Source organism: Paramisgurnus dabryanus, chromosome 20 (assembly GCF_030506205.2).
Source record: "Paramisgurnus dabryanus chromosome 20, PD_genome_1.1, whole genome shotgun sequence".
In the NCBI taxonomy this organism is placed as follows: Eukaryota; Metazoa; Chordata; class Actinopteri; order Cypriniformes; family Cobitidae; genus Paramisgurnus; species Paramisgurnus dabryanus.
The window spans coordinates 16,244,654-16,305,601 of record NC_133356.1 but is presented as its reverse complement, the minus strand read 5'-3'; the positions used below and the strand labels follow the sequence as shown (position 1 = coordinate 16,305,601).

Genomic DNA, 60,948 nt, shown 5'->3' with positions numbered 1-60,948 from the left:
CCGGCTGCACAGCTCAGCGTCGTGCAGCTCAGCGTCGCGCAGCGCCAAACAAAAAAAAAACTCTTAACACATTGCTTTCTATGAGTATACGCACACCAGTGCCGACTGGTGGCCCAGCTACGACTCAGGAAGTTGCTCAAATCCCTGTCGCGCCACACAGCGCCACTCACATAGTTTAACATTAAATAACATCATATTTGTCCCAAATCATTAACGATTAACATTTGCTGCTAACGTATATTTTGCATTTTGAAGTAGACGCTATCTGACGAAGCTCACGCTTTTAAAAGTGCACTTCCAGTTTACGATACCTCCGAGTTATCCTAGACGCAACTCAGCGCAAATGCTGAGCTGCGCGGCCGGTGTGCAACCCCCTTAAGTTGTTCTTACGTTTTTGCAATCATTTAGAAGAAATTTTAGTATGAAGTTTTTGTTGATTCATGATTTGTTAGTTAAAATGTCAAACGCACATTTCACGAAGAAATTTGTGTATGCATGCTAAGTGAATGAGACCCATTTTTATTTTTGACAGAGGAGCATTTAGCGGCTTTTGCTTCTAGGCTCTTCACATGTTTTTATGAATCACTATTTTTGGGGGGTGGGTGTAATTGCTATGCCCCTACTGAAGGGACACAACAAAGCAGAGAGCAAACAGATGTTTTACATAAAGAAGACTTTATTGTTTTTTACAGACATCTCTTAGTATAATATTTATAGATTCAATAATACCAGTACGTCAAAAATAATAATTATAGTTATATATAAAAAACTAAGCCTTAAACTATTCTTTATTTTTTAAAAACATAAAGGTTTTATATATTAATATCTGTTCTGTTTTATAATCTGTCAACAAAAATAAAAAAGATCACAGGTTAATGAGTTTATCAAGTAGCATTTGCTGTATTAAATACTGACGGTATACAAGAGACTTGATGTGTGTGATGGCGGCTGAGCAAAACTCTCCTTAAAGTAAATGCAAAAATACTGAGAACAAAAGTGTTTATGGTTTGCACTGTCAGCCAGAGGAGGTTCTGTGAAATACCTGCTAATAAGAGAGGCATGATGCTGCAAATTGTCCAGAGGAACAGTGGGATATGCACAAGTCTGATTTTGCCTCTCAATTATGCTGGTCCATGGTCCACAAACAGATGGAGAACAAAATCTCATTTTAATGTTGACCGATGAAATGGGGTTTGGCAATTTCACAAAGCATTTAAATGATCAGGATTTGTGGAGCTTATATTAAGCTTCGTGATCGGGCCGCTTGATTTCGGCAGCAGTGAGGGCAGAAACACCAGACGCAGAGGGACTCGACACAAGAGAAGCCTACAGCGTCTGGCTACACAAGTCTTGGATGCAGCAGCAGATTTCTATGTGCTTCTTTCACACAAACACAACACTGCGCCTACAGAAAGATTATAGGACATTCGGAGACAGTTGGGACTTTGGTGGACCTTTCTGCTCCGATGGAGATTTCTCAGTATAGACATCTTGAACGTCAAATTACCATACTCTACAAATGGCCATAAGTCAACGCAGTACATTAAAGGTCATCACACAATGAAAGCCAGGCAGTGACTGATATCATTTTCATAATCGTTTAAAATTGTAAAATTCAAAATGTCCAATTGAACTTCAGTATAGCTTAAGAAATGCTGTCTTTGTTCTTAGGCTTTGTTCACACAGCATATACAGTAAATCCCACTTGGGTTTTAAATGCGATCTTCTACATCGGTTGCTATGGAAATGATATTAGCGTCAGCACGATGCCAAAGGGACTTTCTTGTACAACAAGAGCAGCTGTGGAAAAGAGAGGACAGAAAACTTGTCTCGGCGACCGTGTCTTAAATGATGAAACACTACTTGATATCTAACTGTCACAAAATTTCATTTTAAATGCGTTTTGGAATAAGTTTATAAATATGTCAGATTTTCTGTGCTTTTTGGCTGAACAAACTACACAAATCTAAACAGATAAATGTCAGATACATAAAGTATCAGATTTTTTCTGCCTGTCTGAACAAAGCCTAAGGTGCATGAGACCAATCTGATAATAAATGTTTGCCTGTATGTGCAAAAGTGTCATTTGATTGTTTGTGTTTTTGTGGCAACTGTAAACAAAATGGGCACTAGCCTCTCAGTACCGTTTCATCTGTTTTCGTATAAAGGAGGTAGGTCTATTTTGTTGGCAAAAGAACGATCTTAATATCGATTTGAGAAATCCTTTTGGCAATCTTATTTTCAGCTGTTTGACTCCTAAGAAATATCTCCTTCAGGCTTTTGTTGTGCAGGGTTGTAAGTTGTATTAGAAGACCAGAACCAGCACGATGGGTGGGTAATGCCGGCTACTGCAGTTTTCCTTTTCCAACTTTTTGTCAGTGCAGGTGATATGAAATCACAATGACCATCTCTCATGGCCTGGTTTCCACAACTGGATCCAGTCAAGGCAATGGTCAAGAAGCATCAAAACTGGAATGAAATGAACAAGTGATTAGGATGGATGAAACCTCTTCCTGTACTACAATAGATAACCTTCTGTTTAAAATATGAATAGTAACAAAAAGTTTGTAAACAGGTTTTGCACTAAACCTTCAGATTCAAGCTATTAGAGAAAGCTTATAGAGAAACATATTGTTTGTGTATGCATGCATGTTTATGTGTGATTGTTAAAACAGGTGCACACTCAGCAAAATAAAGAGAGAAAATCATCCAGCAGGTTAAATTATTCTTCCATTAGCTTCACCATTAAAAAATAACTTTTCCCTAGATTCTTCTAGATGAAGTGCAATGCCAGTTAACCCCACAAACCTTCTAGAGGACAGACAATAAAACTGCCACATACTTAAATAATACATTAAACCAGTGGTTCTCAAACTGGGGGCCGCAAGATGGTGCCAGGTGGGCCCCAGTTTTATGACATTTTATAAAATACATTATCATGAATTCTGTGTAATTAAACCTAAAAAAATTAGGCTACTAACCAACAGCACTACTTTGCATAATTGAATTTGTTTTGTCTAATTAAAATGTTATGTTTTAGAACAAATTTGTCATAAATTTTCTTTGGGGGGGTGTGAAGGAATGTACCGTACACAAGGGGTGACACACTCTGAAAGAGTTTAAGAACCACTGCATTAAACCACTCCTACTCTATATCAGCACACTAGTGAAGGAAACTACTATACTCGGGGTTCCCACACCTTAGTTAACTTCAAATTCAAGGACCTTTCAAGGATTTTCCAGGTCCAATACCCTCAAATTCAAGGACTAAATGTGGGGACACACATTTCAAGTGAGAGCAAGGTTACATTGTGTTACCTTTTAAGATACATTGTTACAGTTCCCGTTCGAGGGAACTCGTACTGCGTCACTGCGGTTACACTTTGGGGACGCCTCCAGGGTAAAGTGCATCTGAATGTGTATATCAAATTCAACCAATGGTGAGGCTGAACGACAAAGACAGGGTGACTCGAGAGCCAGGAAGTATATCGCTATCTGAAATATTGCCGAAGATGGTGTTACAGGGACGCAGGAAGTATGGCAAGGGAGACGCAGCGTCTCGTTCCCTTCTCAGGAAACAACAGTTACATACGTAACCCGAGACGTTTTCATGTGTCAAACACAACTATGCAAAAAAGCATTTTGGTATGAATCAACATTCGCATACAGAAGATATAAACATTTAAAGCGAACATTTTAGCAAGTCTAGAGCTTTTATGATATTATCCTACATTACACAGGGAATAATATGGATTTTTTCCCAGAAAACTTCTTGCATAAAATATACTAGTCAACATTTGAAGTGGATCAAAAAAGTTTATCAAAGTTGTCCTGAGAAAAGAATGGGTATTAGGGATTGGTTTTATGTCAACTTTTTTGAATGGTTTTGATCCACTTCGAATGTTGACTAGTGTAGATTCAAGCACTTTCAATGACCTGTATCTATGTATGTATATTTTCAAAAACTTCCCAGGGCCTTGAATTTTTCCCCCAGATTCACAAACTTTCAAGGATTTCAAGAACCTGTGGGAACCCGGCATACTTAAAAAATTTACCTTTCCAAGCTCTATGTTAGTCATATTAAAAAAATAGTTAAAGAAATACTTCAGCCAAACTAGAATACATGCTTATTTGTCTTGAGCTAAGCAACAACTTCAATTGGTAAATTGGTTGTACAATGCTCCTTGTAGAGCATTGCGTTAGTGGTAGAGCATTGCGTAAGTAAAATTAGTCAGTACTCTTATTTACACCCCAGCACACACATACATGTAATAATCTCCCTGTGTGAATATATTATTCATCTTTTCACCGTAATAATCACTTCACTTTGCACAGCAGGTCTATAATATAATATGAGTTTGAGCTTCACCTGTCCCAAAGCTTGACACTTCTGCAGGAGCCGGTGCAACAGCCAGCCGATATCAGAGCTGCAAAGGAGAGAATGCAATACATTTAATATTGATGATATTAATAAAATAACAGCTTACTTAACAAATAAGGATGCCAATAAAAAGCATTGCAGTGTTTCACTGCAAAGCAGAGATTATGATCATTATTCAGTTATTTACAGTACAGAGCAGCTTTTTACTGCCTGCTCATTGTAAATGGTGTAAGACAACCTACAATTTTCAAATATATGTGTTGTTTCCTTCTCTTTGCTTAAATAGGCATTGCTAGGACATTTATTGTACAAGAGGAAATACAAATGCATTGCTTCAGATGTGACAAACTATGGAAACAGAGAGAGGCCACGTACTATTATTATTTCTGCTTGCTTGTTTTCTCAGGTTCACAACTTCATTTCAATCTTTGACATTACCTTTCTCAGTCAATATAAATAAAGTTATCAGGATTATATTTTAATGATTTATAGTAAATCACAAAAAAATTATACATATATCACCATCAATACAGGTGCTTGTGCGAGGGAGTATAATGTTAAAATTAACAGGTAAAATAAGGGTGTTTGACCTTGTTCATACACTGATTTTTACAAGCACACATGTGCACACAAAGGAAAAGCGAGAGAGAAGAAAAAGAGAGAAATGGATTGAGAGAAAGAGAGAAAAGCTTGTTGCGTACAGTGTGATTGCACCAGCAGGAGGTGTGACCCTCAGTGTCTGCTGATGATAAGTACCTTCTGTCTGAATCAAGTGTCACTCCTGCACCCTCTCAAACGTGGCAGGACTCTCTCTTTCTCTTAAGTGCACATTCACACATAGACATATCTGAAACATCCTATCTGAACTATATTTACATACACAAAGAAATAGGTTAAGAGCTATTTCTGAGCCAAAGCAAAAAGCAATTTGTTTCTGTATTGATTTACTTCGCTTAAGGCTTATTACAGTAATACTTCACTCAAGCCCTGGAGACTAGTGTACAGGGAGATAACTGCACGCACAACACGCACAACCTCTTCAAGCTATCTCAGACACGACCAAAGAACCTATTTTGCATATCCTGACCTGTAAAGGGGACATATCATAAAAATTTGACAATTTTTTCATGTTTAAATGCTGTAATTGGGTCCCCGGTGCTTTAAGAAACCTAGAAAATGTTAAAAAGATCAACCAAGTAACTTTGGTAAACCATTCTCTGCAAGCATGTAAAAAATTGGTCATTTTGGCTCCCCTTGTGATGTCAGAAGGGGATAGTACCCTTAATCTGCACTGTCCAACCAAGGCACTGCCATTTAGTGCAGAGATCAGCTCATTTGCATTTTAAAGGACACACCCAAAACAGCACATTTTGCTCACACCTACAAAGTGGCAATTTTAAAATGCTATAATAAATTATCTATATGATATTGTGAGCTAAATTTTCACATACGTACTCTGGGGACTTTCACATCTCATCCAAGAGAATTAGGAATACAGTGGTGTGTGTTTTGTATAAAAAGATCTAGTCTTACAGAGCATGCAAACAGAAGTGCTAAATATGTCCTTGCGTCTGTCCTTGAGCAGCTTTGCCATTTGAAGGAACTGAAGGAATGCACTTCAATGTTTTGACATCACAATGAATTGTGATGAACTGAATAAATGGGCGGCGTAACATCTGACCACAAGAAAAATGGAAAGCAGATGGGGTGTTCTGCCTTTATTCTAATGTTCTTTTGAAAAATAGCTGCATTTCTCTCTGCTATGCACAACCACTTTCATATGGTTTCATACTGTGAGTTTTTCATATTGTTTTGCTGGGTAGATATATCCATGAATATTATTTCACTTTGCAAATCCTGCAGTATCTCTACCTATAACCAAATCAAGTAGTAATTGTTTAAAAAAAACAACTTCTATTCAATAAAATGTTGCATACCTTGAAAATAAAGAAGGGCTATTTTAAGTACAGTCCACTTTTGAAACATTATGAATGGCAAATGGCCAAAATAAGGTGGTGTTTGTGATTAAAAAAAGATTATTATTTTACCTTATTTTAAAACATTACTGTTATTATGTTTCCATAGGTCTGTCTTCACATAAAGAGTGTACTGTCTGCTGGACAAAATCTCTCATTTGGTGAAAATACCTGATCTATTTAAAGCCTAACGGTTTGCTGAGCTCCATCAGGGTAAGGTAATATCATTATAATAGTGCACTGGTGAGGAAGAGAACAGTAAAGCAGCTAACAGAGATGAATGAAGGTGCTTAAACCTCTGACCCGGCTCTGTACGTGTTGCATTTGTCAATATCTGAAATAAAACACAGCTGAGTTCAACCTGCCCCTGCCCTATGCAACTTCAAATGATTACTGAATAATTCTACTCTCGCAGACAAACCAGCTGCCACATGTAGAAATACTGGTGCTACACAAAAGGAAATGCTTTATAGTGCACATTACCTAAATGTAAAACATTACATTTATATTAAGAACAGTGACATGGTACTAGACCTCACGAACCAAAATAAGTCCATGGAGTTCAAACTTTCCGTTTAGCTTTTTGTGACTTTAGTTTCTGCATGGTAAGATGTAAACAGAAAGATGCATGAACCATCTCTCATAATTGCACATTTAAATACATTTGTGTTTTGCTTTAAAGGGATAGTTCACTTTAAAATGAAAATTCTGTCATCATTTACTCATCCTCATGTTGTTTTAAACCTGTATGAATTTCTTTTTTCTGATGAACACAAAAGAAGATATTTTGATAAATGATGGTAAACACACAGCAGTAAGTGACCATAGGCTTCCATAGTAGGAATAAAAAAATATGATGGAATTTAATGGAACCCGTCAACTGTGTGCATACCATCATTTATCAAAATATTTTCTTAGTCATTTATCACAATACTTCCAAAATATTTTTTCCTACTATGGAAGTCTATGGTCACTTACTGCTGTGTGTTTACCATCATTCCTTAAAATTCATACAGGTTTAGAACAACATGAGGATGAGTAAATGATGACAGAATTTTAATTTTAAAGCGAACTATCCCTTTAAGAAAGAAAGAGAAAGGGCAGGCTGTAGGTTCTGTGCACATAAATTACCACTAGATAAGTCCTTGTGGTCAGGGGCGCTGCTAAGGATTTTGGGCCCCATGAAAAGAATCTTGAAAGGGCCCCCAACACAGCTGAGACTTTTTTCATATTAATGTACATAAAACCATGTGCTTTTGGTATTTTGACTACCAATGGGGTGATAAAATTTTACTTGAATTAAGTGCCCATTGGCAGATCATTTTGCTTGTTTTAAGGACAATTTCACTTAAATTGTATATTAATTTGTCTTAAAACTAGACTCATTTTCTTAGGTCATTTTGCTCATCAAGAAAAAGCATTTTACTTTTAGAATTTTTAGATATTTCTACTGAAAACAAGACAAAAATACTAAGTAAGAAAGTAAATTTTTGCAGTGTTGAACGTTTAACTAAAACTGTATTGTTATTTTTCCAGCATTTTCTTGACCTAACATGGGGAGAAAATTGAGTTCCCTTATCATGCACTTTTAACACCAGTAGCCATTTTAACCGCAACATTTAAACTTATGCATTGCAAAAAATTATTTTCAAGAAAAAAATTCTTAATATTTTTTTATTTTTTCAGTAAAAATATCTAAAAATTCTTAAATTAAGATGCTTTTTCTTGATGATTTTTTGCTTGTTTTATGCATAAAATCCCTTAAATGTAATATTTTTGGTCTAAAAACTAGACTTATTTTCTTGGGTCGTTTGGCTCATCATGAAAAAGCATCTTTATTTAAGAAATTTTTGATATTTTTACTGAAAACAAGACAAAAATAGTAAGAATTTTTTCTTGAAAATATTTTTTTGCCGTGTGGTAATTATCTTTAACACTAAAACGAACAAGGCAACATTTTGACCGTTTTGAAATTTGCATAGTCTAAATAAATCATAAAGCCTCCCTGACTTCTTAAAACTACATGAATTTTCATTAAAAGAAGCCTGCACATAAGCACAGAAAAGTGCCGTATGCTACGATTATTTTCACGGGCGGGTGTCCACTAACAATTTAGGCCTACTTAGAAAACCCACCTTTTCTTGTGAAAAATTGGGTAACATAATGTCGACCCTTTGCCTCTTTCACTTCTTATTTTTTTCTCTTTCCATTTTTGACTTCCAGATTTTTGAGGCATTTTCACTTCCTTGTCAGTCAAGTTGATATTCTGCCGGCGCTATAAGTGAAGTCAAGCTGTGTTGCCTGGATTATACAATTTAGGCGGACTGAACCATTTTATGATAATTGAGAGGGGGGAAAGGGGCCCACGGACGTTTGCGTTTCCTAAACAAATAAATTTTTTGATAGCAGGACACAGCAAATAGAATAATTTAAAATAAAAAAAATAAAAAATTTTAGCACCACAATTTTGGGGGCTTCTCTGGGCCCCCTCTTACTTGTGGGCCCCGAGAATTGTCATTGTTTACCCCCCCTTTACAGCACCCCTGCTTGTGGTAGAGCCAGTTTTCCTCATTTTTTTTCTACAAAATGGAAAAAAATAAAACCCTTGAGGAAGAGATTCCAGTCAAATGAGTAGCCAAAGACACTGTCAGAAGAAATGATCGAAAAATGGTCCCAAGCTGTCACTGGTAAAGCAGTTCCCTTTTTAAAGGTCCTAAAATGTACTATTTATGTACAGATAAGTATATATTTTGTACCAATATGTACCTCTGAGGTACTAATATGAACTCTTTAGATGCAATGGTGTACTTTTTGAAAGGGTACCATCCCAGTGACAGCTAGGGACCATTTTTACCATTTCTTCTGGTGTAGCCATATGGGTGCATCATATAGTTCTCATCTGGTCCATATACTAATGGAGTCTGACTGTATAGATGAATAAGATTTTTAGCTTCTTTTTGATAAAGATATTACACATAATAAGGAGAGAACTGTGAGTTTGTGTTGTTGAATTGAGAAACAGCCCTTCTTTCTACTCTGCTGTGTCATTCAAATTGCTGTATGATCTGTAGAAAACATGCACTTCTATGTTTGGTAATGATGACTGTGGGTTATCTTGTGTCCTTTGATGTCCTCCCAGCAGCAGCACTATTCTGTCGTTCAAAGACAGTCGTGTCTCTTTTTGCATCTGTTTTATCATCCCTCTTTTATAACCATTGACAAACAGGCCATAGGGCCAGTGGCCGGTTCAAAACAGGCTGTTTATGCATATTGAGTCATCAAGATTCATTATTCTTTCTGATGCTCCCTACTCTGCCTTTATATACTGTAATAAACTGAAAGGTTTTGGCTGTTCTGTAGGAGCAGGAATGGCTACATTACGGCCCTTCATTCAAAACCAGAAGCAATTATCTGATGCTTCATGAATTTCACGTCTTACACCTCAGCAAGCTTTATTGGTTATTGTCTTGTCTTGCCTTAGTGGTTATGCTTTGTTATTTTGCTTCTCAAAGGAATATTTATTTTGTGTAATTTTGAGCTAAAAGTCCAGACAGCAGTGCAGACTTACGCAGATGATATGAGAGTTTGAAAGATGGGTGATAGGTTTGTTTAATGAGAGTTCCAGTAGTTGACCTTGTGAAGGGCAAGAGGGAAGTCCTGTACTGACTGAATACAGCAGAGAGAGAAAAAAATTAGAGGAAGAAAGTACGAGAGAGCATGGACAAAAGTTTAGTTTTTCAGAAAACGTCATTTTAAAAGATAATGTTTTAGACAGAGAAATATTTTTGCTGTGGTCAATAACTTACAAGTACGGTCTTTCAATACCAGGTGAAATTTTTAACAAAATTTAATGTAAAACGACTTATAAGTATTTCACTTTGAACATAAATAGTCAATTGTTAGCCTACTTTTGACCCCGTCAGCAGGGACGAAAGTAACACACAAGGTGGGTAAGAAGTAACACAACAAAACAAAAAAAGATTTTTGTGTTACACTTGTTTTTAGTAAAATACATTACTATGACTATGTTTGACAGTGTAACTGCAAACATATTTTGTTATTTATCTTTGCAAAAAATAATGAAATTACGTTAAGTTATATTAAATCTTTCAAAAGACAGTATAAACTTGAAGTGTTGAAAATAAAACATTTTTAACAGTTTAAACACCATAACATTTAATTAAATCAAATTAGAATAATATACATTTTCAACATATTGCAACAGTATTAGCAGCAGGACAAAAGTAACAAGTGTTAAAAAAAACAATTTACTTTTATTTTGAAAAACTCTGGGAACACTTCAGGATGTGTTAGGTCACAAAATAACCTGTATATTGATCAGTATTGTAACACATGAAACAAGAAACACAACATGTTATAAGAAGAACATGGCCACTTTAGGAATTTACTCGCATGGTTAAACAGCTTTCCGGACCTAGACATGCAAAACGGTGAGCAAATAATGTGATATTTGTCAGCCTTGTCAAGGGTTGCGAGCTAAAGATGCTGTCATAGTTTGGAATGCAAATGTTATCAGGGCTCGGAGAAAATCGCTTTGTTACTTTCGTCCCGCGTTACTTTCTCCCCTTGCAATGCTGAGTCAGTCTTATCTTCTAATTAGTTTGAATGAATAGTTTAATAGTTTAGCCAACCTTCATGTCACTACAATAGAATTACGAAGTCATTTCATACAATAACCAATGTAATGTGAAAGTTACAATTTAATTTTTAAGTGAATTATTCGTGTAACGGGTACACATATGCACACATACCACAGAATATAATAAAGAAAACAGATAGGCCACGCAAAAAGAGAAAAACAATTTTACCTACGTAAAAAATAACTGCAAGGAGTCTTTATCAAGATTAACTTGCCTAAAATGAATTAAATAGGGTCATTCAAATGTCAGCCACGGTGAAAACTGCAATTAGATCAGAATAAGATTTGAGGTGCACATAAATATTCATGTTTTAAATGTTTTAAACAAAACATAATGGGGGAATTGACTTCAATGTGGAAGCTAATGAGAAGAAAGAATAGCTTGCTGGTCTATTTAACATGATGTTCTGGATTGAAAAAAAGATTGCTATCATAACAACAGTAGTGTTGTTTATAACATCTGCTTATATGTTCAACATCTCCAATCCTATTGGACAAGGTCAGCACACACTAACCTCTTTGCAAATTCAGCATTTAGAAAGTATTCAGATCCCCTAAAAATATCTCAGCAACGATAAAGTAAAATGGACGGCACCTAAGCTAAATTTCAAATGTTGATGTAAAGACTCTCAATATATGTTTGTTATTTTCATGAATTTACAGACATTTCTAAAAATCAGATTTTACATTGAAATTATTGGGTGCTGAGTGTAGATTAATGAGCATAAAATTAATTTTTGAATGTGGTGTATGTAAAATTCAGACCTCACTGACCTTATTAATTAATTTTCAACAAAAGGAGAAAAAAAATCATTGCACTATTAAAAATTTCTGCAGAAATTACAGCATTACTGGCAGCTGTTTGCCAGTAACTTACTGTAGATTTAAATGCTTGTTATTTACTGGCAACAGTTTGTTTAAAGTTAAATGAACATGAAACATTAACAAGTCTTTATCTTTACCATCGGTGTATGAATGTGTGAGTGAATGGGTGAATGTGAGGCTAATTGTAAAGCGCTTTGGATGGCCATAGGTCTGTTAAAAGTGTTATATAAATGCAGTCCATTTACCATTTACAGAATAAAACTAAAATAACACCCTAATGCAAAGCATTATGTAAAGACAAGACTTGTTAATGTTTAATGTGGATTTAACTTTTAACAAACTGTTACTAATAGGAAATAACATCAATTTAAATCTACAGTACAGTAAGTTACTGGCAAACAGCTACATAACAATCAAATTCCTCCATATCCGCATAAAACAATGGTAACCCATCAGCAATATCAGGTTGGTTGATTAAAATGGCATTTTTTTTAAATGGGGAGATATACAGTGTACCATTCCTCTAGGTGAATTATACAATAATGACTATCAGTGAAAATGTTGCAGAGTGTTTCTGTACCACATAAAGACGCTCTCTTAACAAGCGTGGGAAACATATTTCTTCCCTAAAGAGAATCGTTACTCAGAGGTACACTCGCTACAGTAATTTTGTGATTGATTTTAGTCGTAACTTTGCCTTACAGATGGTTATTGCACGAGATGCTATAGTATGGAAATTATATTACAGGGCTTTTCACTCTGTGTGTACCAATGGTACAGTATACAGAGTGAAATGATAAATGGATGGAATGAGTTAGCAGAAAACAGCCAATCATAAACCAAACAGTGCTTACATCATTAAATATTCATCTGTACATACTTACTTGTGTTTAGTTTCAGCATCGGATCTAAAAGTAAGGGTGTGTAGTATTTTTTTTTTTTGCAAGTATAAGGATATGTGTGGCGATATATGAAAACAGAATTATACATTTCCCCTTACATATACTGATTGAGGATGTGCTGCTCCACTGATCCAGCTTCTAAAACTAATTAGCATAAAATACCAGTGTTGATCCCAAATCACAGCAGTGATTCAGAGTTTCCATTAATGACCTGTCTGCTCCCAAAACGGCTTAAGTTGGATTTTCTCACCCCAAATACTGTACATACAAAGTATGAAATATCCTTTATATGATTAAAACATGGGATAAAGGTTGCTTAAAAAAAAACGATTTCACTTTTTTCAATTCTGTTAAGCAAACAATGCATTGAGATACAGTATAGGGTGGAGAGGAGATAAGTCATAGTGTGAATCAGCTTGTGTTGTCACACTGAATGTTCGGACATGCCTATTATAAACTGAAGGATCCCAAGGTTGCTGTATGACTAACACCATGGTCTAGCAATGACGTTTGCATGAGGTGGAGCTTTTACACACATGGCTATAAGCCCTATAAATAACCACAAACACCCTGATTCTCCAGCCTCCAAGAAATTAGTTATTCTTCAAATGTCACTACAACAGGAGATTGGAACGAGCAGAAAAAATATTAAAGCAGTGTAGTTTGTAGCTCAGACCATATTTCCCTTCTATATTTTTCACACTGGGCTGTTTTGTATGTATATCTCCATCCATCCATCTATTCATGTGGATTTGAAGATTGTAATTCCTTCGTATGAAATATTTATGAGTATAAATTGAAAAAGAGGTCATTTGGTGTGGCTGTTTCTCCAAACTCTGGCAGCACATTATGAATTCCAAAATGTATGTTGGGTCATGCATTCGAGTGATTTATAAAGAGTGCAGTAGTGCTGTTTATGCTGAAGGGAGTCCATAAATACCCACAGTTAGCTGACAGTACACTACCCTTCTCCCACACAGAGCGCTGCTCGATTTAAGGTTCCTCCCTAAGTATTACCTCACTCATCTGCATATCAATTTCATTAATTTTAATGGCCTTACCAATAACCTGTCTCTGTTTCACAATTTCACTGTCTGACTGAAACCTTGTTTGTTACAAGTGTGTGTATATGAGGATGGGGAGTGAGAGATTTTCTCCGTATGGCTTTGCACTGTGCCTCTGAGCTGTGTGTGTGCGTGCGTTCGTTCGTTCATGCGTATGTGTTCGTGCTAAATAGCCTAATCCATGTATTATTGCTTTTTTGTATTAATGTGTGTGTGTGTGTGTGTTATAGTGCTTGCTTGCTTGCGTGCGTGCGTGTGTGTGTGTGTGTGTGTGTGTGTGTGTGTGTGTGTGTGTGTGTGTGTGCGTGTGTGTAAATGGCAGTCCACAGATGACTATCTGAGTAGTTTTTCTAAAAAATGTATACAAAGTGTAGCCTTGAAACACTGCAGTGTGCTAGAAGAAAGTAGGAAAATGATATAAAAAATACAATATGGTGACTTTATATACATACACATAATGCACATTATGGTGGTGCAATATGACTCAATGTTTAACATAAACAGACATTAAAATGTTCCTGAAAGTTAATTCTTGGGGCAACTAGTGCACCTTAAGAAGTTTTTTTCTAATATAGTTTTGTGGGGGCCCTTGGTACTGTGGTGGCCATATTGAGCCATAGGTCAAAGTTGTTTTTGTCAGTTTGATCAGTGGTTCAGAAGTTTAGTATCATGTTATGGTCTTTGTTTAAGAAATTTAGCACAAACTTTAGTCTTTTCTCTAATTATTATTGTCACAGTAGGCAGCATGCTGCTTTCTGAAGCTGATATGCGAATGTCCTACAGCCATTTTCTGCCTATGCTCAGAAATGTGACCCGGTGATAAGAGCCAAGTGCAAAAGTGCAGAGCTTTCACCATAAAAAAAGAGTTTCACCTCTCTAACTGTTCTTCTATCTATATTTCTCTCTCTCTCTCAATCTAACTCTCTCTTTTGTGTACCACAAAACCAGTCAGCAAAAATATAAACATTCCCACAAAAATACTGACACATGGTAGATTAATGTGTAAACAAACATTTCTCAAACTGACAGTGGATGATTTCCTAAAAATATAGCATTTTGGTGCAAAATAACTTGTGAGTAAAGATGAAAAGACCGAAAGGTCTATCTCCTTTATTAACAGTAAAGTGTTTCCTGAAGACTGTTAGATACCAGATACTAGAAAATGAATTGATTTCTACAATTCATTTATTATTAACAAACCCAGAGACTAAAACAGCAAATGCTTTTATTAGCATACTGCTGAATGGACCAGCTTAGGTCTTTAAGATCCAGGCTGGTTAGTTTGGTGCTGGTCCAGCTGATGGTGGAAAAGCGTAGCTGTTTGTGCATGCTTAAAATCTCTGCTAAGTTGGTTTTATGTGAAAGAAATATCCGGTTGTTAAGTGATGACTTAAGGAATACTGTTTCCGGGTCCAAACCTCCACTCATTTCAATAGAGGATATTATTTAAACAGCCAATTATGAGCTCTACTTATTCATATCACACATTTAAGCGAAAAATTGTATAAACTCACAGTGCACACTGCAGTCTCCAGGCTCACGTTATCCGCTTGTTAAGTCATGACGTAAGGATGACCGTTTCCAGCTCCAAGCCACCCCATTTAAACAGCCATTTATGAGCACTATTTATTCATAGCACACATTTAAGCGAAAATTTTATAAACTTACGTGTAAACTGCAGTCTCAGGCTACTAGATTCAAAGACAGCAATATATTAATAATTCATTAAAAAAATCCACGTCCATAAATCTATGTCTGGTCTCTCGGATTTTGTTATGGAGATAAAAATTAGGATCGGGTGTTTTTGGTAGTTTTTCTTTACAAGTACGAGTGTTATTTTTTGCAGCCTTAATCGTTATCATGATCAATCCAAAAAATTCATACTTATTTAAACATTAATCACTTACATTATTTTTGTATTTGTAACTGTGATGCAAATCTATAAGTCTATGTAACTACTGTATGGCTGTCTGTAAAGCTGCTTTGCATTTATTTGCATTGTACAAAGCGATAGGCCTACTGTATACAAATAATTGTGATGTGACTTAAAGACAGATGCACTGAGCTGGACGCAAAGCATGCTAGTCACAGTGCAATAAAAACTGAATTAAGGACAAAACTATTCAATTCGCAATGAACCAACAAGACAACATACTGTACAAAAAAAAAACCCTGAATAAGGCTATAAGTTACTGTATGCATGACAACATTAAGAACAGGAGGAGTTTAATTCACAAGCAGGTCATCATATATAATGCGCCTGCAAGCTACAGTATAAGCGTATATTTCATAACTTCCAGCTTTATCTCCCTGTCATGTCTGAGCATTTCACTGATGGATCTGCATTTCCTCATTATCTGCTGGCAGCCCATGCATTCATCTTGCTGTCTTAATACTAACATCAATGACTCTATCCTAATTATTACTGAAAACTGAGATAATTCATGTTTGACTTGTAGAGGATGGCACTACAACAACAGGTTATAGGTTCAAGTCCCACGTAATGCATAAACTAACAAAATGCTTACCTCTAAAGCATTATTAAACACTTTAAATCAAGTATATAGCAAATACCTAAGTGTTAATATGCTCAGTGGGGAAATTGTGTGACCTCTCTGCAGGGCCGGCGTCATAGGGGGGCATTCGCGGGCAGTGCCCCCCTGAACAGGTTGTTGTGCCCCCCTACAAAGTTTTTAATTACTTTAAAATATATATAGAATAATTAAAATAAATTAAACATTGAATGTTTCATGACTTGTAATGTAATCAAATGAGGAAAATATAGTTGATATATGTTTTCTTTAATTAAAATAGACCAGTTTCTCTGATTGGATGTATTGTCACGTCTCACCCATCTTACGTCTTTAGCATTTGTGACTTGATACTAGCAACGTGTTTTTTCGCGGCATTTTATGGGTCGTGTAAAATATGGATATTAGAACATTTAGAATGAACCAGCACCGCCTGCTCCATCTTCATGCAAACACAGACTGGCTCAAACTCAGAGATTAGAGGTTGAGGTGGAATTTACAAATCTACAGGACACTTTTTTAAGGAAGTCTATTGTTCTTACACGCCGTCTCTAGCTATTTCAAAGGTAAGTTAGGTTGTTTTAAATTATGTAAGCTTAATGTGAAGTGTGGCTATAGACCGTTAACTGAATTACGACGTGATTATGGTAAAGCGGCTTTTTTAAAGCTAGGACGCGCTGCACTTTGAAACTCATTCATTTCAATGGCTTGCGCCGCGCGAGGGCGGTTTGTTGTTGCGTCGAGTGAGCGCGAGCGCAGCGGAGCTCAGCTTGCGCTCACGCCGCGGTCGAAGTTCAATAGTTTTGCGCATAGTTTGTGGTCTTTTGCACTTTATACGGGAAATGAGCTGACAGTCTGTACCAGTTGTATGAGTGTGTGCTTGCTGTATTTGTTGTTTTAATGTCTTGTTTTTGCAAGTTATTGTTGCTATTGCGTGCCCCCCGTTGGAAGCCGAGTGCCCCCCTGTTAGTTATGGTCTGGCGCCGGCTCTGCCTCTCTGTAGTGACATCATACTGTAATTGTGCATGCCCTTCATCTGAAAGAATACCACTATATGTGACCCAGTCTGTGAAAACCCAGCTAAAGTCATTTTTTTGTTATTTACCTAATTTAAAGATCATTCTGTGAAAATATAACCTTCATATCTTTAATATTGAGCCAATAAGGCCAAAGAATGAAATCAATGTGAAATCAAATATTTAGATTAGGAGACTTCACAGGCAGGGTCACATGACACAAACACTAGCCACTAGTACCTTTCCTTGACACTGTCAGAGGTCATAGTATCGAAGAAAAGAGTGTCACCAACATATTTTCCACTAATTGGATTTTATTCCACTAGAGCTGTAATGAGATCTCATTTTCTCAGCATTTCCAGCGTGTGGAAATTACCCGTGGATCATTTCTAAGAAACCATTTTAAGACCTTTCTACTTGGCAGCCTCGTCCTCTCTGCATGAATCTTTTCTATTTCTTTAAAACAGGATAATGGTGGGTTAAATCTGACCCCATGGGTTATGAGCTGGCCTGTGCGTTCCTGGATGAGTACATAGATTAGGTAAAAGCCCAGCAGGGGTCCTGACCACTGCACACCTTCGTGTTCTTTCTTTCCCAATAGCAATAAGTGCTTTCTACCTTACGCCTGAAGGCAACAGGAAGATAAATGGGGATTCTGGTTAGAGAGCAAGCTGGCTACATCCTATCGGCATGAATTTCTAATGTCTTACATAATCGTTCGATGCTACCGGGCAGTGCACAGGCCAGTATTGGTAGAGATAGCACTGGGTTGCTTTTGGAACACAAGGCTTTTGTTGGCATACTTAAACATCTTGCTGGGTATGGGAGAGATAAGGGCTGTGACTGAGATTAATAATGTGTGTAATTTCCACTGAGATTAACCATTGTTTTTGGTTAAAGTATCAACAAAATTTAAACTGAAGTAAGATTTTATGGTAAAACTAATGAGCTAGGTTGTATTTGTTACGTTAGGATAAGGGTTAATGTATTCACTAACATAAACTGATAATGAGCAACATAATACAAAATGCATCAGTAAATAGAGTGGCGCTTTTACACTTCTAAAGGTTTAACACAGTGCCCTAAAAAACGAAAGTGACAATGGAGTGGTTTTCCGTACAGAGCTTATCTGACTAAAATGCATGTTTGAGCTGCCTCAATATAAAAAAATCTTGTACTGACATATTATAACATATATCAATGCCATTGTGTTGGTTTCAAGATGCACACAAGTATTGTTTCGTAACACTTGAAATTGTGTTCATAAGACTGACATGACACCTTCATAATCATGACAAGACACGTGTCATGAACATGAAGGAGATTTTATGCACCTTTATGACAACTATCATTCAGTGTCATTTGTTCAGTTATGTCATTTTAAATACAAAGATGACATTGTTTTAGATGTCTTTGTCATGACAACTTGACATTACCCAAACAACATAATTGACCACTCTTTACCAGTGATACAAATATAATCTGTCATTAAAATGTCATGAAGTGTTAATACTTTGTCAAGTAGTTTTATAACGGCATCATGAATATTTTTCTTGACCTCAACTACAGTGGTACAAATATAATTTGTCATAAAAATGTAATTAAGTGTTAATGCTCTGTCAAATAGTTTTATAACAGCATCATTAATATTTTTCTCGACCTCAACTACAGTGGTACAAATATAATTTGTCATAAAAATGTAATTAAGTGTTAACACTCTGTCATATAGTTTTATAACAGCGTCATGAATATTTTTCTTGACCTCAACTACAGTGGTACAAATATAATTTGTCATTAAAATGTCATTAAAGGGATACTTCACCGATTTAGCATTCAGCTTGGTATCTGTAGAAACCCGGCAGTATTACTGAATGACCATGTTTCCCTCCATGAGGGAAACATGGTCATTCAGTAATACTGCCGGGTTTCTACAGATACAAAGCTGAATGCTAAATCGGTGAAATATCCCTTTAAGTGTTAATACTAGTTTTGTAGAAACATCGTAAATATTCATAATTTCATCATGTTTTTTTAAGTTTCCCTCCAGGTTTTAGAGAAATAAAACCAATCATCCAATAATAATAATATTAATAATAATAATTCAAATTGATAAAATTATATTTTTTTGCATTTGGAAACAGATTCACCTAAAATTAAATGAAACCATGCAGTGTTGGGTCCATATCACTGCAAGAACTGTTAATTACATTAAATTAATTAAATGTTTTGTTCATTTTTTCTTCTATGTCAAAAAATAGTAGGAAAAAAGAATGCTATGGAAGTAAATGCGGTCCACGGAGTGTTGGTTACAAACATTTCTCAAAATATCTTCCTTTGTGTTCGGAACAAAGGAATTTATACAGGTTTGTAACAAAATTAGAATGAGTAAATGATGACAGAGTTTTCATTTTTGGGTGAAGTATCACTTTAAGTTTGAAAATTATTCTGCTATGTCATGTTTATGACAGATTTATGACAAGTTGTGATGTATTGATTAATGTCAATCGTCATAACAAAGACATCTCAAACAATGTCATCTTTGCATTAAAAATAACATAATTGAGGGAATGATACTGAATGACAGTTGTAATAAACGTGCATAAAATCTCCTTAATTTTCATAGCACGTGTCATGTCATGATTATAAAGGTGTCATGTCAGTCTTATGAACACCCCTTCAAGTAAAGTGTTACCTATTGTTTTCTGTAAGTTATGTTTAAAAAAAACTACTTACATGTCCTAATATAACTAAGGTCAGACAGACCACTTTTATGGGATTTTGCATTCTTTTTAAGCTTACAGTAAAAGCTTTGGTGCCAATTCACTGTAACAGCTTTGTGTGCTTTTTTTGTTCCAAGAATAAACAGTCACACAGGTTTGTAACATCAATGATAAAAGGGTTTTCATCCTTGAGAGTACTATTCCCTTAATGCCAAATACTAAAGCCGAGGGAAATTAAAGGGGAAAAGAATTACAATCAAATTTACAGCATTTGCGCATGTCATTACAACATATTACAAACTATCGATAATAATAGAGTAAAATTTCGCTCAACAGAACTTAGTCAAACTAAACAGCATGTTTAGTTGCATGAGAACATGGCAGGAGTGACAGAAATGCTGTTTATGGGTTTTACAAATGTGTACCTTGCTGCCGATCGCTCAGCCGGCTAGACATACAGGCAATCTCTTCACACTTGCAAAAACCCTGAATCAATTACTCACTCGTGCACTAATGAGGGATCGATAAACATTGTAACTCTCCACTTCTCGCAGTGAGTTCACCTATTTACCCCTAGAAATCTTCTCATCAGCTTCATTTTAACACTGCGTGAAGCACATTGGATTATTGCATGTCAAAGTCTGCATGAAAACGAAAAGATTACGCAATTAGCAACCGCACACAGTGATCACAGGGGAAATAAATCGCTGTCTGTTTGGAACGCAGCTTAGCAGGATTAGTATTTTTCATTAAAGCATAAAACAAGCAGACAGTCATTAATTATGGCAGAGCATTTAAAAAAGTCATTGGCCAGGTCACAAAGAGCTGAGTAGATTTAATTTAGTACCAGGCTTCTGAGAACCGTTACACAATTCCTAGTCCACAGTTACAGAGCGAAAACAACCGGCTGATGTGTGCCCCAAACCCTATCTCTTGAGAAATGAAGAAAGACCAATTAAATTCCACTTAAAAGGCAATGCAAGCAATTATAAATGTATTTCCCTTTTCAATTCAGAATAGCTCAAAATTAAATTACAGCAAAGGTCCAAAACCGTGTACCGCCATATCAGCCTGAAACTACGACAAAAGCTCAGAAAGCGTGAAGCGTGAATAGCAAGCAATGCTCGTTCTGTCGCATTACCAATGCAAATGCAGCAGAGCTACAGCAATATTCATTATTTACACAACTCATTGACAGACTGACAGACAGAATGACTTCCAAATACTGAGCCCAAAGGAACACTGCGAGAGATCTGCTATGAAGCAGATTTACAGGAAAGCAGAAATAGGTCATAGAGATAAAGATAGAAAGAGGTTGATCAAGGTCAAATGTTGTGTCCTCTGTGGGAGAGGGAAAGGGTTGAGCTGGTGGGTTACCTTGCAGCTGTATGAATTCGGGCAGCGAGAGGATATGACCAAAGAAGAGCGGATGTGATTCTGTGGCAGGCAAGTACAAAGTGGATTACATTCAGTACAGTGTTTTATCATACAAGCTTTCAGGTATGACTAGCTTGACAAATTGAATGTGACCCAGTGTGTAAAAACCCAGCGAAATTACATAAAATCATCCGACATAATATAAAGAACCAAGCCTTGGTATATTTAATATTGACTGAGTAAGATCATGTCAAAGACTGAAATCAACGTAAAATTGAAATCTAATTTTGATATTTTAAATCACATAATTGGATTATGAGACTTTAGCCTGGATTTCACAGACAGGGTCACACATTACAAATCATCCAAACCTTTTTAAAGTCATCCAAAAGTTCATGTCTATAATCCAATTAAGCTTAATTATAGTTCTTATCAGAAATTAATCATCAATTAAATTCCTGCTGCCCTAAATTTACTGTAAGCTTCAAATTACTTTACTTAAATTTGTATCTAAACTAATAAATCCTACTGCTTGCAGCTGTTATGTTACTGATATAGGTTTATTAAATCTAATCAAAAAATCATTATAATGTAGCCTAAGGGAAATAACATTTATTGCTGTATTTATCACAACTCTTAAAGGTGCTCTAAGCGAATTCACATGTTTTAGACCATAAAACATTTTTTGTTACATACATCAAACATCTCCTCACTATCTGCTTGCTACCTGACCGCTGATCAATCTGTAAAATAACGCGATCTCTCTAGACAGCCCAGGCTCCACAAACGGCAATAACAACACAGTGGCCAAACCTAGCACCACGAAACATAACAGTGTTCCAGCCAATAAACGACAAGAAGGATTTGGGGGTGGCGGTTGGGCGCGTTCATGGAAGCACGGAAGGTAGAGAGAGGGACAGGAGTTAGCTACGCTCCGTTTGTTTGAAAACAGTTCAAATATCAACAAAAAGTGACGTCGCACAGATTCGCTTAGAGCGCCTTTAAGAAATCCAAGAAATTGTGAAAAAACACTAGCCAATGAGATTTGTATACATAGATTTGTTCTGATTTGAATATACCGTACTTTATCTATTTTGTAAATTAAATATTCACCAGTGGCGGCTCGTGACTGCTCATCCGAGGGGCGCTAATTTAAAATCAGTGTTCGGAGTGTCATGTGTGTTGCTTGCATTTTCAAAATATGTGTTTGTTGCGTCATGTGAACCATGTGCATCATGTGTTTTGTCAAAATAAGTGCCAGCTGCACACACGTCAAAACCGTTTATGATAACAGAAACACTCACGTTCACAAAATACACGCAAGGCACTCCCTTAACAAACTCTGATTACGCATGAGATTATGTGAGTATCTGGCAAACGCGAGCGTCTCTTTTATCATAAATCCTTTAGACGCATCTGCAGCAGGCACTTATTTTGACAAAGACACTTGATGCACATAGGATCACTCGACACGCAGAACATATATTTTGAAATAAGGAACTACACACATGACAGGCTCCCACACTTCAAATGGAATTAGATGCAAACAAGTGGCTTAAGTGAATAAGCACCTTCTTAAGTAGACTTAAGTAAAGCGCCAAAGCCAAAAAGATGAGCGCTAGTGGACCACAATGCAGGAAGGGGGAGAAAAGAGAATTTCCGACTGTCTTCTTAAGGGATAATCCAGCCTGGCTGGCCACAGGCAACATGGATAAACTGTAATTCCATGCTCAAAATGTGAGCATGCGATTTTGGTAAAGAGTGCAGTTGAACGAGGAAAGGGGGACAGAAAAATTGTAAATTTACTGTTTTGTAAATGTGTATTAAAGGCTAATTGACACTGAGGGGTTAATGAATCTCCACTGAAATGGGAATTTTGAAAGATCTTGAAGCAGATAGAAATGATAAACAGATCGAGAAGTAAAGATATGCACCAACCTCCACAATCAGTGGAAAAATTAAAGAGATAGTTCACCCAAAAATGAAAAATCTGTCATCATTTCACTCTCATGTTGTTAAAAACTTGTATACATTTCTTTGTTCTGATGAACACGAAGGAAGATATTTTGATTAATGTTTGTAACCAAACTGATCATGAGTCCCATTCACTTCCATAGTACAGTAGGATAATAAAAAAATACCATGGAAGTAAATGGAGTTCATGAACGGTTTTGTTACAAACATTCCTCAAATTAGAGAAAGAGAGAGGGACAGGGAGAGTACAATGGCTTATTCTTTCTTCATTAGCTGGTGGTGTCAGAAGACATTAGGAAGCAGCAGGCCCAGTACAGACTGTCTGGTACACAAAGCTTGCATCTAAGACCTCTGTGCACTCAGAAAGGAAGTACACCACAGAACATAAGGCAAACTTCTACCTTCAAACTCAACTATCTATCACAGGGGTAGGCAACGTCGGTCCTGGAGTGCCGATGTCCTGCAGAGTTTAGCTCCAGCTCTAATCAAACACACCTGAACAACTAATCTGAAAAAACAAATAGGCAAGGTTTTATCAGGGTGGGAGCTATAATCTGCAGGATGTCGGCACTCCATGATCAACCTTGCCTACCCCTGATCTATCATAAAGGAAGGGTACCGTTTTACCATTTCACCTTTACAATCTTGTATCGGCATTTCACAGCACCCCTCCTCCTAAAAAACAGCACTTTATAGTTAGGCATGCCAGTCTCTTTTAGGCACCCATGGCTGTATTTCAGGTCAGCAATCTTAGGTGTTAATTAGCAGCTGTTATTTTCCTATTAAACGCAGCGTAAGGTAAATAGTTCACAATTTCGGGAAGTGTCCCACAGCCACACAGCTCAGCACTTTTCCCCCCACAGAAATCATTAGCAGCCTATAGCTGGAGAGAATGTTACACATCAAGAGATATTCCTCTCTTTTGCACAAATTCTTCAACTCGTTGTTTGCCCTTCAATAACATTCACTCATTTTTTTCTTTTTGGTCTACCAGCTTTTCCTAACAAAGCTATTATGTGTCTTTTCAAGCAAACTAATGAAGTGGTAGGACATCTCAGCGTGTCAATAAGGTCCTAGTTACATAAATGGTGCTTTTACATTGCATAGTACCCCACTATTTGGTTTGGGTCAGGTTGGGTCAGCTCACCTCACTTTGGCTTGGTTAGCTTTTCCATCGAGTTTAGTTATACTTTGGATTGGGAGGGATTATAAGCGTGTCGTTACATTTGCGCTGCCTATTGCTGTGACAGCATGTGAGAGCGTCGTTGTACATCCCCATACATTGATTTATTTCTCGGTCCGCCACGAAATGAAAATTGACCACCACAAATAGATATTTGCACCACAATTAGATATTTGCACATCACATTTATCACTACCTCTGTATCACATGACAGTTTCTGTACAAACACCTGTGGCGTTGGTTGATGCGCTCTGCGGAGCCTCATTTAAGTTGCATTTAAGCATACATGCAGACGCGCATGTCGCTAACGTGCCACCACAAACTACAAGTCTAAAAAAACTGTTATGGTGTTCCTCATTTTCAACCTGTGGATGTTTTTCATCGCTAAAAGGGAGTTTGGGAATTTACAGCAAAGCACGGATGACAACATGTTTACTCGAGACAGAGCAAGCTAGCATGAAGGTAAAGCTAATCTGTTACATTATAGCGATGACGCTGATAGTGACGATTCTCTCAGATCAATCAGTGATCTACAGTGTTTTCGCGTCACGTTTTGGTATCAGCTCGGGTCGCATGGAACCCTGACCGAGGTGATACTAAAAAAAGTATCGGGTACTAGGTACTGCACCCAGTGGAAAAGCTCCCAAAAGTAAGCTGACCCAAACCAAACCGTGGGGTACTATGCAATGGAAAAGTGCTATAAGAGTAGTGTTCTGAAAGCATACATGGATTGAAATTTGTATAAAGCTACATTGTTGCCATTGACAGACTAGTAGAGGTCAGCTGGTTTTACTTTGTGACTTGGTGAAGCTACACATTACGAAACACAGACTCAACTAAAACAATCATTTTCATACTACACTAGACTTCAAATCAAATCTCACAGAAACGGCAGGAAACATCACCCAATTGAAGAGACCATGCAGTGATCCATACCAGCACCTTGTGGTGTCTGTGAGAAAGACAATCTCTGTGTGTGTGCATGCGTGTGTTAGTTTTTACCTTTGCAGAGGTGTTTATAAGCCTTCGACTGAGTGTTCAAAGGTATAAACTGCATCCAAGATGTTAAGTTTTGAATGCATAGTCGTATGTGTCTATGTGTGTGTGTAATTCAAGGGCATTGGTGTGTGTTGCAGTCCTCAGCTTATATGCACATTTGAATACATTCCAAGATGATCATCATTGAGAAAAAAGGGCTTAGTCTTGATAGATAAATCCAATAGGTATGGCCTCATCTTAGCTCTCTTTTTGCTCACACTGTTCCACTTCACTCACCTTGGTGCATATGGTAAATACAATGGTGTCCACTCCTGGTCCTGGTGGGAAACACTGTCTTCTGGCTTTTGCTGGGCATTTTGGTCTTTGATTCATTACAGTGTCCCCTCAGCTGGTTCCAGAGCATAAAAATGGATTCGGAGGCACATGCTGATTGATAGGAGGCAGCTAAAGCCTGCCAAAAATTATAACCCAAAAGTACCAAGACTGGACACCACCGACCTTTACCAGAGATGTGATGTTCTGCTCTAGCCAGAAACTAAAACTAAATCTTCTCATTGACTCTCCTGAACTGAGCAAAGATAAACTAAACTAAATGCTGATCATGGATGGCTTAATGGCATGGTTTAGTGCCTGGCTGAGAATTGCCTTGCTGGCAATGATGCACCCTCCGTGATTAAGGACGGCATGTGGTGTGTTCAATGGGAACTCCATGTATCACTGTGGGTGCTAGAGCAGGCTCCAGTCAGACCCACCGTTCATACCGCTATAGATGTTCCGATGATGAGGGGACATCTCTTCTCCGCCCGGCCTCTTCTGTGCCACCTCCCGGCCAGGGCTGCCAAATTTCCCGTGCTCGTGGCTGACACCGTAGGAGTGCCGTAACATCTCGGGGCTCCCAGAAATGACACGGCCCTTCTGGAGGTGTTCTGGTGTCCCTGATAGAATCTGTTTGGGGTCCGGACTCCCACACACACTACCCATGCTTCCCCGATGCTTTCGGTAAAGGTCAGGATTGCCAGACGGCTGAGAAGACACCAGCAGGTGTTTCGAGAACTGCTCTGGACTGCCTCTGGAAAGGTTCTTCCCAAGTTTCTCAGGACTGAGCCCCCTCAAGCCCTTGTGGTCTGGACTGGAGAAGGACCCACAACGAGAGCGGCACACCTGGGGAAAGGTATGCGCTGTGTACTCCTGGCTTGTGCTATGTCTTCGGCCTACGTGCTCAGAACTTGGTGCCTCCTCCCCAGAGCCTGGCTTATGCAGGTGGTCAGGACTGCCTCCAGCGGGGCCGCCCAACAGCTGCTGCTTATGAGTGAGATGGTCAGGGCTGTCAGTGCTGCCCGCGCTGGAGGTACTGCTCCCATCACCCACATCTCTAAGGAGTCCAGGCCCTGGACCACTGGCGTGAGACAGGCTGCTCTGGCTATCGATTGAATTCCTGCAGCCGGCTGGACCCCCGGTACCCACTGACCCAACAGTACTACCAGAGCCCTTCTCCTCGTCCAGCATGAGGCACAACTCCCTCAGTTCCAGGTTCTCCTTCACCACCTCCTCCTGACGCTGCTCCAACTCCTTCAGCTTCTGCAGGTACAATGTGACTTCCTTACGCATGATTCCTGCACTGTAACGGCCCAGGCGCTGCCACTCCCTCGACACTTTTTTCCCTTTCTGTCGATCGTCATCCAGAAAGCAGCAGAGATCCCTCAGCTCCTGGTTATCCTCTTGCAGCTTCTGATTCACTTCCTGGAATAATAAATAAAGTCTCAACACTGATGTCTAAGCAGGAAAATAGTGATTGATAAAAGTGTTCCTGCATTAGTACATAAAGGTCATGGGTTCAAACCCCAGCGAGCACACATACTGATTTAAAATGAACCTTGAATGCACTGTAAGACACTTTTGATACAGCCTTAGCCAAAAGCATAATTGTAAATGCAAATGATAAAAGTGAATTTCAGCAAACACTGCTGCACAGTGCAGGTTAAGAAGGTTGAAATGTTCTGCAGCCTTTCAAACCAAAATGATAAACATAAATGTGTAGTAATTTTCATAGGAAATTCATTTAATTCAAATGTATTTATGCTTTTAACATTGTTGCATCAATGCAGCTTTAAATAAAAAATAATGTATTTTAATAATATTTTATGATGATTTTGTTTTATGATCTTGTTCTATAACAATATATATGATATTTTATGAAAATATGTTACATTTTATTTAAAATACCTTTGACACTCTGTATGAACATCCTTACAAGATCATATAATGATATTAAAGTTGAAATCATGTTTGAGGTATGCCCTTATTTTTCCCATCATGCTCCTTGGGAATTTAAAATGGCATTATGCAAAATCAAATGCAATATGCAATATGATTTCGTATCACAATATCATATTTTTGTAATTATATTTTGTACAAATAATAGACATTATATGACAACTAAGCACTAAACAACAATGCGTTTTTCTGATCATTAAAACAAGGGAAATGCATGTTTAATGCAGTCGCCCACTCCCTGTCACCTGGAGCTCGGTTTGCTTTACCTTCAGCCCTCGGATCTCGTTCAGGTGCTGCTGAAGCCTGCGGTTCACCTCTCGGATGAGATTGCTGTGGTCCACTATAGCGCTCATTTTCTCGGCTTCGGCTCTTCGCAGCCGGCGTACCAGCTCCTCCTTACTCCATTTCATAAGCTCATCATCCGTAAGTTTGCAAAGATCCTCTGACGGACCTTCTGAGCTCTTGGACTGCAGCTGAGACTGGACCGGCTTCTCCATTCCCCCGAGTAACTTATCTAAATCCTAGGCTATAAAACAAATCACAGACAAGCCGTCCGAATCCTTCGTTGGCACTTTTCCGAAATCCCTCTCGATATTATCGAATCGTTGAGAGTAACATTTTAAGTAGAACTCTCCTGGCCATGCTGTCTCCTTGAAAGGCAGGGATCCACCCGGTGCCGGTGAATACTTTCTCCTCCTTATGCACTTACTCTACGGAGGGAAGCTTTGTCTGTCTCTATAGGAGAGACGAGTGCTCTGTTCTCGGGTCTGTCCGTTAGCATGCTGTCCACCTCAGTGTGGTGCTGAACCTGTGTCCGTTGTCCGCGCGCGAGGAAAGCGCACGGATTGTCGCGTCAGAGCGAAGAGTGTGTGACAGCAACCATTTGAAATTGGCCAACTGATCTCTCTCTCTCTCTCTCTCTCTCTCTCTCTCTCTCTCTCTCTCTCTCTCTCTCTCTCTCTCTCTCTCTCTCTCTCTCTCTCTCTCTCTCTCTCTCCTTCTACGTTCAGTCACACGCCCCCTTTTCTCCTGGAGATATTTAACTTTTTGTTATTGGGCGCCACCTGGTGCAAAGGACTTTTAGTTCACGTTAAACATAAAAAAAATATTATTATTATTATTAATAATAATAATAGTACAGAATAGGCTTTATGCCCAGCTGCACTACTTCCTGAACTTCAGCCAGCTCCTTGTTTCCTGTCTGCCATTATTGGACAAACTGATTACTGCAGTGACCTCAGTAGTCACAAACAAACTGATTAATCCATGTGTGCCTGACCTCAGTAGTCACAACACAGTAATCAGACACACCTGGATTAATCAGTTTGTCCAATAATGGCAGACAGGAAACATAAAGCCAATTGTAGCCATTAATTGTAGGTAGTTACAATATTAGCCTGGAAATTAAGATATTTATGCATTTGTTTAATTATTTATTAGAATAATGCCTGTTTTTAGTTTGTAACATGGACATAAAGGGGTTAAAAAAAAGGTTTGAAGAAACTTTATCCACTATCATCTGTGTAACCAAAAGGTTCTGTCTGTGGATGTTAAAAGATCTTTATGGAACCATACAGCTTGAAAAAGAACCTTTTAGAAACTTCTATAGAGTTTCGAGGTGAATATATAGCCGATCCAGGGTTAATGGTCTGTGTAGGCTGACCTGAAAAACAACACAGAGAGCTCAGTTTACAGGAAACAACTCTGTTTTTGGAAAATGAGAATACAGTACTGTAAATTTGCCTAAAGAAGTGGGTCAGTGCACAAGCTGTCACGTCCAACTGTTCAGATTAACTGCTTTTAAAAGCAGAGGCTTCCTTTTTGTTTGTGTTATCTTATAACCTAGGTTCTTTTCATTAAACTCAGCTCAGTACAATTACATGTATTAAGATGTTTTTACAATAAATATCGTATGAATGTTAAGTGAGGATTCACTGAACATCCCAAAGGTTATCATGGAAAGTAAAACATCCCTAAAATTATTAGGTATGAAGACACCTTTGTACACTGTCAGACAGCATATTGTAGCTGTCACTGGGCCAGTACCCTTTAAAAAAATACAGGTTTCAACCTAAAAAGTTTATACTATAAACTATACTATACTATATGATACTAAATGTATACATATGTGTGGTACATATTAGGATATTTATTAAGGGTACTTTCCCAGTGACAGCTGAGGGTTTTTTTTTTTGACAGTGTCCATTTCTCAGATTTCGAACCCAGTTCTCTTTTTCTGGTATGTTTAAAAACATGGGCACTGAGGAATACATACTGTACCTATACATTTTTTGATCAGCTGAAAAGAAATTAAAGTATACAGTCAGGTGTAAAAATGTTGTTATTTTCCACCCAGCGTTGTGCCAAAAGGAGAGAGACCCAACCCACTGGGTTTGAATTGTACCTATGTTGGGATATTTCAACCCAGAATGTTATTTTTGTATGTTGTGTGTATGTTTGACAAACCTAATTTTATGAATTTATGAAGTGATGTAGTCATGTTTATCCCATTGAAATCTCTTTCAAAGCAACTCCCTGTCCTTCTCTTGCCTGTTTTCACCCATTATCTCCCTCAAGACTACATTACCCATCATCCTCCATACTTCTTTACCTGTTTCATGTTTGTTATCATCCCCACCTGCAAGCCATTATCCTCCTTATCCCAACTCCATTTATATGTTCCTGTTACCTTCAGCATTCTGCTGTGTTGTATGTGTTGTACATAAAGTGTTACCTGCCTGTCTGTTGCTGCATTTTTTATTAAAGTTGACTGGTTTCCTTGTTCCTCCATGTTTACCGTCAACTTGTTCCTCACATTTGCTAAGAACTTAAGCATGTTGATCTTTTTGCATGCTGATTACACTTTCATTTTACAATATACTGGAAGAACTGGTTTGAAGTGTTTGATAGATTTTTTCTGGTTGAGCTGCTTAGCACAACACTTTATTGTCTTATTAAAGCTCTCCACTTTCTCCACTTTTTTTTTCATTTTTAAAACTGTGATGATTTCAGTAAACATAATATATTAATCAAGTGTTTCCTGCTGTTTATTGTTATGTGAGTTCATAGGGGAGGGCAAGTTAAGTCATTTTGAGGGGAGTGTCTTAAACGCTATACACCAACAACCTGTGATAAGATCTGTTAGCTTGTAACACAATGGCGAAGACTCCAGTTTCATTTTTCGGTCTTGTGGTTGTACTTATATTTTTCCCAGGTACAGGATGTTGGGAAGCTCCTGGGTTTTGTCGTGGGTACGAATGTCCCACATATACTCTTGTACAGGAAAACAATGTAGGTATTAAATGTCTGTTTTGGTTGGAATATTTTATATTTTGTGAACATTTGAAAAGATTGTATTGTGTGTATATTCCAATATCACAGGGATTTGAGGAGCGCAACTATGACACCAGTTACTGGATTACCACTGATGTTGCGAGCACCAATAAAGATGATGTAGCAACTGGATTTTGGAAACTCTATTACTTCAATAAAGGGGAAAACAAAGAAAGTAAGTTATCATTTAAAAAAAAGACATTGTGTATAATGAATTCAAATAAAAGGGCTCACTTTTGAACATTTTTTAAACCTATTCAATTTAGGATAAGCATATAAGTTGATCGGTTAAAACATTATTATTCCCTTGAAATGTTTTAAATGTACAGATTTGCTATCAATTTTTCATGTCCCAGTTTTTTTTTTTATTAACCCTGTATCTTAATTATGCTTCTCAGATAAGGAGATTGTAATGACCCGACCCGTGGTGGTCACCGTGAAGGAAGCTGATGGTACGGGGGAAAAACAGGTGTCTATTTCACTATACCAGTCTGACACTGACATTCCTGCACCCAATGACGAAACCATCAGAATAACAGTCATGCCGGGCGGTACTGTCTATGTCAGGTGAGTGAAATTTTTTGAAGGATCAGATCATTAAACACTTTGTTAAGGATTTGGTTTCTGAAAGTTAATTTTGTAATTTCTCTGCTGGTCATTAACAGGTCATTTGGGGGTTTTGCAGAATATGAGGATGGTATAAATGAGCTTAATAGTCTCAAAGAGGAACTTAGGGCTGCTGGAAAGCAGTTTGTTGAAAACGGGTTTGATGCAGCTGGTTACGATGCACCATGGGACTTGATGTACAGGCACAATGAAGTTTGGCTCCGTGCAGCTTAAGCAATTACAGACTAAGATATTGTAGCCACTACATTCTGTTTTCCATTCCCCTTTTCCACAATGTAGTGTCCTTTTCCGTTTTAACCTTTTACGTAGTATTAATACCTATTGAACATTTACTTAAAAATATATTGTTGTTTCATTTATATGCATTGTAGGTGCAAATGTTCTTGGTACTTTACATGCTATACTTGACAGAACTATTAACTGGAATGTAAATCTGCAGCCATTATATTGAGTCTGATTACACTAAAAATACCCTGAAAATTATATTTCTAAATTCCAATTATTAATTGTATTGAAATAAAATAAAACTTTAGATTTTTTCCTTAAATGCTTTTATGCAGTTCATTCTAAAATATGTATGCATATGGCAGAAGCTTTTATCCAAAGTGACTTGAATGCAGTACAAGCTATACATTTTTATTAGTATTTTTTTCTAGGTTTGAACCCATGATCTTTTGAGCTGCAAACGAAATGCTCTACCACTGAGCTATACCGGAACACTAAGGAAAAAAGTTTAACATCATGCATGCTTATATATTGTATGTCTATTTTAAAATAATGAACTAATTTGACTCATGACATGTACATCATGCATAATAGACCTATGCTGCATTGTCTTAACCTAAAGTTACTTCTCAGCAACACAACTGGTTATTACCTCAGATTCCACAAAATGCATGCAGAGAAACAGGTTAAGGAATGATCAGTATGAGGATACTACAAACATTTCGTTCATTTTATCTAGCATCAATAACTTACATTGTGACCTTAACCAGTTAAACTGGTCTAACCATAACACTTCCTTCATTGTAGGATTAAGGAGTTTTATTTAAAAAGGTCGTGCCTCATTTACTTATTTGGCAGATATAACCTAGTTTTATCAAAGTGAAAGTGAAACCTGATGTGACCTTATTCTCCAGATAAAAATCTATACAGTTTAATCTAAACTTTAATAAGAGTCCTATGTAATACTTTTACCAAAACAGGAACCACCAGCTTCCCATGCATAACATGTATGCAAGTGGACAGGGTTGGTATTGTATTAGCTGTAAGGTTTACGTAGTAAATAACACATGCAGAAAGCATGTTGTTTCTGATGACATTTTTTTCATTTGCAGAATGTGCTTTTAAAGTGATACTAACATTTAGGTTGCATTATCTAAAGATGCAAATTAGAGGGTTGCTCAGGTTTTTTGTGAGTGTTTGTTGATGGGGGTTTCCCTCTTTGTATAATACAATGACTTGCATAACCTTGTAAAACTGGGTCACTACACCTGGGGCCTTTTGACACTATGACTGATCTGGAGTCAGTTTAATTAGTCTGTTCTTTTCGAGTAAAGCATGGAAATGTGGTGATGGTGCATTTTACCACCTCTGAAGTGTTTGACTACCAGTCATCTTTGCAGCAGCCTAACCAGAGGGAAACTACCTTGATAGCATCAGAGCCTCTCTATCAAATACTTTATTTCAAAAAAACAAGTGGCGGCCAATGAATGATTTCTCTTCGACTTAAAATGTGTGTTAGGAGTGCCTCGTCAAGTTAAAATACGCATACGTGCTTGCTGCACACGCGTCGAAAGGGTTTAAGATAAAAGAGACGCTCACTTTCACAAAAAACTTGCAAGACACTAACCTAACACTAAACTCTGATTACACATGATATTAAGCGAGGCAAACACAAGTGTCTTTTTTATCAAAAACCCTTTAGACGCATCTGCAGCAAGCATGTAGTTTGACATGATGTGTGATGCGCAGGTTCACATGGCGCGCTGGACACATATTTTGAGTCACACACATGACGGGCTAAATACACATTTTGATGAACTTACTGTAGCTTCGTGTGCCCTCGAAAAATAAGTCACCGGCCGCTTTACTTTCTTAACTCTGAGCTTACAAAAATTATACATGTAGAGCTGATGCATCCTACATTACTGTAGGTGTACAGTAGGTGGCAGTACAAGACCTTGTAATGTCATTTCATGGCACAACACATTTTGTATGTGATCAAATGAAAATTCTGTTAACCAATTTTTGTGCACATCTCCTTATATATTATCCATTAGGACTTATTTTTGAGAGTAAAGTTTATTATGGCTCATTATGCTGTTATGCATACAGTATGCATCAGGAAGCACTGAGCACAGAATGTCACAACATCGGCACAAAACCCACTACCCAGCATGCCCCAAGCACTCACCATGGGAAGCTGGACACTCAATGCCCCTCAACACACTTTCGCTCAGTTTCCATGGTTACATTTCTTTAGCAAGAAGTCAGCCTTGTTCGTCAAAAACATAATTATGCTTCAATGAAGTCACATCTGTAATAACCCTAGATGTGTTTTATGAGTCATCGACAACTTGCTGTGAATACTTACATATACTGGTATTTGGTTCACCACCAGGCTGTTCATGAGAGTTAATTTAAAATGGTAATGGGAGCAGATCTAGTTATTCATATATGCATTTTGTATACTCATCTAACATTTATGGAGATGGATATGCTGTTCCTTTCGTAAGAAACTGGGATATCTTAAGATTGATTATCTAATCTATGTGTTTATTTTGACATTCTGTCTATGCTTATTTTGTGCCACCAAAGTGTCCAACACAAGCCCATCTGACTTGGCAGGTTACGTCAACATATGTTTGCAGGCTTGTGAATTTTAATCTGTTCTGTTTTGGAATGATGTTCTTAGTTATCAGGCCTGAGCCAAGAGTTTGTTTGGTCTGGCTCATGGGAATTAATTTTTTATCAGAGACGAGCCAGTTTCCTGAGAAAATGGTTGGAGCTTTATGCCGTCAGATAAGGCACTGCAGGAAAGCTGGAGCAGTTCTGCAGAATCCCGAGCAGCACTTCTAGGAAGTGTTTAACATGTTTTCTCAAGTACAGTAGTATATTTAACCTTCGTTCATGTGCTCTGCCCTGTCCATCCATTATCTGCCTGTCTACCTGTTTGTCACTTTCTGAGGTCCAGAATACTGTTAACCCTTGGTTTATGCTCTCATGCAGATCATAGTGATTACAGTTTACTCCTTTTACTGTACCTTAGTCACTCCTCAAGTTTGAAAGCCTCTTGCATTCAAACAAAATGAAGCAGAAGAAAACAAGACTGATCAATAACAGCTACTGATACTGTATGAACTCCATAGCTTATTTTACAACAAAAGCTTTTATAACTGTAACATGTCATGTTTACAGAGATAACCATAAAGCATTCGTTATAAATTAAAAGGAATTTTCCTAAAAATAAAACTAGGATTTGTAATGAAAGAAGCAGTATTACTGTGATCTTTTTTGTAGCGATAGAGGTTTGTCATATTCAGTCTTAGACCTCCTGTGGATCGACCATGCAGAATTGAATCTCCAGGAAGAGAACACAATATCCAAGCTTTGCATTTTGGTCAGGGCCGGATCCCTCTGTCAATACATATGAATGTGTGACATTTGCTTCTGGCAAATGATCGAGAAATATTTATGGGAAGATTTCATCTATAATGAAGGCATCATCAGAAGTAGATTATGAAATACATTAAAAAGTTTTACCAGTTGTTTTTATAATAGGCCTAAAAAGATCATTTTGATTCAAATGTATATATTTTGTTATCCCAGATTAAATAAATTTTAACAATTTATAAATTTTCCTGCCATTGTCCTGCCCGAAAGTGTAAACGCTTCAGGGGAAGGTGTTTAAAACCAAGAAAAATATGTGAAATATTTTTTTCTGTTTGTGACTTGGGTAAAACGTACAGCACACATCAGCTGTAATCATGCAATGTATAATCTGAGGTAATCTGAGAACTTCAGATATATAACAAATAGGACAAAAGAACCAAATCACCACAGTTTGAATGGTAGTTCAAAGATAATAGCTTGCATTCCTGCAGTTCCTTGGAGTTTTAATGTTTGTTATCTATGTCTAAAGAACAAATAATAGTGTCTCACTGACCGTTTTTAGCTCCACTGTTGACACTTTTCCCATGCATAGAACCCCGCGGTTGGATTATCTTATTTTTGGGTGCTTTTCCACTGGGTACAGTACATAGTACCAAATACTTTTTTTTAAAGTGCTCTGTGGATTCATCTGAAACACCTTAGATCACCCAAAGCAAACAGAACTTGAAGACCCATGACATGTTATGCAAAATCCACGTTTTCAAGGTGTTTGGACATACATGTGTATTGGTAGTATGTAAAAACACAAACCAGTGAAAAAAATCCTAGTACTCCATCTTTTTTAATCCACATTAAACCATACCATAGACATGATGTTTTGTGTCTCTGTTAATGTGATGTCACACTGACAAAGCTCCGCCCACAGTCACTGACTGACTGGTTAATTTGCAAAAGCTTTTTTTAGTTGTGTTTATTAGCATTAATGCGGCTAAATATAAGATTGTCTCAGACTGTATTCACAGAAATCAGAATTTAGAAGCTAATTTGCATTTAAATATACACCTATGAAACCACATTTTTTTTGCTCCCACCCAAATACAGGAATTTTGCCCATGCCTTAAGAAGTTATCTGTGGGGTATTTTGAACTGAAACTTCACAGACACATTCTAGGCACACCTGGGACTTATATTATCACAAAATAACTAAAGTGTTACCCTTTATTCCACTCTTGTGATAATGGCTAAATGAAATGCTTAGGTCATTTAAAGGCCAAATCCTCTGTTTAAATTGTAAAACAGAAATTACATATGAATTTGAACAATGTTATTTCATCTAAGACCGACTGTGAAATGTACTCTGGTGTGACTATACATTATTACACAAATAATATTTGCCGTTATATTACATTATTACCTTTGCGTGTATTAAGCATCACCAGAAATACAAACAGCCACATTTCTCCCACTTTTCCTACAAACAAATGCGACAGCAGGGCACAGTGATGTCCTTAGAGGACAGAGGACTGTCCAAACCCATAAAAACTCACTGATTGCCTTCAGGGCCTTTACTTGTCCAGTCAGGTTTGGTGTGTAGAGAAGAGCCAGATCTCCTCTGAGGAGAGATATTCTTCAAACTCAGCAACCAGTTGTGTTTTCTTCCGATTGGTTGTGACTGTGCCTAAGATGGAAAAATCCACAACCAATTTATTGGACATTTATTTAATGGGAGCACCGCATTTTAAATGTACAGGTAAATGGATGGAATTGAGAAGTCTGTCATATTTTGGCCTTATGCATAGGACTAAAATTCAGATATTCTGCTTACTGAAGATTTTCCCCTGGCCACAGCCTCCTCAAATCTAATAATATGAGGAATGTATGATGTCAAAGCAGTATCTACAAAGGAAAAAAGCTCAAATCTAAATGTGCTGACACATTTTTATAAATAATCTGAAAGTTCTGATTGTGCAACAAGATTTTGCTTTTGACAGATCATGTAAGGTTCGACTGTGAGGTCACAGTTAATTCCGGCAGTAGGGATTAAATGAGTTTTCTCAGAGACTGACTTGGTTGAGGATTAGAGATACTTTTGGACAAATGTCAAAAGACTCCATACTCCACCAGACACCATCATCGTAAGCACTGTACTGTGCTATGTTAGAATCGGTGTACCATTTTTATTAAGGCTTATAATAGATTGAATTGGTTAATATGTTGTCAACATTGAGATTTGAAATACAGTAAACATAATGTGCTACAGTACATGTTTAGCCTGTCACACATCACATATGCAAGTGTAGACAATTCAAACTACCTCCTTACTCGAATGCAAATAAAGTTTTAATGGCACATTGTAAGCTTCCATTGAATCCAATAAATAAAGGTAGAACTTTATGAAAATTGTAAATTGTGTTGTTTTTAAAACCAAAGTGGCAACTTCATTATTATCCCTTATATCAACATTAACTAAATGAGATTTTCTAGTAATAAGAATATGCTGTAAGCATAATTATTAGGCTCAAGTCCCCTATTTTACCAGTATTCACCTTAAATGTCAGAAGTGTACTTTTCTAACCTTACCAGTAAGTCTTAGAATTAAATATAAAAAAGAATTACTTAGTTAATGCTACTGCACAGTCATGTCTGTGATATGAAGATAAGTGGTATGTCAAATAAATGAAGTTATAATTGTGGACCCCGTCAGATAAAATGGTCATAAAATGGTCCCTACTGGTGCAGTAACCTTTAAAAGGTCCTAATGTGTACCATTTACCTATACCAATATGTACATGTAAGGTACTAATATGCACTTTTTGGTACCAATATGTGCCTCTAAAGCTGTACTTTTTGAAAGGGTACCGCCCCATTGACAGCTAGGGACTATTTTTCAACAGGAAAGTGGTTAACTCTAGGTTAAATGGCTGCTGGTCTTCGGTAACAGATCTCTAAATATTCCCACTACAGATTCTGAGTTGGTGAATGCAGACTTCGCCATTGCACAATCAATGAATTCAATTGTATAATCTGTACTTGTGAGCGTGTTTTTATGATATCTCCCCGCCAATATCAGACATATGTTCAACTTCATGCTGCACTGCGCAGACCAATCAGCATATGAGATCAAAGTATCACAATATCAAAAAATGAATTCAAACACACTTTTTCTAAGGTCTTAAGTTACACAATCAGGTATAAAATGATGTAAGAGTGTTAAACACCTCTCAAGATAAGTACAAAACGTTTTTATTAAACATTTTGTCAAAACTTACAAAATTATAAGTTATACAATTGAGTTTTATTGTATGACAGGTTTGGAGTGTAGCCTAAAAATTGCAGTAGCTGCAGACACAAACATGTAACTTTGAAGTAGGCTTATATTTCTCACTTTCAAGTGTGTTATTACTGTACTGTTTGCCTTTGTAGGGTGGTGTAATATGCTTCTGAAGCCAAAACAAACTTTCTTCACTTCAAAGAATGGAAAAACATGCCATCTACTGTATCGCCACTGAGAAACTGCTCAACATGGATTTAAAATGTATTGCTACTTCAGGACCCTATAATTGCCAGAAAAATAATAAATAGGGAAGCACTTTAAATAATCATGAGTATGTGTTTCAGTTGTTACAGCAAAATTCCAAGTTGTCTGTATAAGTTTGCATACAGTTTAACTTTAAACTTGAATATTTATTGTCATGGAAACTTATATTGGTGGTGTGTAACTTCTGAATGTCTGAAAAAGGTGTGACCAGACTTCCATAGTAGGAATAAAAAGTGAACTATCCCTTTAATGGTTTGTAAGGGGACTAAAACATGGAGCTCTTGTGTTCCTTATTCTGGGAAAAGCATGGAAACACAGCATCAAGCTTTTCATTTATTAATCATCTCCTCTTTACAGGTGCTATATTTAAAACACAAGTAAGACAGAGTAATTGCAGCACAGTGCCTCACCATCTTACATATTATGCCAAGTTTCTGCATCTGTTTCTCCTCTCAGTCCTCACTAGACCAAAGGAATAGTTCACCTACCGTATATAAAATTAGCATTTACTCATCCTCATGTAATTCCAAACCTGTATGATTTTCTTGACAGCCCTTAATTACCATTCAATTTCATTGCATCATGGTTAAGTAGAGTAAGAGCATTTCTAAAGTTATATAATGTCTAACATATAATTTTTCTAATTTTGTCACAGAGAACAAGAGGTGTGCAGTATGTTGTAATGCTCTTTTGGGAAAATTGATTTTATTCGGCCAGTTACTTTCTCTTTGAAGACCACGCAGGTCCGTGTAATATTTCACTGAAACGGGTCATGTCTTTGACTTTACCAAATGACATTACCAGTTCATTTCTTTATCATTTCTATTTCCATCTGTCCGTCCTACTTGTCTTTTCTCCAGGTGAACTATCTAATTGAAACTCATTAAGGGGCAGCTCCCCCAGCATCCCTTTCTTGTCTGCCGGGCGAATGCTGGTTTCTGCTCCTGCTGGTCCTCTGCCACCTGGTGTCTGTCCTTGACTTTAGTCATGGGGTAATGTATCCTTTCCTAATATAGAGAAACCAAAGACAATAAGGCACTTTTAGAATAGATCCTGGAGTCCCCCAGACGGGTGTCTATTCTTGTTTGTCGTAAATCAGAAAGAAAAGCACTTGCAGTAGTACTATGCCCGCTTTCCAAATCAATAAACGTAGTCTATCCCTTCTGAAGCACCCGTAGTTATATACTTATTATACATACCCGTAGTATATATATATATATATATATATAGTAGTAAATATATATAGTAGTATATATATATATATATATATATATATATATATATATATACTCAGTCAAATGATGGCTGATGGAGCAGTAGGTCTTGTCCCCTAATGTGAAAACACACAGTTGATCTTTTACATGATCTTTTAGATTTGTTGTAGACAGAAGTTGGGTACTTTTACTAAAAAAAGAATACTTTAATGCACTCATTAAGAAACAATAAACAAACTTGACAATGAATAATGTGCTGTTAATGTTGTAATAGTTTGGCAAATTATCAGAGATATTACTCTCAACATTATTATTACAATCAAATTTAACAGGAATAAGGATTAAAAAATATTGGAAATGTCAAAATGAAAAGCTAAATACCACAGCTTTTTTATGTGTAAAGGATGTTATTTATAGTAAAGTTTTATACTAGCACAGAATCCTTACATAATTTGAATCTTATTAAGTGAGACAATAGAGGGATAAACATAACATATAACAAAAAATCAAGAGGAAATCCCAGGGGAAAGAATAATCCCACAACCAGGAGGATTAAGCATCCAGGGAGCCTCATATAACAGAGAGATGTTTATAACCTTGGGTCAGCTACAGCACCTCTCACTAATTTTTAGCATGCTAGACGGTGTCAGTTTCTAAACAAGTGCAAATAACTGCAGTGGCTTAGCCTTGAGAAAGAAGAAATGGGGACAGTCAGAAATTGCATGTGTCTGTGTATGTGAGACGGTAATCCTGGCTATTTAGAAAGAATTATTCCCTCATTTATCCCCTAGATTTTTCTGCATTCATGATTTCAAATCTTGCTGCAGCCATAGCACCTGCTTGTATTCTTTAAACTTTTAACAATAAAGGAACCGAGACTTGAAAAGTATTATAGTTTATTTTAAATCACCTTAATCATAACAGCACATCAAATACAGAAAGGTCAAGATTCAAAACCATGTGAAAACAGACATGCTGATTAGACCTGTTGGATAAAGCATCTGCCAAATGTAAATGTGAGATTGAAAATGTTGAGGAAGTACTTTGTTTTTTTTTACTATATTGATGTTTTTCCAGTCATGCCCCATCAACATTACAATCCTGCACAATAATGAAGAACATCAAAAGTTTTAAGAAATGGAGGTAAAGCCTCTAATGGTTTATCGGCAGCTAAGTGAAAATATCAGCAGTTATCACACTGTAATAAAAAAATTATTTGCTGCGTTACATTTTCAACTTAGCTACTATTATTTATCTTGACTAGAGATGAGTTGATACAACTTATTAAATAAAGTTGAAAAAAGTCAGTAAGTAGTAGTAAGTAGTAAGAACTCATCTCTTGTCAATATAAATAATAGTTAGTTGAAATGACTTGTAAATCTGAGTTAACAAAAAAAGACTTTTTTACAGTGCACTCTTTTATGAATCACCAGTCAATTCCTCCAGGAAGCATCGGATCAGAAGCGGGTGCTTCCTGAAACCTTTACAAACAACTTCAGAGTTTTCTTTCATCTTTCTCAGTGGGAAACATCTGCTATTGACTTGAAAATATAATGTCAGATGACCATAATACATTGCATGTCTATCAAACGCATAATCTGAATTGGAAATAGAGAGAACTATACTATAACGGTTTACTGCATATTAAGCAGGGGGGCTATCAAACGACATCAAAGACAAATAGAAATAGACTTTCGGCACATTATAGCAGGAATCGATGACATTGATTTAAAGTATTTGTTCTTTTAAATGTCAAAGCACAAAAATGTTAGCCGATTGAACATCAAGCAGGGAGGTCTGTGAATAAAGTAGTTTGGTTTTTATGTGGTGGTTTGATTTCCCCAAGCTGCACAGAATACTTTATGCATAATGACAAAGTGCTGTATATTATTTAAGCTAATAAATTAAAATATTTTAGATGCCTCAATAATAATATTCATATGTGACCTTGCATGCACCTTCAGACAAAAGTCTCAATTATGAGATTTGAAGCATCAGTGTTTGATTTCAGTCTTTAGCTTTACTCAGTCAATATAAAAGATATCAAGGTTATATTTTAACAGAATGTTTTACATTATGCAGGATGGTCTTAGGTAGAAAACTCTAAATCACAAAAAAAAACTTTAGTTGGATTTTTACAGGCAGGGTCATGTAAATGATTCGAGTAAGGTACCTTCAGTGATAGTATGCTTTTGGTAATCTATCTTTATTGTGGTTAGAATATCCTTGACTGGGCTTGTAATTTCTCCCTATGCCCGGTTCTCAGTTCAAGTGTTTGTCTAAACACATTATATCCAGCAAAACGAAGTAAGGTGCCATACAGATTGGCCATACAGATTTGTCCAGCCATTTTGCAGACCATTCTGAAAATCATCTCACATTTCGGGATTTGCTATTATATGAGTGTCTTGTAATTTTTTATTTGCCTCTGGTCCATCTGAATCCCGCAGTTTCACTCAGGGCTGGGCTTGTTTTTATGGCATGGCAAACCTGTTCGTCCTGCCAGCAGCTCCTGTGTCACCGGTTTCCTCAGTGCTAATGGAGATCTGCATCTTACATTGATTTCAATCTTTGGGATGGTCTTACTCACTCAGTCAATAATAAAAATATCAAGGTTATATTTTCACTGAATCTTTAGATGGTCTAGGATGATTTTATGTAATAATATAAAAAATAAGTCACAATTGGTGATATACATTTATTATTCCATTTATCCATATTTATCCTCTTCATATTTATCCGCATCTGTCACATGTCAGTGCTTGACAAAATTGTTTTATGTTTTCATTTATTAAACTAATTCTAGTGAACCATAAAAATAAATTAGTTAAATTGCATAGGTAGTTCAATTAAGTATCATGACATAACTGTCCATATGGAGTCCATATCATTAAGTTATTTAATATGACAACCCTAATGCATGATGTTGCCTCTGGCTTACAACAAAGTTTTCTCCACTTTACACTTGATGCATATATATAATGACATTTTTGCTTTGTGGCAATATTTAATTTTTCAGAATGTGTTTTTGATTCTTGCAGTGAAGTCAATGAATTGAATAAACCTTTTTCCTAGTTAAAACTCTTCATTTGTAGCAATAATCATAGTTTCTCTTTACCTATAACTCTTTTCTTGTTTCTAAAGATTTTTCTTTTCTTCTAGCCAGTGGTTGTATGGGGTATATACTGTAGGGGAGATTTTAACTGAAACCAACCATGTCTGCGAGCTGGCATAGAGATAGACTGATGAGATAGAGAGCAAATGCAAATTTCCTAACTTTGAATCTGGTTTAGGTTATGGGGCTAAAGGCTGACAGTGTGACCATCCGCTGATCAAGGGGTTTTCCATCAAAGATTTCATGGCCGGTTAACAAGAACAGATGACTTGAAAGGTATCATCCTAGTGAGTCATGTCAGATCCACCTATGGCATCTTCAACAATAACAGTCCCCATAAAACACAAGCAACATTTACATAGTCATTCTGCCTGCTGTATTCAAACCTTTGTAAATGCATATCAAAGAACCAACTGTGGTGATCAAAGACAAGGAAAAAATATATTTTATTGATAAACAATTACTACACCAATGGATATAGAACATCAAGACAATATGAGACTAATAGCACATCAAAAGACCAACTGAATTACACACAGATTCATACCAGGGAAGGAGAGAGAGAGGGAGAGAAACAGGTGAAGCACAGATCACAAGCTAGAGATGAAAGGTTTGTAACGGTGGGGGGGGGGCGTCTAAAAGGACCGGTGTGACATGGACTCTGTAAACTGTGAATAAACAGCTTACCTTGTTTTAATCCAGCATCCTCTGCACATATCGGTTAAAATAACAAACATATTTTCACTCTCTGTTGATCTGACTCAGTCTCTTTGGAGATGCAAATAGATTGGAAAAGCCCCAAACTCTACCACACCCACTAACTCCAAATCATTTGACCCATCCCATATGAGACTGTCTTTCAGCTGCAGCAGTAGAGAAATATTAAACCATATCAATCAATACCTGCTGCCTAGGGTTGCCATCCCTACAGTAAAATATGTTTATATTCAGTCCCAGATTTAACGAGCAATGATGCGTCCCGTATTGGACTAATCAAATAATTTATTTTTCCATGTTTTCAGACCTCATTTGGTAAACACATAATTATACACTCTTAAAAAAAATCTTTGTTGCACTTAAATGTTTTAGTTGAATAAACTTGAATTTGCAACTTTCTTGACTAGTGAGGAGTTGCTATAAATTATAAAAATAAAGTTGGAATAACTTCAAAAGCAAATTCAACTTTATTTTTTTTATAATTTATAGCAACTACTACTACTATAGTCAAAAATAATTGTACATTTAAGTTGATTAAGTTACTTTTTTACAATGCAATGAGACATCATTAGAATGGTATTTAATAAATATATCTCTAATTTATAAATATATTAAATTAATATTTGATTAATATTAATGTAATTAATAATTACTATTTATAAAATGTTCATTCATATATTAACATTTTTAATATATTTGTTCATTCATATATTAACATTATATATATATATATATATATATATATATATATATATATATATATATATATATATATATATATATATATATATATAAATCCTGTCCTATGCAATTTGTGATATTTTAAAAGTTTTACATAAAATCTACTACTTATAAAGTTGTGTTGAATAAATTGGGAGGGGAAAAGCTGGGTGTCTGGGCGTATATAAGTGTCCCTTATTTTGCAACACTGAAAGTGGCAACCCTGCTGGACCAAAATCCAGTTTAATCCAATGGGCTCATCACACACACTCCGTTTCTGACCATAAAATCTGCATTGTTGTCCTGGCAATGGCTTTAGGCACATAAGCCATGCAGTTGGAGACTCAGTTGCTGACATAGTGCTGGATAAAACAGAGCTCAATATTTGACAGAAGTAACACAGCGCTTCAAGCTACTGTCAGTCCCCTGCAGTGTTTTACATTTTTTCTGAAGGAATCAAAATTTGGTTATAAATAAAAGCATGTCTTCGCAATGTAAGCCATTTGCAAGTTTATAAAATGTCTAATATAAATGCAAAACTTTAGTTTGCAGCAGTGTGTTTTGAGGGTTTATTATGTTGAGCCAAACCCAGAAATCATGCTTATAGTGCATGCTAAGAAAATTCTGACCACCTGCCCAAATTATTTTTGTACAGAAAACTGCTCGCTAGTTGAGTTTTTTTATAAAGTGTAACTGTAGCTCAGTTTGTGAAGCATTGTGCTAGCGATGCAAAGGTCATGGGTTCAAACAGGCTGAGGTGTTTCAAACCATAATATGTATAAAACCAACTGCTGGGTTTAAAGTAACCTATTCTAGATTTTCCGAACCCAAATTGCTGGGTTGTTTCTAGGTCAATTTAACCCAATGTTTTGATGACCCAAATATTTTTAGAGTGCAGTACACACTGAAAAACATGTAGCATATAAATTAAATGCAGCAGAATGCATAAATTTAAAGTCTGCCAAATGCATAAATGCAAATGCACATGGGGCCTGAATGCACTGCAATGTCTTCATTTAAAGTGTTTTCTCCACACAGTACTTAAAAATCTATTCATGTTATATATCCATTCAGTGCACACATGAAATGTATCCACCAGCATCATGCTACCAACAGAGGGAGGCGATGAGCACACGGTTTTGTTTGTCAAAAATCAGACCATAGCTCCTCCTTTTAAACCATCAACAACTGCCCCCATTGTTCTTTTCCACCTATCTCTCTTTCAATGCATGAACTTCATGATAGTACACCATTACAACAGCTGCGTTTCATCTCACTGTACGTTGCTTTCCAGTTTCTCTCTCTCTCCTCACTGGAATCACTTCCTTACTTTTACCCCTCCCTCCCTCACTCTCTCTCTCTTTCTCTCCTCCTCCTCCTTTACATCCTCAATCTCTCAGCAGCAGTTTGTGTCCTGAGAGAACTGGCACCAAACTGACGCATCCATGGGTCGCGCGCAGCATCTTTATGTCTTTACGTTACAATTTGAAGTCATTCAAATATTAACAGCATCGATCCGCAGTGCGAACGAGTGAAATCGTTTCAATTTTTAGCTTTAAACTCTCCCAGCCAGTGGCAGTATCACGATATCGTTTTATATTTGTGAATCGTAATCATAGCGTCGAGTTATAGCGATGGATGGAGATACTTGTGTTCGCGTCTGGACTCGACCAATGCAAGTGATGCTCCAGGAGAAGAAGATCAAAGCGCGGAGGAAAAAGCGCAAGGAGTTGTTCGGGGGACAGATGTGCTTCATGGGTCTGATGCTGCTCGCCGTGTCCGGCTTGTCCAGTTTGGTCGAGAATTCCGGTGAGTTTCGGTTCAGGATTTGTCAGGAATGTGTGTTTGGAAAGGCGGAGGGGTTAATAAAGTTTTACCCGCGTTTTGAACTGTTATCACGGAGAATCATCCTTGCGCTCTTCGCGTAGACTTTATAGTGAATTATTCCCAGACTCTTAGTTGTTTTGTACGAGAATCACACTTGCACTGTGTAATAGCGTATTGTGTGCAAGACAAAGTTAGTTTTGTAAGGTTCTGTTTATGTAAATGCAGTCATATAAAAACAAGAAATTATGTAAGCATGATTCTTTAAAACTTGAGAGTATGCTTGTCTAGATAGACAAGGGAAAGTTTTGCTGAAGCAACCAAACATATACAATACAAACATGTAGTACAATAAATAATTTAAACTTGTAAATAATACTTTGTCAATATGCTTTTATCTAAACTGTTAATTTAGTATTTTCATACTCAGTTCAGTGTTTTATAGGTAAATAATGCTGACACTCATAAGTGTTTTACTGTGAACATGATGTTCAATTTTATCTGAAGTGCAAATTTTATTTAGTTGGGCTCTCTGTTCATTTTCAGAGTAACTGCGGTCATGTTAGTGTATAGCCGTGATGTTGATATACAGTGAAAGGTTTTGAACATCTGTCTTTAATAACAGGCTGATCTGTCGCAGGGCAGTTTTTCCCAACAGTGCTGCTGAAGTTTGTGTTTGGATCCAGAAAATATAGGCTTGTAGTATCAATGTTCAAAAAACTGAATTGCATTCAACACCACAGCAAAAAGATTGCATGAAACCATTGGTGAAGAGCATGTTTCTATTGTAAAAACACCACATGAGATAAATCATTAGGTTTGAACACAAATTATACACGAATTGTCCGTCTTGTGGCTGACTTGTCATAATGTTTCTCAATAATCTGTTTATGAATTAAAGTTAAGAACGATTTGTCAGTTTTTTCAGTGATGAGAGACTGCATTCACTAGCAGTGTCTAACAATCCACTTAGTTGTTAACAGTCATATGTCCCATTCGCTTTATTTTTATGTTATATGTGGCATTAGGCATTAGTCCTGAGTGTTTACTATGTTTGGCAAATATAAAAATTCATATCAAAGCATTCTTATCATGTCCGCTCCCTAATGTGTGATACAACACATTCTGATTCAGTCCGCAGATAGTCCATCTAGGCATGGGCCGATTACCGGTTTCAAGGTATACCGAGGTTTAAAACAGTCAAGGTTTCAAAACCACTAAAATGTTCTGTGATACCGTCTCCAAGGTATGAGCTGTGTTTATACAAAATTCATTAAATCATGAAGTCATGTGATTGATTTGATGTTTACATTTAATATATATTACGAAAATATTATATATGTTTTGAAAGCATATTATAATTTAAAGGCTTTATTGTACCTGGCATTTGAAAATAACACATTTTAGTGTTGCAATGGCAATACCGCAACACCATGAAACCGTGGTATTTTTGCTAAAGGTTATCATACCGCCAGAATCTTATACCGGCCCATGCCTAAGTCCATCTGGTCATTTCTGTGCAAAAATAATTACTCTCTATATTAATCTTACAGTTTTACGCATCCCTTTAAAAGCCATTAAGTATGCATGCATCTGTCATTGGTGCGCTCACATTACCTTGACATCACACAAAACAAAACGCATTCCCATACTGTATAATGCCTGCATGTTCACTTAGGATCATCATATTTTAAGATAATCTTGTTGTATAACCATCTTAATAACCATGGTCATAAATGCTGTTGGATGACATAGATATGGCCATATATTTTCCATTTTATAGAAGTTAATCTTTTGCAGTTATTATGCAAGAAAAGTAAGGTGGAGAAAGGGGGTAGAGATGGATGGGGAGAGAGATAATGCTTCGTTCCAAAACCTAGTGAGCTACCTACGGAGGACTACATTATGCACAGAACATAATGTCCACACTTGATATAATGTACATTCATTAGCTCTTTTCACACATACAGTCTTTACTTGTAAATTATCATTTAGGTCCGTCATCATGTGTGATAAAATCAGTAAATTGGTACTGGCAATTTTCCACTGTGAGAAGTTTTAACATTACCAGTAAATGACTGGAATGGTGCTTTGTGTAAACAATTACGGGTATAAGCATGTACACGGTAGAACGCACTGACTTAGCATTCTGACGCAGAACATGTGTTTTCACTGTTTAGAGAAGTTGAAGAAAAAGTTCAGTAGTTCCCTTTGAAGTCATCTAATATAATGTTGTCGGGTCAAAAACTGCATGAAAGTTGGAGATGAACAACAGCAGTTCAAACAACATATAAAAGTGAATTTCGAAATGGCAGCACATCGATAACTTTGATTTCCATTGGTTCTTGTGACTATATATATCATATAATAAACAAGAATTTCTAGTTATTGTATGGTAGTTTACCAGGATTGTTGTTTAAAAATAGCAATTGACATACATGGCTGATTTAAATGTATATATTAGGGCAAATAGTAAATCTTCACCCCCACACACTCGGTGTGTCATTTTACATAACACATCTGTAAACTCCTCAGTTGTCCCCAGTGCTTTTTTAAAATGAAGAGATGTTTAGGTTAATAAGATTCCATTATGGTTTGGGATGTTTCCTAAAGAGGCACCTGTTTATATGTGCAGCGAGGTAGCACGCTATGTTTTAAAATAGAGCTTACGGCAGATAGCGAGATGCTGATATAAATTGACTGTTTTGTCAGTCACTGCCTGCCCCTGACAGACATGCTGCCTGCATCTGGGCCTGCCAGCTTTCCCACAGTAGTCCAGCAGCCCAGCCTCTGAGTTTTTTATTGTTTTTCTGAGGTTATTTGCTTTGAAGCGCTTTGTTCTTTATTTATATATATTTTTTACGTTATTTCAGTGGTTTCTTTTCATCATTTCTCCCAATTCTCTTCTCAATTATCTGTGTTTCTTACTAGCAATATGTCTGTTTGACATCAATTATTGTTCCAGATGCTCCCAGGTACATCCTGTTAACACACGCTGTCATCCGGAAGATGGACAGAGAGAAAATAAGTGAAAGTGTAAAACATGGATAATGTGTTAGTTTTCTGCTTAGCTGATTTATTGATTTGCAAGTAAAAAGCATTTTTGATAGACATCAGGTTATTTGTGAACACACCCACTGACCATTATAAAATGTGCTCATTCACACTTAATTTTGGGTGGGGTCTTGGGACTTGAATGTTTCCAGCACTAATGGAAAATTAATGAAAACCCAATGATATGTGTTGAATACTTCATTACTTCAGTATGTAAAATTCTTACTTCAAATATGAACTTGTTACTGTACAACCGAGACTGTCCTCCAAAAATAACAACCTCATAGGTCGTTTGTGCAAGCACCATATTACGACATAAAGTGACGTATTAAGGGATTCGTGTCCTCTAGCGGCAGTAGCTTATACAACTTGTTGTTAAGTTTTAAGGTATTTGCATTATATATCAGATTAGAAACATTTAATTTTATGAATTTGTAAGTGTAGAAACGATTTCATAAACATTTATGGTTTTAATAATTTATTTTGGAGCATCTAACCCCACCTTCACCCTAACCTTAAACCCAACCACTAATCAATCATATAAAACACAACACGCAAGTACAGTCACGGGTATTTATTGCATAAATGGTATAAAAGTATTACAAACCATTCACGTTGCAAACCTGAAGCCATACGATTACTTTATATGAAGAACTCTGTGATCAAAACGCACAGTCAGATCTCATTCAAACATAAACCAGCATGACATAGTCAGTCACAAGAGCCAATAGCGCTTCACATTCTTAGCTAAAGTAATGATGCAATCGGTCACAAGACACACGAGAGCCAATGCCTTTTCACAATCATAGATGACGCATCATCACTTCTTCTAACGCCAGTTTTTGAATCAGTAACACCGGATCTGATATGACCAGCGGTTTGTCATCACTTTTTCATTTTTTCTTTAAAAAAAGTACACTTGGAATATTTAAATTACATTTTTAAAAAGTTGTGACTGTTTTGTATGCTGTGTTATGTATATCATATAATAATTAAATGTGTTTGTTATTTGCCCTAAATGCCTGAATAGTGTAATGTGTAATAAAATACAATTAATCCTGGCGGTTTAAATTGAAAATCTTATCACAGTACATGTCATCATAGCAAAATTATACCCCGAAATATAATTTCATACCCTAATATATTAAGTTTCACCTGCTGCCGTTAGAGGCGCTAATTTAGTAAATGCATCTATTGGTCGTATTTGGGGAAATGGACAAACTAGCAAAGCAATTGTATGGGTTGAAGAATAAGTTGGTACAACCAAATTGTCAATGCTTTGTGACCAAATCTTTATATTTGAAACGCTTGCTTGAAATGTACCTGTGCTGCTGTATCTTTCAAATAAATGCATTAAATTTAAGCCACAGGACACTCTAGTAGTGCCCTAATGAAGTCTAATGTTTGAGAAAATCTGTTTATATGAGATTTTGAGATTTGTCAGGTTTCTCGCAGGCACTGATGTCACCACTTATAGTCACCTTGTAATTCAAAATGCTGGCAGGAAATCATGTTCATGTCTGCAGAACATGTAAATGAAAAAAGTAACCTGTACATTTTCAGTTTTGCAGTTGGAGCAGACTTTTAAGCATTACTTTACTTTCATTTACATGGGTGACGTTTATCTGTTACACACGGAGAAATGCGCACATGAACAAAAAAACCAGCACAGTCATATGCATGCAACACAAAATCAGGGTAATGGGCTGAAATCTACCTGTGCTGGTCGTCTTTCGCTTTAGCCGTTTATGACTTTTAACCGATATAAGAAAACTATTTCACGCATTACATGACCTAACACGTTGTCACTTTATTAAGCAAAACTGAAATAAAACTTTGAAAATCTCTGTGCATGTAAACGCACTCAGTGATTCTTTATTAGTGATGTATATTCCAACCCTAAACTGGTTCCTGTGGGTACATCCATGGGCTGTTTTATTTTTCCTTTGTTTTATCTATAAAACAAAAAATAAATAAAAAATCACTTTTAATAACAAAAATGACAATACTAAACATTAAATTGGTAAAGAAGCAAATTTCTGACGCGGTGTTGATGAGGACTAGTTGAGACTGGGCAGTGTTGCTATATGACCTTGTTTTAATAGTTTTTTAACTCAAGAACACTTGATATGTAAATGCTTTCTAAAAAAAACCCACATCTGATTCAAGGTCAGGTAACCCCAAATCTTATGCACATCTTTCTTAAGACCAATTAGTCAAGCTATGCACAGTATCCTTCTGAACACTGGCAGAAAGTAATTTACTAATCTGTTAAAGCGACATCTAATAACCTGCATGTGGGATTCAGTGGCCAGAGATCTGTAACCAGAGCGCTGTTAACCCACAGATATTTCACACATACTTCAAACGCTTCATTTGTCTGTGCAGTATAGAATTACCATTACAGCACTGATCCATCTCAAGTCATCCATCTGGGACTAGCTTGCTGTCAGACTGGTGGCCCAGCTTGGTGTAAAACTAGCTAAAATAATGAAGTGCTCTGCTGCAAATAGAGACTAGATAAAGAGTGGGCTAGGGTGGATGATAAATGAGGTAGTCAGAAGAGAAAGAGAGAGAGACGGTCAGCATAACAACAGGTAGCCCTATTTTGAGAAACCATGTAAAAATCAACTGAATGCTGGTGTTACAAAATGTGCGACTTTATAAGATCATAATTTTTCTGTAAGGAAATATATAGGCTCATTGTGCCATTGACTAAATGTTTTTGTCAGCTGTTAAAAAATACTGACTCTGTGGTTTCTTTTTGGTTGTTCTGGTGAATAGAGATTGGGATGCTGTTGTCTAGGCACTTTCAACAAAGGCCAGCCTGCTTACACACACCAGACCAACCTCCCTAGTGCCTTCGAGATAGAGATTGAAACATTTCCGAAAGTTATATTTGAGGCCTGCCGCTAAATATATGCAGCACAGACTGTTTTTTCTGCACAGTTGCTGATAAACATTCAGAATTTATCAAAATCATCAAGTTATTTGATAAATTGTGAAGAGCAGATAATGGCTCATCTTTCAAAGCATCACAGTTGGCAATTCTGCTTCTCTTTAAATGCTGATTACAAAATCACAACACAGTCTAAAATTAAAGCAAGACCAAGCCTAAATAGAGGGTGCTGGATATATTTTGAAGGTTTAACAGCATTTAATCCATCTAATAGTGGTAATTTATCCAACTCTTGTTTTTAATATGATAGATGAATGCACACTTTAAATCTTCTCATAATTTTTTGGTGGTCTGTTTATTAAAATATATAATGAGGAGAGGCTTACCAATTTGAACTTACCATTGAAAGCAGTGGCGACTCGTGACTGCTTATCCGAGGGGCGCTAATTCAAAATGTGTTCTGAGTGTCATGTGTGTGGTTCCTTTTTTCAAAATATGTGTTCTGCGCCTCAAGAGATCCTGTGTGCATCCCGTGTTTTGTCAAAATAAGTGCCTGCTGCACTTGTCAAAACCGTTTATGATAAAAGAGACGCTCACGTTCACAAAATACACGCAACACACTCCCTTAACAGTAAACTCTGATTATGCATGAGATAATACGAGTATCTGGCAAACACGAGCGTCTCTTTTATCAAAAACCCTTTAGAGACATATTTTGACAAGACACATGATGCCTACAGAATCACTCGACACGCAGAACACATATTTTGAAAAAAGGAACCACAGACATGACGGGCTACGTACATATTGTGACGAACTTTGTATCGAGCTCCCTCGGAAAAAGAAATCACCGGCTGCCACTGATTGAAAGAGAGAGTCTTTATTGGACAAACTCATGATTGGTTTGTGTGTTCATATTATGCACCATTCAGACCGCCAGCAACTTTCTCTCCTGACGCTTTAAATGAGGTTGTTAGAGACTTCACTCTCACTGGTAGTTGAAAGTTGCTCATGCATTAAGTTAAACTTTTCTCAACTATGTCACGCCCACTTCCCAATCATTGTTGCTTATGACGCACTGTTGCCAAGCTTTCATTGAAATAAATGAAATCATTTCATTTTGTCACTCTTAGTTGCTGGCGGTCTGAACAGGGCTTTAGTGTGTTTGTTTCTTCCTTCCTCAGTCCTCTCTTTTGTAGCATGCTTACTGTCACATGCAACTCCATTCTCAATCCTTTTTACTTTAACGTGCTTTAACATATTTAGTGAGGGTGGGACTTGGTTACATACAGGTACATTACGTAGGAAAATCTGTGGATCTAAAATAGTTTTCCATACCAGAATGTAAAAAAAACCGAAAGGCGGGTTTGTTTAAGCGATGCAAAATATTTGGTTGTTGCTCAACATCATCCAAGCCTGTGTGGTCAATTTAAGTGACATTAGCAAAGATGTTCAAGAGTAACAGATTTGCATAATATTTTGTATTTAAGACCACTGTTTAAATTTGAAATAACATACACTTATGAATCAATCACACAAAGACAGAGTCCATTTTGATTTCATTTTGAGGTCAGTATTATAACAGGAGGGAAAAGATCTCAGTGCTTATTCAGTTCTGTAATTAACGAAAAATATCAGATCCCCCAACAGAACTTCCATAATTAATACAGCGGTTGTACTTTTAGCTAATAGTCTTTCATGGCATGCACAAGACACTTTCGTTTGGGTGGAAGCAGCTTGAGCATATGACGTGGTAAAAAATGATGGAAAATTAAGGGGGGGCTTTTATCTGCAGGCCCCTCCTGGGCCACTCTATATGGCTCTCCCGCAGCGGCCCTCATGTGTAGCATAGGTCATTATTTCAGGGAGGAAGGGGCGCCCTACATACCTTTTCTCTCTCTCTCTCTCTCTCTCTCTCTCTCTCTCTCTCTCTCTCTCTCTCTCTCTCTCTCTCTCTTCTCTCTCTCTCTCTCTCTCTCTCTCTCTCTTCTCTCTCTCTCTCTCTCTCTCTCTCTCTCTCTCTCTCTCTCTCTCTCTCTCTCTCTCTCTCTATATATATATATATATATATATATATATATCCTGCTCTAAATGTCCTTATTAGAAGTGTGATTTATGATGCCCACATTCTCTACCTTCCTTACATTTGTGCTGCAGTAAAAGAGGATCAGGCCCTGTATTGCATCTGTTTATAAAGTTTGCAGAAACCAGGATCATTCTGAGTAAATCAAATGCATTGCACATCTTGGCAGAACACAGCAAGACCACCGAACATCTAGAGAGGCTCTGCCCAGTCAGCAAGTGGACGGATTGCACACAGATGTTTGGAATATTTTAGATGTACGGAGATGAAAACCAGCCACACATTGTAATGTATCGAGGACAATAATGTTATGCGGGCACTGTGAAAGAGTGACCTGCCAAAAATATTACGCGCTGAAAAAATATGTTCTGCATTTTTCAGACATTGCTGATTTTTTTCACAGTGGGGGAGATTAACCATGAGGGTTTAATGTCATCGAGTCTGATCAGCTGTTTGCATTTGGTGCTGCTGAGTTGTATAGTCAGATTGAAAAGCTTCTCTTATGACTAACCCTTGGCTATGTATATTGTGTTAGACTGGATGAGACTAGTTCTAGTGAACTTATATATTGCGGTTCTTGTGTTGTTCCAACTGCTTCTATTGTTTACCTTATTTGTACAAAAGCATCTGCTAAATGACTAAATCTATGATTAACTCTTTGCAGTGGCGGCCCGGTGACTTCTTTTTTCGAGGGCGATCGATGCGAAGTTCATTACGACATGTATGTAGCCCATCATGTGTGTGGTTTGTAATTTTCAAAATATGTGTTCTGCGCATCGAGTGATCCTGTGTGCATCACGTGTCTTGTCAAAATAAGTGCCTGCTGCAGATGCGTCTAAAGGATTTATGATAAAAGAGACGCTCGCGTTTGCCAGATACTCACATAATCTCATGTGTAATCAGAGTTGAGTACTGATAAAGGAGTGCCTTGCATTTATTTTGTGAATGTGAGCATCTCTTTTATCATACATGGTTTTGACGTGTGTGCAGCAGGCACTTATTTTGACAAAACATGTGATGCACATGGGTTACATGACGCAACAAACACATTTTGAAAACGCAAGCAACACGACACTCTGAACATTTATTTTGAATTTGCACCCCTCGGATGAGCAGTCACAAGTCGCCAATGACTCTTTGTCTGTTGCACTTATAGTATTTCAGTGAATGATTGAGGAAAGACTTGGTTGACCTGTATCACCAATGTAGTACATCAGAGCTCTGTCCACAAGGCTAAAGGTCCATTTTGGAGTGATTACCTTTGCATTGTGATTCTTAGTAGTACTGTACACATTGCTAGGAATATTTTCCATGTTGGTTTATATGCAACTGGTGTCTGCTTAATTTATGCAATAGAGCATCTTTGGTTGAACTTTGGAGTCCTTTTAAGAAGTCGTGTCACTGCACCGCCATTTTTGCAACGCCTCCAGGTGTTGGTAAAGTAAGCGGAAAGTCCGTCTCAAAGACGATTTCAATCTTTAATGGTTGATGATTGGCTCTTTTACTGGGAGGCGGGACTAGAGTGGAGATTCTGACCTTTGCGATCTTCCCCATTTATATCAATACAAGTGACACATCTTGTTAATATTCAACCCAGTGTCACGAAATTCCGTACCTATAGTCACGTAAATTTGTGAGTCTTTTCCATGACACTGGCACGTTTTTCCTCCTTTTTGCGTGGACAAGTCACGCATTTCTGTTTACGTGCCACTGTCACGTATTTGTTACTCAACAGTTTTGTCCTATTTTCTTACCATTGTTGCTTCGGTTTAGGGTTAGAATTACATAAAATGACATCCTTACCCAAACCTAACTCTAACCCTAATGCCAGGCGACAATGGTATAAAAATCATAAAATATAAAAAAATAAATCATGATAAAAAGGTATAAACCAATACTTAAAGTGACTTCCTAATGCAAACACCAAATCAAACCCTAAACATCAATGGGGTTAGATTAATGGTTCAATGGTTTGAAAAATGGTTTGAAAAAGGACAAAACAGTTGAGTAACAAATACGTGACAGTGACACGTAAACAGAATGTGTGACATGTTCACGCAAAAAGGCAGAAAAACTCGTCAGGGTCACGGAAAAGACTCACAAATTTATGTGACTATAGGTACATAATTCTGTGATACAGGGTTGTAATATTAAATATCTTTTTATAACGCAGTGCAGTGCAAATTGCTAGTGAGGTTACTGTATGAGAAGGTAGCTCATTGGTTTTCAAATAGGGTTTCTTATTATTCAAATGTGCTTTTCTAAAAGCCAACTATGCTTACGATATTAAAATCCACTGTAAAAGAATAATGAGTTCTAAGCTTTTAATCTTTTAACTGTTTTGAATTTATATAAGCCCTTGTTTGATATTCTGTCTGATTACATAAAGCTAAAGTTGAAACATATTAAAAGGACAGATACTGGTTTGAAACATACAGAGGAATTAAATTCTAAGCTAAGATATATATGTACTTTGTGAGTTAAAGGCCTTTAAAGATCACCTTAATGTAATGTTATTCTGTGTGGTATGCCAAATAGTGCATGGATAAGATGTGTCATGTTTCACAATGTTTATACTTGACCCTGGGTTAGTAATTAATCTTCAATATTCTGGTTTCAAGATTTCACGTTGTAAACCCTGGGTTAATGTTCTTTGCATAATTATAAGGTCAGTAGTGTTGATTGGATGAATACAGATTGTGTTGAGCACTCAACCCATTTTAATAGCTGCTTGTGCATCTATGAAAATGTCACCATGTAAATCCACTGCGACTCCATCATCTGAAACGTATGCAGTAGAAGCAAAATCTAATAACACAATCTCTTCCTAACCTCACAGTTAATGTATTCAATGTCAGTGTTTGTTCATTTTTAAATTTATCCCAGTCAGATGATAAACCTACTAGGGATGTTCATTTCAGTTAATTTTCCCGAACGACTATAGCATCTTGTTTACCGAACATTAACCGTTAACTGATCAGATTTTAATATTAAATTGTCATTGAGTAAAAATATAGTTGACGGTTGGCTGTGACCCGGTGAAAACATTTCAGACATTTTATTTAATTTGACTGTGCAACAGCAGCAACAGATCAACAACAGAACCAGGATTCATATATTATCAAATTTCACGCAACATTACACCCTCAGTCCAGAGGATTAATATCCAAAGAGGGCAGATTGTTTCTTTTTCATCTACCGCAGTAGCCATTTTTTAAAGTATGACACTTTTCAAAAAGTTTTGCTTTTGCGTCTTTTTTCTCTGTTTGTGCAAAAGAGATATGTTTATTTCAAAGGTCTAGGACAGAGGCAGTGCAATGATGTCTGTTAGTAGAAACACCCCTTAATGCTGATTGGCTACAGGTGTGTTTTGATACTCGGTCTGACTCCCTTTTCCAAAGTGTTTTTCAAAAATCATGCACCCTGCCTTTAAGGATAGAAAAGTGGCGAAATGTCTGTTGGCACATGTTGACACCAATTTTTTAAAGCCTATGGTTAACACGCACCCTGCGTTTACAATTAGTTTTCTTTTTTTCTTTTTTTTCTTTGGCTTTTCATAAACAGGGAAACATTAACAAACACAACATGTTCAATTATAAGTGTCAGAAACAAACCTTACCTCCACCCTCTTTCATAGATGTTATAAGTACAAGTCATACTGATTATATTCGGAAGGAAAAAAATAAATAAATGAAATAATAATAAAAAATATATATATTTAAATAGAAAATATAAAAAATGAGTGTATGACTGACTGCGTAAATACATGGATATTTAAACATAGGAGGAAAGAGATATAAAGAGATATAAAATGACTTTGATAATGTATACAAATGTTATATACCTATGCATATATCATTCATGAATATACTCCTACATTTAAAAAAACACTGCATATACCTACATAATTATACATGTATGCGCCTTACATACATTTACACACCCCATATATCCATACAAACACATTTATAATTATACACCTGCATGGCCACGCATACTCATACCATATGCATCCTATTCATAACAACCCACATACATTATGCTCATGCGAGTCAATAAAAAGGTTAACAGTGGGAGAAAAAAAAACTTAAAAATACAAATGACACTTAACTACTTAACATTAATGGGTTAACCAGTCAATATGAGCATCCCTAGAACCTACACAGTGTTTTTGTTTCTATTCAAAGTGGATAAATATTTAATGAAATATTAATCACATATTTGTTGTCTGTTAAAGAGCCTTATTAGCTTTCAGGGGTAAACAGTGTGAAAAGTAGAGTTTTTATTGTTGATATTAAAAGTTGAAAAAATGATGTAATCAAAACAATCAGACAGATATGATTGATTTATTAAGAAGTTAATCTTTGGTTAACTTATGATTCACATTCTTTTTGTAATCTTAGTAACTTTAAAGGTGCCATAGAATAAGAAACTGTATGAATAATAAAAGTTCTGTACATGGTAATGACATATCGTGAGCCTCAAACACAATTGTTTCCTCACTCTTATGTAAACCTTGTTCATGCAAAAGACAGCTGGAAAACAGGTCAATCTCATCCTTGTGTAATTAATGTTGTTGTGTACATCACGACTGTGACGTTACAGTTGTGATACAGTATATGCAACAACATTAAATTACACATTAAATTAATTACAAAGTTGTTAAAATGCTAAAAACAAAGTTGTGACTGCTGAGTTAGCACTATATGCTAGTTAATATAGTAATATATAGGCCCACGTTAGGCCTGTCACGACTACTTTTCATAGGTCGGTTAATTATCCCAGAAATAATGGTAATAGTTGATAGTATTGTCTTTTTAAGACCATTTTATGTCACTGATTAGATATGACAATAAAATAGCATAGTTATCCAAGAACATCCTTTCTAAGAACACAACTTTGAAACATTAAAATAAAAATATTAAATATTAATATAAAACTGGAATATAAAAAAATAAAAGAATATTCTAAATATTTAAAATATAAATATTATAAAATATGCATTTCAATTTTAAACAGCTAATAGATTGTTCAGTGTAAATCTCAGCTTCACAGGGTTAATTGTTTTAGACGAGTGTTACTCTGATTGGATTTGGATCAGTGAGTATGTGCCATTACGCGTGCAGTCACGTTTATAATAGCAATACCTCAGATCAAAATACTAGATGTTATGGTTATGTTTCAGATGACTTTTAATTTGTATAGCTCTTTTCATTGAACAGAATAGTGATGCTGGCTTGTTTACATTAATTTGCTCTCCTCACGTTGGAGATGCGGGTTGTAACTTAAATAAAATCCAATTCCAGTCGGATGTCTTCTTTCAAACATATGTATTCAACAGAAAAACATAAAATTTGAGCTTAAGTAGCTTTCTATTGGCCTGTCACTGTCCGCTCCCTATCTCTGTGTGCGCAAGCACATGTGGACCCTGAGCTGCGCATTCCACTCTCCCACGACAGACAGATATAACAGAGGCAATCCCGATTGGCTAAAATGCGAATGATATAAATTTTTTGCAGCAAATACACATGTAAACATTATGGTAATATATCGTCTCTCAAAAAACTACAGATGTCATGTATCGCTTGATAGTCATTATTGCGACAGGCCTAGCCCACGTGATCAAATCGCCTTTGCGCGCATTTTGGCAACGGAAGTGATGTTGTTCCCCAGTGGTTCTATCTCATAAAGTTTACGGTTTCCCAGCATCAAAATGACTGGTTGTTGCATTTGGTTGCACTAATAATATACTAATATAGGTATATATGTTTCCGGCCACTTTATAAAAGGGGTCTATATGTAGTAAAAGGGTCTATATGTTAGGGTTTAGGCTGAAGTTCTACTACAGCTATGGTTTGCAGGTCCATCCTGAAAAAATGCACATAAACTTACCACCCAGAACATTTTTTAACCATCTCAATTGGTTTGTTCCTACATCAGTGCCCTTTGTTTTGCCTCAAAATGCACACATTTCAATATATTCAGTAAGGCATGTTTGTTAAAACTATATATTATATAAGTATATGTTATATTTCCTAATAACAGTAAGGTCTAGTCCTGGTTTAAGCTAATCCTTGTCCGGGAAACTGCCCTATAAGGTCTGTTTACTAATGTTTAGGCTGCCTAAAAATATCCATATATCTTTATAAATATTTATTCCAGCAGTGTACATTACTGTAAACATTTTTATTTTCATGACTTGTGTATCTGAAAAGGTATTCGACAAAAGAATACAAAATATTTTACTGCATGTACAATGCTGAATAAGTGTGAGGGCGTGGGATGTTCCAGTAACTTTCACTCCCACAGGGTTACCCTGAGCCTAAG

General features: G+C 36.7%; 3 protein-coding genes across 5 annotated transcripts in view; 2 read left to right on the top strand and 1 right to left on the bottom strand.

Annotated features, from left to right (window-relative positions):
* Positions 1-704: 704 nt before the first annotated feature.
* ccdc85a (coiled-coil domain containing 85A) lies at positions 705-28,779 on the bottom strand. Of its 3 annotated transcripts, none has more exons than XR_010547022.1 (4): positions 28,149-28,779; positions 25,885-27,348; positions 4,370-4,427; positions 705-2,469 (listed from the first exon to the last, which is right to left on the bottom strand). XR_010547022.1 is itself a non-coding variant. In XM_065296695.1 (4 exons), the coding sequence occupies exons 1-4, from the start codon at positions 28,377-28,379 to the stop codon at positions 2,454-2,456; spliced, it is 1,293 nt and encodes a 430-aa protein (XP_065152767.1). In that variant the 5' UTR covers positions 28,380-28,779; the 3' UTR covers positions 705-2,453. The 3 variants fall into 3 exon arrangements, 2 of the variants coding, with proteins under 2 accessions (XP_065152767.1, XP_065152768.1); XM_065296695.1 differs by having other exon boundaries at positions 26,361-27,348; XM_065296696.1 differs by having other exon boundaries at positions 26,370-27,348.
* Positions 28,780-31,014: 2,235 nt separating this feature from the next.
* soul2 (heme-binding protein soul2) lies at positions 31,015-32,389 on the top strand. The gene is made up of 4 exons (XM_065297541.2): positions 31,015-31,173; positions 31,264-31,390; positions 31,614-31,782; positions 31,881-32,389. The coding sequence occupies exons 1-4, from the start codon at positions 31,039-31,041 to the stop codon at positions 32,053-32,055; spliced, it is 606 nt and encodes a 201-aa protein (XP_065153613.1). The 5' UTR covers positions 31,015-31,038; the 3' UTR covers positions 32,056-32,389.
* Positions 32,390-45,995: 13,606 nt separating this feature from the next.
* Positions 45,996-60,948, top strand: part of slc24a3 (solute carrier family 24 member 3) — a 76,382-nt gene continuing 61,429 nt past the window's right edge. The window contains exon 1 of the mRNA XM_065296694.2: positions 45,996-46,570. Within this exon, the coding sequence (XP_065152766.1) occupies positions 46,396-46,570 (175 nt within the window). The 5' untranslated portion in view covers positions 45,996-46,395. The remainder of the gene's footprint in view (positions 46,571-60,948) is intronic.

Bases quoted from the DNA above. Each gene is read 5' to 3' on its own strand.
- ccdc85a (XM_065296695.1), bottom strand. From the start codon at position 28,379: ATGGAGAAGCCGGTCCAGTCTCAGCTGCAGTCCAAGAGCTCAGAAGGT. The intron at 27,349-28,148 runs GTAAAGCAAACC...TTATTATTCCAG, and splicing joins ACGAGATCCGAGGGCTGAAG to GAAGTGAATCAGAAGCTGCA. The intron at 4,428-26,360 runs GTGGGTCTGACT...TCTCCTTTGCAG, and splicing joins CATCTATAGCGGTATGAACG to CTCTGATATCGGCTGGCTGT.
- soul2 (XM_065297541.2), top strand. From the start codon at position 31,039: ATGGCGAAGACTCCAGTTTCATTTTTCGGTCTTGTGGTTGTACTTATA. The intron at 31,174-31,263 runs GTAGGTATTAAA...CCAATATCACAG, and splicing joins CTCTTGTACAGGAAAACAAT to GGATTTGAGGAGCGCAACTA. The intron at 31,783-31,880 runs GTGAGTGAAATT...GGTCATTAACAG, and splicing joins GGCGGTACTGTCTATGTCAG to GTCATTTGGGGGTTTTGCAG.